Genomic DNA, 72089 nt, shown 5'->3' on the forward strand with positions numbered 1-72089 from the left:
CTGATGGACTCTTGCGCGTTGGTGGGAGATTAAAGTGGTCGTCTCTTTGCCACAAAGTGAAGCATCCACTCATCGTACCAAGCAACAGTCATATAACCAAGCTCATTGTGTCCCACTACCATGCTAAGACATGCCATCAAGGTCGAAGCCAGACACAAATGGAGCTTAGAGCAAATGGATTCTGGGTCATTGGTGGGAGCAAGCTGGTGGCCAAAATGATACACACCTGTGTGCTTTGCAGGAAACTTCGACGACCTACAGAGAGCCAGCGAATGGCTGAACTCCCTAAAGAACGTCTTGAAGCCTCATTGTGAAGACAGCACGCAAAGAACACAAAAGATATGGTCTGATTTTCACGTGTCTGTATTCAAGAGCTGTCCATATTGAGATGCTTGAAGATTTGTCAACAGACTCTTTCATCAATGCATTGAGATGCTTCATCAGTCTTAGAGGAGCTGTCCAACAATTACACTGTGACCAAGGTTCTAACTTTGTTGGTGCCAGGAACGAATTCAAGGAAGCACTTAAGCAATGCGACGCCAAGCAATTGGAGACCTTCTTATCTGAAAAACAGTGCGAATTTGTCTTCAACGCCCCTTCTGCCAGCCATGCAGGAGGTGTCTGGGAAAGGCAAATAAGAACGGTTAGGAATGTGTTGAATGCAACCTTCGCACAGTGCCCAGGTCGGCTTGATGATGCCTCCCTCAGAACGCTGCTATATGAAGCCATGGCTATTGTCAACAGTCGCCCATTATCAGTTGACGGAATCAACGATCCTCATGCACTGGAACCTTTAACGCCGAATCATCTCATCACGATGAAAACAAAGGTTGCTCTTCCACCCCCCGGAGTGTTCATGAAAGAAGATTTGTATGCTACAAAAAGATGGAGAAGAGTCCAATACCTTATTGAACAGTTCTGGGGCCGCTGGAAAAGGGAGTATCTGCTCAACATATCAACAAGGCAAAAATGGCACTTACCTCGGCGTAACCTCAAAGTCAATGATATCGTTGTTATCAAGGACGACAATCTCCCACGAAACCATTGGCAACTAGGTCGAGTTGTGGAGACCTTTCAAGACCATGATGGCTTAGTCCGTCGAGTTAAAGTGCGAGTTGGAGAGAGAAAGCCTCAAAGAAAGCAAGATGCCCCTTCTAAACCTTCAATTATTGAGAGACCAATCCAAAAACTAGTACTACTCCTTGAGAATTAAATAAAACAAAATATGTTAAGACAATAATAGTTATGTTTATACACTACCTCAATGCATAAAGTACACTTACCTGTATACCTCTAATAGTTCAATTCAGTCATCCATCTATTAGTATAAGAAATCCTGTACAACTCACTTGCTTTGTGAATTTGTTCGTTCATTGTATCAGGATTTGGTGGGAGTGTAAATGCCGGCAAAGCCACTTTACTTTGCACTTTTATTTTGAAGAGTACCTTAGCACTTCCTCTTTTATTGTGTCAGACTTCCTGTTCTGTTCTCGGTGAGGCGACGCAAACACGTTGCTTCAGAGTGAGTAAAAGCGTTTGTTTTTGAGGGTACTCATGCAAAACTATGTGTTTTTATTTATCTGTCACATGCTATAACTTTGAAAGTTTACTCAATGTGGTTGAATTCGTTTTTTATTGTGTATGCATGTCATTTGTTTGTGGTGTGGAAAGACTGGCTAAGAGATGCGCATGGAGGAGGTTGGCTAGCTGATTCAGCATGATTAGCACCCTTGGAAGCAGAAAGAGGTTGGTTAATGATTGCAAACGATTGTTTATGTATTTAAGACACAGAAAGGTTGTTGTTAATTCATTTTATTAAATGCTGTAACATAAATAGTTTAAAAACTATTGATTTATGTCAATATCACTATTTGGGTTAATCAAAATAATTTTCTATAGTAAAATGCGAACATTTCTGCATTTTCTACTTGAATGTTTAATGGTATTTGTTTGTGCATCTTTATAGTTTTCACGGTGCCATATTGTCGGTGGTTAAAGGAGGAGAGAATAAAGTTGCATCAGTCGAAGCTCTCTGCGTCACGAGTGGTAATTCCAAGTGGGCAGCTACATCCTGTAAGTAAACTGAAACCTTTACTCTTTGCCAGATTTTTGTTACCTTTGTGGTGGTAGCTTGGCTCACAACCATTTGTAGTTTTTGCTTGTACCTTCTATTACCTGACCTTGTTTTCTTCTCTCCACTGCTAGTTCTGTCCTGGTGTGTTCCTTGGCTAGACTCAAGTCAGAAGCAAGGCTCCCTTTGTTCACCTGCAAAGGAAGGAGTTCCCATAAACCCAAGCTGATCTCATTCAGACTCACCCAGGAATCTCACACGTCTTCTCACTCTCCACCAGCCCTGACACCCGAAGCCTTTGCCTGCCTCCCCCGCCTGCAAATCACAAGGGAATCACAAGTAAGTTCAATTTAAGTTTTTTTTAACAATTTTGGCAAAATACTCAGCTGCCTCAATACTTATCTGTCTTCTCTGGCAGTTCTCTGGTGGTATCCTCCCTCGCCCCTGTGCTTAAAGAAAACTTATTTTAACCCGTACCTCTGTCTGAGAATCCAGTCAAAATAAAAGCTCCTAAAACATGATTTTGTCTCTGGGTTTCTGCTGTTGAATCATCCCCCCCCCCAATAAATACAGCATTTTAACACTGATATTGATCTAATGAACCCCAAATAGAGTGAAATACAAATAATAATCAGGGAAAACAGTATCTGATTAAATTAAAATCACACACATATATAATTTACTTTTAACTCAGTACAGTTTGTCATTTTCAGAAGATGTCAGCTGCTAGGTTCTCCATCCCTTGACCCAATTCAGATAACCTGGTACTTTGTTACTAGGAAATCACAGGCAGAGCTACACACAGTGTATGTTTACCAAAGAGGTTTCTAGACATAGCCTTTGGTAACAAATAAACTACCTTTTCAGCAGCTGTCACAACTGGAACAGTAGTAAGAAATGGACTGCTGTATAATGTATTGCATATCCTAAACGTATTCTATCTTTTCTCAGAGTTCACTTCAAGGCAACATAATCTGCATTACTGTGAATCTGCATTACTTAAATCCACATTATTGCTTTATTTTAATCCTTGAACTTGGTGTGGTGCAAGAAATGGATGGAGAGACAGCAGGGAAGTGGCTGAAAAAATACAAATGCTAAAGACTATGGTTTTTAGTATTAGTTTGGCCACCAGTAGAACATTTGTTATTATATTCATTAATAATATCTTTATTTAGAATTCCTTTTTGGCTTTTTCAGCCCAGTTTAAAAGGAGTAAAACACATGTAAAATAAGTCATTCTTCTTTGTCTGCGTATTCCATGTCTAAATGCCCGAACAAAAGCATATGCACGCTTTTGTAAAAAAAAAAAAAAAAAAAAACGCTGTGCAAACACGCTTTATCCTATCCAAACATTAAGTCTTTGAATTCTCTTCCACTGAGGACTTTAATACCCTCTAATTTGGGACAGGTGCTGTGCAAATTCCTGTACCAAATCCCTCGCACAGGCGACTGTCCCACTCTGCCTGAAGTCCTCCACCATAGTCCCCTTGCCTAAGAAGCCCCACATCACCGGCCTGAATGACTACAGACCGGTGGCACTCACCCCAGTGGTAATGAAATGCTTTGAGAAGCTGGTCTGCAGACACATCACAGCAGCCCTGCCCCGCAGCCTGGATCCACACCAGTTTGCCTACAGAGCAAACCGATCCACGGAAGACGCTGTAGCCACAGCACTCCATGCTGCATTAACTCACCTGGAAGAGCATGGTAGCTATGTGCGGATGCTCTTCGTGGATTACTGCTCAGCTTTTAACACCATCCTTCCACACAAACTGGTGGCCAAGCTACAAGACCTGGGGCTTCCATACAGCACCTGCATGTGGATCAATAGCTTCCTCTCGGGCCGTAGACAGAGAGTCAGAGTTGGCCATCACACATCCTCAGCCCTGAGTCTCAGCACTGGCTCACCCCAGGGCTGTGTGCTCAGTCCACTGCTCTACTCTCTCTACACACACGACTGCACTCCTCGCCACCACAGCAACATCTTTGTGAAATTTGCAGATGACACCACAGTGGTGGGGCTCATTTCCAAGGGAGACGAGTCTACGTACAGAGACGAGGTGGAGCAGCTGACGTCATGGTGCAAGGCCAATAACCTCCTCCTCAACACTTCAAAAACCAAAGAACTCATAATAGACTTCAGAAGGAAAAAGGCAGAGATCCAACCACTATTCATAAATGGGGACTGTGTAGAAAGGGTGGCAAGCTTCCGCTTCCTGGGAGTCAATATAGAGGAGAACCTTTCCTGGAGTGTGAACACCTCCGAGCTGCTGAAAAAGGCCCAACAGAGACTGTACTTCCTGAGAATTCTCAGGAGGAATAACATCACACAGAGACTGCTGGTGTCCTTCTACAGAGCCACCATTGAGAGTGTTCTAACTTACTGCATATGCATCTGGTACACTAGCTGCACAGGGGCTCAGAGGAAAGCACTCCAAGGGATCATTAACACCGCCCAAAAGATCACTGGCTGCCCTCTCCCCACACTGGAAGTTCTACACAACGCCCACTGTTTTAAAAAGGCCCAAAACATCATAAAAGACACCTCACATCCTGGCCACTCCCTGTTCGAACTGTTGCCCTCAGGCAGACGGTACAGGGCAATCAGAGCAAGGACTAATAGACTCAAACACAGCTGTTATCCAACTGCAATAACACATCTGAATACTACAAAAAAATGTCCATCACGCCACTCTTGTGTTAATCTATGCACGGTCTGAAGCATGTGTGTGGGAATGTATGTGAATGTTTTACTGTTATATCTTATTAGTATTTTAAGTATTCTATCTATTTTATTTATTGAATTTTATTGTTTTATTTATATTTTGATATTGCTAGGGATGATGCAATGATCGGGGACCATTCTTAATTTCGTTGTTCTCATGACAATGACAATAAAGTTTCTGATTCTGATTCTGAAATTATTGATAAGGGCTCAGTTCATGTTGAGGATAATTGTGTAAAGGCAGTGTAATGACAACCAGAAGACCAATACCACTTTTAAAACTCAAGGATCATCATAAGTGTACAACAATGATAAAGTTGATAATTAATAACAAATAAACAAAATAAACAATTTTTAAATATATTTTTGAGCTGTTCCAACCAGTTCACATATCTTTTTAGACTACATTAAATGTGCTATACATCAAAGGGTATGAGACATACGGATACTTGTATTGATGTGATTTCTTTCCTGGAGTGGCTGTCACCTTTTTTTCTGAACACCTTCATTTCTGAAGAAACAAGAGGGCAGACTTTGACCATTACCCCGTTTTTATGCATGTGTCTTTTCTCAAATGTGAGTGTTTTGTCAATTCTGCCATTTGACTTTGGCAGGGGTTTTATCTCACAGTCGCAAGCTGCTGGCACAGTCGGCTGTGGTCCCACATGTGTTCTCCATAATATAGCATTGTCCAGCTGATAGAATGACTTTTTTATGTAGACAGTTTATTCTAGGAAACCTTATATTTGGTTTGTCCAAAGATATAAATGTCTGTTCATGGTGAATCTGTGATTTATCATCATTAACTTTTAATTAATGATGGCCCTGCGACAGACTGGCGACCTGACCAGGGTGTACCCTGCCTCTCGCCCGAAAACAGCTGGGATAGGCTCCAGTGCCCCCCAGCCCTGAAAAGGATAGGCTGAAAAGAACTGATGGATTCATTCTTTATTATTTTATTTCACTATTAATTTCATTGTCGTGCACAAGAAAATAAAGAATTGACCCAAAGAATTGACCAAATATGGAATACATGAATAACTCTGTGTTTCCTTTATGAATATCAGGAATTAGAAAAGGCACCGACTCATCATCTCACAACGTCATTGTTTGTATTTTCTGTGGATAAAAATATAACAGGCATTCATTCCAACTGCTAGATTGGAATCACATACACAGTGCTGTAGAGGACACTGTCAGCCATAATGATGCACTGACTTATCACCAATTTATAAACAACACCCCTCACCTCACCTGCTTGGATAGCTTGTTAGAGAAACTCAGACAACAGTGCCGGGAAAAAAAAGGGTCGAGAAAAGTGTAGTTACTGATGTTAGACATGGTGGTGTTTCAGTGCATCCAGTATCTTCAGCACAACTGGCAATTATGTCAGTGTTTGTTGTTTGTAAGCGTGCGTCTGTGTGTTTGAGCAGAGGTTATGCTTCTCTGTTTTTTGTCCCTGGGCTGGTAATCACAGGACAATTAGTGAGAGGCCATATCAACACTGTTTTTTTACTCCTGCTACGAGCCAAAATGAAGCTGTATTGACTCACTATTGGACAGTAAGTAATAAATGATTTAAGATATGGATCCTCTTTCACAAGTTGTAGCTATATGAGTCACAAAGTGATAAAGTATTTGGACTCAGTGTTTCTGTGTGTCATTTCAAAGTGATGCGGCACTCCTAAAAAGTAAACGAATTGGAAAGAATCAAGTCATAAATTCATTTTGATTCAACTGAATAAGCAAGGCCCTATGTATTTCAGTATTTTGTTAAGCTGAAGTGTAGACTAAATAAAAGCAAGGCATTGAGCTGGGGGGTTAATTCATTAGTATCAGAGTGTGAGAAGACAGTTTTCCCATAGATGGGATATTTTAGTTGAATTTTTGCCAGGGAAACCAAAATGTCTGATGATATGTGTGAAGAAATTATTTTTTAATCACTTGCAAGTAAGAGTTATTACTCTAGGTATACACTTCTAATGCTAATGCTTTTAGTACAATGGAAGCTTTTCTCCCATGGACTTTTTGTACTCTACTCTCAGTGCCATGGGATTTAGTCTTTTCATGTGGTAATAATCTATAATAGTGACTCATATTGGTTCTGTGAATAATGTGGCTATCAAATAGACAGTCAGCCAGTCGTGCTAATCAACTACCAGTGTTTAGAGTGGTGTTTTAAAGTCAGCATTCAAAACTGCATCACATTTTGCTGAATGTAAAACCCTATTACATTTAGAAATGTATAGTTGTGGTGGAGTTAGGCATGGCAGCTTTTAATATTTATTTGAATCATCCTTATTTCAGGAATGAATAAACAACATATATTTTAATTACTAAAAAAATAAGAATTGTTTTCACAAGTTTGATTATCTTATATTATATGTGTATAATATATGTGTATACTATATATTATATGTGGTGCTGAAGGTTCTACAATGTCTTTTAACTTGTGAAGCTAATGCTTTTTGTTAGTGATCATGATGTCAACTGTACAACTGGTAGTATAATTGATATTTTCTTTTTGCCAAATAAAAATATTTGTTTGACAGCACTCAGTGGACTGAATAATGCTCAGAACAATGGAAAAATACAAGGGATTCAAAGAAGGAGAATTGCAGCTTTGCACACGTTAAGGCCTCTAAACAAATGCAGATTCCAAATTCATTAAAAGAAACAATCATGAGTAAGTTAGATCCAAAACATCTTCCTAAGATATATATATATATATATATATCTCTATCAGGCCTTACAGAAAATTGTGTCAGAAAGTTATTCCACCCTGGAAATAGAACTGTTCAAAAATAATAATAAAAGCGTAATTAAAGAGTGTATCTTTAAAAGCATTGTCAGTTAAACAGTTTCTCTCATATAATTAGTCTTGCTTAGGTGTTTTTAAGGAATGAAACAATTAGAAGAAATCAAATCTGATCAGTGAGGTATTCTAGTTGGTTTCTATCAGAGGTAACAGCACAAACACACACACACACACACACACACACACACACATATATATACCCAATTTGTGCAATTTTCAAAAACATGATTTTGGGTGTCCTGTATTTTTCCAGAAAGCGGTGAGTAGTTTTATATTTTAGTGAAAAACAAAAAAAATAACAGAAGCCAGAAAAGTCAACAAAGAGGTTTCATTTATCAGATCAGGCGTAATTTAAACTGCAATGACATTTCCTCAGCAGTCCTTTAAGATCCACAGAGACACCAGTCATCACATTTAGCTATTTGTTCTACTCATCTTGAAGCAGGGTCCAAGATGTCTGGGAACATCAAAGGCGTATTTGGATTAAAGCCTGGTGATCAGAACTATTGAGACTGCATACCAACCACAGACATCACAAAGCATTGTCACTGAAGGGAAGAGGCTTTGAAAGACTACACAGACACATATTCTGAGTAGTGGGGAATTATAGGGTATGAGTATATAGCTAAATATATGAAAGAAATCACTCTTCTCTGTAAGATTTATTTAATCATTTACTGTTGTGTTTCCTTTCACTCTGACATGCATGTCATATCATTTAAGTCCCGGACTTCAGACTTCTTTTTGCCACCTGAAGAGTCATCCTTTCTTGGACAATATTTTACAGCCTATGTTTTCAAATCACCAACATGTTTGTTTAAATAAAAGTTTTACCACCTTCTAGCCATACATATTTAATTTTTTCATGTACTGTTCTATGTCTGTTCATTTCATTCATTCATTTCTAGCATTCTGCTTGCACAACACTCAGATTTTTGTCTCTTCTTCTGTCTTTAGTTTTTGTATTTTTTCCTTCTTTCTTTCTAATATTGTTTGATTTTGAGTAATAACTTGTTTATAGCCACATGGGTCTTCAGTAAAGCCTTTACCTTTTTGACTGACCTCATTTCTTGACCCTGTGTGTCGGACCTTTTGTTATGACTAAAATTTCTGTAATTTATTTTGAATACAAATTATAAGGCTAACATTAACCCAATAGATTTTGGAACTTCTATAAAGCCTCACTAAAAGGTTATTTATTTTTTGAGTGCATTTCCTTGTGCTTGTGTCTGGCCAGAATCAATGACAGTCTATGAATATAACAACACTAGTGCAAGATATAGAGTAAGTGCTGACTGCAACCTAAAGCATCTCTTCCAGAGATCATAAGGTCTGGTGCCTAATGTGCGATATTGAGCAAATTTTGTAACTTTGCACAACCATCCCTCTATATTATTTATTCCATCTGTATCTATCTTAGGTATTGGGGAACATACAGCCTAAGCTGCAATTCAAATGTCACTGTTATTCTGTGTTCTTAGTAATGTTGGCAATGTAAACCTGTCTAATTGGCAGATAAGTGGTAAGTCTTTGTATAACACTGGAGCACATCTAACTGGCTAACAGAGATCAATAGCAATTTTGTGAAAGGAAGTTTCAGATTTCAGAGAAACAGTTGATGTGGATTCAAATCTCACTCAGCTCTCTCTGATGGGTGGATACTTTTAATGTGTTGAAAACCTTTCTTGAAATTTCGTTACAGTATATGTGTTGATGCATGCTCAGTCATCTAGGTAAGGAAATCCCCACTTACAATGCACCCAGTTTGTGCTCAAGAAACTGACCTCACAGGCCATTGTTCATCAGTGGTAATGGCTTAAGTTATGATGCAGATGCACAGTTTATAAGGTGGGGGAAAACTGCATTTAGCTGAGACTAAAGAAGTCTCTTGGATGAATGATGTGATAAAACATTTCACCCACTGAATACGCTACGCCCACGTGAATAGAATTGACTATTTGGGACTTACCGTACATTTTCAAAATGTTTAAGCCAATTCATATATCTGTCTGTCAGTGATACTGGGTGTATTTCCTTTTATTAGTATGTGGCAGAGTTTTAAAATAAAACCTTACTCTTTAAGTATTAACGAGACTCATGCTTAGTAAGCCACTTGGTGCATTATAAGTAGTACTATGTCTACCATCTTTAAGTATCTAAATTAGAGTCACACCTGCAGTACTGCTGGCTCAAGTTGCTTGGCAGTGCAGGAGATATGTCAAGGTTACTGTAAGGGACAGAAGTGTGAGTGCACTCACTACTGCTGAATCCATCTGTTGTTACTCAGGCTGTCATTTTGAACCCACCCTTCTCAAAAATGGAGCACTATTAGAATATGCTATTTCATAGCATGCCGACTTTTATGTGGCAGCTACCTTCCTAACACTGTGAGATTTTCAGAAAATGGACCAGCAGGGGCTCAACACTATTAGTGAGGCACACACATGGTGGGACTTTCTATACATATCTATCTCCTTCCAAGAAAGTTTTTAATCTTTCATTCTCTTTTAAATAACTCGAGAATTATAATGTGGTGCTCAGTATATCTCTTTTGCTTCTGTTACTCTTTGTCTATATCCCAAAGATGCATTCATGTTTCCTTAACCCACACTGAAAAAAATAATCAGTGGGATAAACATAAAAAAATTATTGTAAGCGGTTGCACGAAATTAAGTTATGTTTGGTTAACCTTAGTTTTTTTTGTTATACCTGCACACATTTTTCTGGTAACACGAACATGACTTTTTTATGTTGTTGTTATGTTTTTCATTCCGGTCAAATATTTATAGAAACCACTTGTTTATCAGACATGAACTTTTTGTGTTAATTGTATTGGACTACTATGTGTTATATTGACAAGATTATTTTATGGTAAGCTTATTTTATTTTATAACAAATTTCTAATATATAATATATAATCTAATATATAATTGAGTGTTCAATAAATAAAACTAAATTAAAGCTGATCTTACTGTATGTACTGTACACTTTCTCTCAATCAAAGAAATAAGCAAAACATTTTTGAACAATGACCTGTATTTTTGAAAATACTACACAGTTGTAAAAATGGACTTTCAATTCAGGCTTCCAAAATATACATGAGTCATATTTGTACAATGCATCTCTTGAAAAACATTCCACAACATTCCTCAAAGTTATCTGCTGGAACCTGAATTCAACATTGTGGGGCCTTGTGACATCGCACTTATGTAAAAAATAGTTTTTTAAGAACCATAAGGTAAGGTAATATGGCAACAGGGGTGTAATTATTAAAATGACACAAAGAAGAGACTTAAAATAACATTATAACCCACAGGCACACAACCAAGAGACCTAAACTGATTAGTATTGGCTTGCTTCTATCACTAAACATCACAATCACTAATACTACACGATGCAATCTGTTTGTAGTGGTGCACCTTGGGAAAAAAATTGCAAATTGGTGAAATTGGTGCAAGGCGCCATTTCCATTGAGAAAAATGGACATTCAAAGTTTGAATTTAAAAACAAAACAAAACCATGGCTTGAAAAGTGAAAACTGCAGTAATAAAGGCCCCAAGTTGAAAAGTGCCAGAAAAATAAGTTTCACTATGTACTGCAACTTTACCAGTGCTGGCTTAAAAGAAAGGATGGTACATATTCGAAGAGGTAAACATGTTGTTCCCACATCATAACTGGAAAACTGTTCAATCGTACAGTCTGGTCCTGAGAACCTGGGCCTTCTTTGAAAGGCTGTTCCTTTTGAGCTCCATAACCAGTTTCTATAATACCTCGAAGGTATACTTTTCCAGTGGGTAGGTGAGGTTCAAAGTGTACATTAGTCCAAACAGCATTGCAGCTGCTAGGGTATAGTTATCCAAATCCTGCCAGACTCTCTGGCCTTCAAGGACTATCCCGATGTCCTCAGGGCTGCCATTGGCATCTCTTGACTTTATGATGTAAATTCCCATGGTTGTTTCCTTATTAGATCGTTGGATAATGGCTTCATCTGTGGCCTAGAAAATGCAGAATTCCAAAATTTAATTAAACAGAACACTGGTCAAAGAACATTATACCAAATCTTATTTTAATCTGTGTCACTATTCCAAAAAATGTTAACATTAACACATTAGGTGAACAAAAATGGATTCATTACAGCATGTGATTTGAGTCCTCAGAATGCTTAAAAAGGTAATGCATGAAGTGAAATCTCCATGCAAAGAAGCAGAATACTGTCAGAGCATAGAGAGGTGTTCAACTATGAACTCCACACATCGTTCTGATGCAGGTAAAAGAAAAAACAAAAACAAAAAACGCACCCATGGTAAATTGTGAAAATCCCAGGTGATTTTCAACATACTCCTGGCATAGAGTGACAAGCAGCATTTTGTTAAAATTATTATTTTCCCTAAAGTGTATACACAAATTATTTTTTTCTTACCTGGGCCGTGGGCTCCAGAATGTTCTGCAGTCTTCTTCCTATTTGTCCTCCTCGCCTTTTGAAGACCTTTATGAGTTTGTCAGATAGCACATCTATCTGCGAGAGTAATCTGGACTGCAGTGGCATGGTGGTAATGCGCTTAAACTCTGCATTTATCTAAAAAGACAAGTTGTCACATAAAAATGCTGTCAAAATCTCAAATCTCACAAGGTTACATCCACACAAAGTTGTTATTTTTTGTCATGTTACTATTTATTAGCTATGGGTCCCAAGTTGCTGAGCAGTTCCATAGTTGCCCTTACTTCCATACCACCCAAAGCCTGTTTGCAACCACAGCATTATCGTTAGTTAACTTAAGGAATGACTTGTTTTTTCCATTATGTTGCTCAACAGGAATTCATGAGAAAAACTTCCCCATATAATGGGTGTTCTCTTCGTTTCCTCTCAAACATGTAGTTTTCAGTTTACCTCGACAAAGTAAAGCTCAGCACCAAACGTAAACGAAGCAACGACAAAAAATGGCGGACCGCCACAGTGAATTTTCCCTCGCAGAACACGCCCTGGGGGGGGGGGGGGGGGGGGGGGGGGTGGAGTTTCAACAGAAAACACAACTATTTTCTGTTATTTTGATATGACTGGTTTTAAAAGACTGAACATCCTTCTAAAACAAGTGAAAGGCGTGAGACTTAATTATGTTTAGACCAAAAATATAACTGATTCATGTTGGATATATTTACTGTATTTTTACTAATTTAACAACGTCATCATTGCATTAGTCGCTTTATGCTATAGCATTACGCTTACATTAGCTTGAAGCTCAAGGTCGTCATTTTATTTAATTTCTTTTTCTGGGCTTACAAACAGGACACACAACATTTAGATAACCGTTACACTGAATCTTGGGTCTGTGTTGAGTCTTCCAGCTGCTGACTACAGAAGCTAGATTGACCTTTCAGCATGTTTATAGCGGCTGTGGCTATGTGCTGGTAATGTTACCGTGTGTGAGCAGTCACATTGGCAGCAGACATGTTTCAACAAACTAGTCATATCCCGGCCCTACATTAGCTTGTTTAATGGTTAAGACTAGTGATGGCCCGCTTGAAGCTGACGCTCCGGAGCGTGTGTCGAAAAAAACAACACACTGGTTCAGAAGCACTGTGTCGAGGCTTGCTTCGTTTGGCAAAAGTCACGTGACCAGTGACGTCCGAAGCTTCATTACGCACGTAACTGCTTCGGTACCTGATTCAAACAGATATAAGGAAGTGAATCATCCACGGGATTCGTGGAGTGTGTTGATGGTGACAGATAGCGACGAAGTGATCATTCCACTGACAGATATGGAGCCAGCGAGGAAGAGAGGACGTTCTGGCGTGTGGGAATATTTTGAGTTGATTTTGCTCAATTCATTTTATCTGCCGAAGTGAAAAACTTGAAATGTCCAAAATCATGTTTTCATAATGTAAATATCATTACAGCATATGACTTTAGGAACACTTCCATGTGAATTAAAGCTGATGAAGACTACAAAAATGTATTTGACACTATACGTACATGACATTGCTACACAGTTTAGAAAATCATTTTGTTTATTGTTTTTAGGTGATAGTCTGCAGGACCCAGGAATACCTGCATATCTACCAACTTGCAGTGTAGTTCCTGCACTCCACAGCCTCTTCTGTTCCATGCAAGTGGATTTTCTCCAGGGCAGGAGAAACTATTTCTAAGAAAAGAAACAGACTCAGCCAGCGCACAGTAACACTAATCCTCTTGTTAACTGTAAATAACAAAAGGGCTACCTTACATTGATCATGTTTTTACTTTGCAAGTTCTTGATTAGGGGTGGGTTTTGATTATCGCCTTTCTGATTACAATCCATGCTAAATTGAATAAAGTGATATTGATTCATTAAAATCCCGTGTCGATTTGTAAATTAACGTTATTATGCCTGAAACGCCAGCATCTCAGGTTAAACCTCACAACATGTCGTCAAACACCATGCAGCTAAAACAGTAACTGGGAGCAGGTTTACGGATTCTGCATACAAACGTGAACACAGAGCGCGGACCCGACGCGTCAGAGTCAGATTTTGATGTGTCGGCGGGTCCGCGCTGTGTTTGCCTCTTTTTTTCCCGCTGGCTTCTGCAGCTGCAGGTTTCATAACTCTCTGTTTACATCTCTAATTAAGTCTCACATGTGTCAGCTTTCTTTTAATAGATACGAAATTATGGATATATACTGTTAAATGATCAGACTTGTAATATTTCTGACTGAGGCAAAACTTTCCAGATTCCAATCAAATTGAATCGGATCCTGTATCGAATCAAAATGATTCTACAAATCAGTGACGATGCAGCCCTACTCAGCTTCCTAAGCATTTTCCCTTTCCAGTTCACAATCAATCCCACCCCTAGGTCAAAAATATGTATAGGACAATTGGCCTAATCTAATATTTTGTATGAACCTGTCCAGCTGTCCAGTGATTAAACGACAAGTAGATGGAGGCAGGACTTCACAGCAGGGGCATACTCCATAATGTGCTGTGCATTTTCATATGTATATTATATATATTGCTCACTTATTGTATTTACCAACATCAAGGAGTTATGAGCAAAGAAAGGCCACCATAGTGCATGTTTAAATAGGGAAAGTTTATTGATCAAAATGTATTACGCAAATACGCATTACATTTTTTTCAGCCCCCCAATCGAGAAAACAAAACCAATTACATGTTCAAAGCAACGGAACGGTGGCCCAATATCAGAGAGAACTCCACTCTTGAGTGAGCAGTGATAATTGAGCAGTCCGTTTTATTTTGCAGATTCAAGCTGCTCTTCAAAATTTTCACCACCAGATGTCACCGGAGAGGACTGTGTTGAAAAGCTTCGAGTAATGAACCGTTTTTCAATACAAGCTTCAGTGCTTCGGAAAGCTTCATTTGGCCATCACTAGTTAAGACACTGCAGGTACCACCACTTACTACAGACACCGATGCAAGTTTGTAATAGTCTGTTAATTTAGACTGAAAGAATATACAAACAATATTAACTCACATTATATATGTTAATTACTAATTTGCTTATAGCATAATTTCGGTTACCATTAGCTAACTGGAGCCTAACATTGGCCTTTCATGGTTTTCGATAAACAGCCCACATACCTGTAAAATAACAACACCCCAGTAAAAGTCCACATATATAAAGGGTCTACACTCTTTCTCACTGGTGTGTTAGCTTTAAAATCCTATTTACCTTCAAGTGTAAAACTCCAGATGGTAGTAGATTTTCCAAAGCGAGAGACAAAAATGGCGGACAGTGCAGCCGATTTTTCCTTTCCAGGGGGCGGAGCTTGAGGATAAAACACGACTAACTTGTTTCTTTTCAACATGATTTGTTCTAAAAGAATGAATATTCTTAAAGAATATGTGAAAATTAAAAGACAAAAATATGTTTAGATGTGAAATTTAAATTAGTCATGCTGGATATATGAAGTAATTCTATGCAGATTCAACAACCACCCTATTGCATTTTTTTCAGTGCAGTTTCATGGGTAAGTGGAAGTGTCTTCTAAACTTGGTGTCTGTATGAGAGGAAGTGTAATGTTCAAGCTACAGTGGCAACATTGAATGATAACTCCAGCCAACTTCCTGTCTCCATTTTCTTTCTCTCCACAACAACATCTCACACACTCTGCATCAGTGTGATGGTTGTGCAAGAGCTGTGCACATTGTCAGGGCTTTCCCAGGAGTTCTCAGAGGTATTTAAGGTGTTTGATATATCAAAAACAACCTCTAAAAATCTAACTGTGCTGCAACTTAAAAATTTCCTAGTGCCTTTTATCCTTCTTGCTGTGACAAGCTATTGAGAGGAGGTGTTTGTACTAGGCATCCAAAAGAAATCTCTATTTAAGCTCCCAAAACAAGTATGTATCCCAGTTGGCTGAGGTTCTGAAAGTGATGCTTGACTCTGATTCTTGACTTGGCTAAGAATTCATGTTCCTTTAATTAAATGTTAATTACTTTGTAGATTTTGAGCAGTTTAAGTACTTTTTTGCTTAAAGAGGCATGAAAAAATACTCCAGCGATCAAGCACCAAGGTAGGTAAAATAGAAAACTGGTTAATTTTGTGGCTCAAGAGTTGGGAGTTCGCCTTGTAATTGGAAGGTTGCCGGTTCGAGCCCCAGCTTGGACAGTCTCGGTCGTTGTGTCCTTGGGCAAGACACTTCACCCGTTGCCTACTGGTGGTGGTCAGAGGGCCCGGTGGTGCCAGTGTCCGGCAGCCTCGCCTCTGTCAGTGTGCCCCAGGGTGGCTGTGGCTACAATGTAGCTTGCCATCACCAGTGTGTGATAGGGTGGATGACTGGATATGTAAAGCGCTTTGGGGTCCTTAGGGACTAGTAAAGCGCTATATAAATACAGGCCATTTACCATTTACCATTTAATTTGGGTTACCAGCCTTAAGTGCACTCAGCAGGAACAAGAAATAAAAGTAAACTGATGTGCTACAAACATGTTCCTTTTGGCCATCTTCAAGGGTAGTAAAGTCACATACTATATGTATATAACTCACATTCTGATGCTTTAACATTATCTGAATCTATCTCCTGGCCTTATCTGCAGAACTTTACTGCACTGCGGCTACTTTAGCAGATATCTGAACAAGTACATGATATGTGTACAGGTAATGTACTTCTCAGGGAGTATTCATTTTATGTATAGCAAAATTCACCAAGGGACCTGGTGTATGTGTGTGTTTGGGGGTCAGGTATTCAGTCTACAGTTTGTTTGTCAACTACATATCCAGAGCACTGTCTTTGCTAGCATACAATGCATTACATTGGCACCTGGCTTGACAAGCTGGTTAACAAAATGAATGAGGCAAGGGCATTGAAAATGTGCAAAGTTTTGCTCCCAAGCATAAAGTAAAGAATGTCCTTACCAGTGGAGCTGTCAGATGTGGGAGAGAGTACACAACCACTACTGGCATTAGCTCTTGAGTAGAGAAAGGTAGAAAAAGGAGGGGGAGTTTAACTCTGTGGTTTCAGCTTGCTTCAGCTGCAGCATGTCTGAACACATGCTGCATGAGAGGCACAATAACAATACCATTTAGTTCTATAGGTATCCTGATGAGAGGAACGAATGCATAATTCACCGCATTTTATCTGTAACAGCAGCGGGCTAATTCAAGTAATTTTTGATGTGAAGACTTGTGTCAGGCATAAAATACAGATTCGCTTTCTGGCATCAGTAATAGTCTAAAACAAAGACATGTTCTCATGTAAATGTAACAATAGAAGTCAAGTGTATAATACTCTACTAATACTAAATCAAATAAATTTGCATTCCTATAACTATCCTGACACTGCCACATGTTCAACATCCCATCAGACATCAAAGCCTCTTAATGCTGGAATTTAACCTATGAAGCTCTGCAGAGTAATTCTGAGAAAATACAACAATAAGAATTATTATTATATTTTTTAAAAACAACGAATTAAACAAAATAGGCTCAGAGAGAGAGAGAGAGAGAGAGAGAGAGAGAGATAAATTACTTAGAGAGAGGATATGTACCTGTGGAGAGAGACTCTGTGCAATTGTCCAAGTTGGAGCCTTGTGATCAACGGACTAATATTCCTTCACTTGCATTTATTCTTTAACATTCAAACAAACTCACTGAACTTTATATTTGGATTTTGCATCTTTAGTCCACCCAATGTCCTTAGCAATGACACAAACGACACTAATGAAATTGTTTCTCTTAGTGATCAGTTACATATGTATGTAATTCACATTAAATTTTGATTGTTGGTGGTTTGAGTTGTTACCACTTTGATGTTTCTGTTCAGTCTGGGCACAGGCTCACCATCCAGGAATTTGTTCCAGTCGCTTTATCAACACCAGGGTGGCTGTGGCTCAGGTGGTAGAGCAGCTCAGATACTGACTGGAAGGTTGTTGGTTCAAGCCTCTGCTTCCCCCAAGTATCATTGGGCAAGATGTTAATGTGTCCATTGGAGTGTGAATGTCTTCAGAATGCACTTGCGTACAGAAGGAAGTGAATGAGGCATGTTGTATACAGCCCTTTGAGCACTCGGGGAGAGTAGAAAAGCGCTATATAAGAATCAGTCCATTTACCAAACCCCCCCCAAAACCTAGCCTGTGCAACAATAATGATATTGTTGCATAGAGCCAGATAAAGTCCATTCACCTATTTCTTGTCACAGCTATAGCTTGTTATAGCATGTTTTTAACTAAAAAATGTCCTTCGTTTTACTTTTAGTTATTTTTAACCATGTAAAACAAATAAATGAATTTCTCTTTTTTCCTCACTTAACCATGAAATTATGATTTTTATTTATAACCAATTAAATTATTGATTTATAAAAAAATCATCCTTTAAAGTTTTCATATTAGCTTCCAGACAGTGCAAATACTTGTTTACATTTTTTCTGCATTAAAACTCACCAAGACGACCAACAAGTGCAGCCTTTCTTGTTTACTTCTCAAAGTGCAAAAGACTTAGCAGATACGCGATGGTGGTCCGCTGCTTGGAAGGCAGGACTCATCGCGATCTGTGAAACAGTAAAATAAAGTTAGAGAGAGGATCACACTTCCTCTTTTCAAAATAAATATTTTTCAATGTAAAAGAGTGCAAATGCATTGATACAAATAAGAGGGTTAAAGAAAGAAAATACAATACAAAAATATTTTTCTCTACTCTACATGTGCTTTTCCTTTTGTTTATAACTGAATCAAAACACAAGGAGTCTAATATGAGTTGGGGACTGAACTGTAAGCAATACAAAATGTTCTATTGTCATATAAAATACTTATTACTAATCACAGTTAATATAATCATACAAATTACACTAGATTCAAAGAAATTACAAAAACGGAACCTCAGAAGACAAATAAGCAAAACAGCACCTCTAATTAGTTCATAAAGTTCATACACATTAGATGAATTTGTAACAAAGAACAAAGTTCAACAAAAATGTCAGTCGCTTCAGTGTGGCTATACTGTTTTTGGGTTGGATCCTTCATATATTGGCACTGCAAAATTTCTCGTTTCAAACTGTTTCATTATCCCACATAAAAAGATGAGTAATTGGGCACATGCCCTACATGGCAATAATTCTGCTTGTCAGTCATTTTTCCATTACTATTTTAGCCTCTGAAAATTAGGAGCAACATAGAAAAAAATTGTCATTAATTCGAAACCTTTTGTTAAACCCCTTGAATTTGGGTTGTAAGTGTGCACTTCAATCACATTCTCTTATTTAAAATCCACTGTAGTGGTGTATAAAAGCAAAAGGGACAAACAAAAGGGTCATTGTCTAAATCCTTAGTGATCTAACTACAGTATGTGTCTTTATGGGTGATTACAATCCTTAACATTTCATTTTTCTGACTTCTTGTCCTAGCATTCAATGTATTTTGATCTCTTTGCGTGAAATAGTTTGTGCTTCAAGGTCAAACCTTCTGGTCCTGTCTTTGTCCAGACTTTCCTTGCAGTCTACAGAAAAATGACCTAAGGGGTCATTAATCATTTCCATCTACATGCTGCTAAATTGATTACGTGGCCTTTTCTGTATTTGCTCTTGACTTTGGGGTGATAGGTGCATTGGTAGATACTTGGTAATATGGCACACTCAAAACTTTTGAAAATAGGAGGTTCTTGAGGTAAAAAAGGATCTTGCAACTTCCCCACACTGTGACTAAGTCATTACTATTTCTCATAGGTGATGATTTAACAATCATATGGCTCTTTGGAGTCATAGGATGCATTTTTGTTTGGTTTGCTTCAAAGAATAATTTCAGTCAGAAATGTTGAAAATGTGTTGGCCTTTTAGAAGGTATGGAGAAAACCCCGTCTGTCTGTATATTTGCCCTGGTAACTAGTAATCATGTACCTTCCCGATACTATATACTTTATATATATAGTATATTTATATAAGTAAGATAGTATACTGCCTTGCTTCAGCCTGGCATGCAAAACAGCTTTCTGTTTAATAATACAGTTCACAAATAACATAAGCCTTTATGCACAGTTCTGTGGTCATTCATAATTCATAGTGTAATGGTAATAAGGGTTTGTGCTCTCAGCTCCAAGAGGAAGAAAATAAATTGTAAAACTCAGTCGGAGTGAGATATGATTGCTTTCGCTGGATGCTGAGTTACACACACACGCGCACAACCAATCACCCACCCACCCTAACACCCACAAATCTGTGTGTGTGTGAGAGACGATGTGATCCACACAAACTTACCAGCTATTAAATAAGGACACAAGTGATGTAATGTATAGTAAGACAGATATTAAAGATCACTGTTAAAAGTGCAATGATCTTTAAAACTCTATAATGTAGTACGATTCCACCTGCAACTCACTGGCAGCTGTTCTTGTGTCATGCAAGCATTTGGCAGCACTTATGCGAATTTGATAAACAGTAGTTGTTTTGCTTAGAGCAGCTGGGACAAAATGAGAATGTGTGAATCCTTAATTCAGAGCAGATGGAATCTAAATAGATGTGCCATGGACTGTAAGAGGTCACATTGAAAGACTCAATTGGAGTGTTTGGCTTATTTAATTAGCCAACTCCTCTGAGTCTCACACCAGCCAGGTGGGACTCAGTGAGTAATTCTATTTCAGTCAACCACAGCAAACAGCACTGTATGTAGTTGCTGTGGCAAAGCTTCCCAAATGTTATTACATTTATTTATGAAATGTCTCCTCAATGATGATAACTTCAGTTGATTACATTTGCAAAGTGAAAACTGTAATATATGAGAATTTTATTCATGCAAAAACATCATCGAACAGAATACACAGCACTTTGTATATAATCTGCAGGGTTGTCAAATAGCGGGCTTATGGTTGTTAGCACTGTTGCTGCACAGCAAGCTTCTTGGCTGCTGCTTTTTATGTGTCGAGTTTGTATGTTGCCCCATTTCCACTGCTTACTACAGCTTTTTCCTACAGTCCAAGACTTTTAATTCTAGATTAGGTGGGTATGTGAGACTGCGTAGTTGCTTGTGATGGACTGGTGAGCTGTAGGGTATACCCTGCCTATTGCGGCATGACAGCCCCCTGGAGCCCATCAGGTAATGTCAAGTCAAGTAAAGCTTGACAGACATTAGTTCATTAGTTGCTGCAGGGGTCCTGCTTTAAGTACACACATAAAATGTTTCACTGCGAGTATGAAACCAATAAACTGTTGCAAGCAAAATACATGCCAGCCTTACTGCACATTAAATTTAATCATTAGGGAATTACATAAGCCTTATTTAGTGCAGTTATTGCAGTTTTAACTGATTTCATTTGCTATCAGACTTTATTACAGGACAGAATGTACAGAAAAAAGACATTCAGAAATTTCTGAGAGCTTCTATTGCAGAACGTATCCTGTATTCTTCATCCAGTGTTCTACACTAACTTAGTAAGACATTTTCACTATTCCAATTTGGGTTGAATAGGTAATTTGATTTTGTGGTCATGGATCTTTTTATGACTATGTTGTGTCTTGAAAGTTTGGTAAAAATGTTTTTATTTCCTCCACAATTACCATATATTCACTTTTACTACAGCTATACCTATGTGTCACTTTGAGAGCTCATTAATACCAAAGTGCATTTTATTGCTTCTCATTTCATCTGACCTGATTCTGAGCTTAATAATAAAACAGTGCTGTCTTGCTTCTCCAAACAGTTCCTACCCATAAATCTAATTAGAACAAACAACCACCAGCGCTAAATTTATGCACCACCCCTAGAGCTAGCCCCAGAATGGTAAATGCAAGAGATATCTGGACTGCTAATGGGGAAGGTTAGAGAGCTGAGGTCAGCAGCTTTAGTTGAAATCAACTTCACTGTGTGCTTTAAAATGTTCACTGGAAGCTGGACTGTAGCCTTTAGGGATTGTCACAAAGTGCTTAGAGAGGTGGTTGCTAAGGGATTGCCCTCATTCCAGAGTGAGAAATGAGGGCCTTTGGGATACCTCTACTATGGATGAGTCATCCAAAAATGAGGGTATGACTCTGGATTTTGAATAGTGGTTTATGCTTGAAATAATACATCTGACTGTGTGACATTAATTCACATCAGAGATAACTTTGTTCATAATGATGTTTTAACAGTAATATTCATTGTCCATGATTTATTAGAGCTTCAACTGAAAAGATGAAAAGATGTTTGCACAGTATTTGTTATTAATTCCCACATTAATTAGACATTGAAGTTAAAAATACTAACTTACACTTTTTGAAAGTTAGTTGATGATTTAAGAATAATTCACTGATGGTGAGTTTTATGTTTTAATACTTTAATATTGCAATGTGTCTACTTTTTTCCAAGTTTTATGTTCTCATTCTGTCTTCCCTTCTGCAAAATATCTCTTTTTCAAATAGTTTTTATCAACAGGAATTAAAAATAAATTAGGGCATGAATTTGTAAATACCTCATGGACATCCATCCATGCTGCTGTCCATTAGGAGAAGCCAAGCTAACAGCTTCACTGGGACTCATAGATCTGTCAATCATTAGCAAGTATTGCACTCACTGAGCAGTTACATGTTACATTGTGTCTGTCAATGCACAATGCCTCTTTTATTTAAAATATCAGTGGGGGAAACATTATGATACCTAAACAGAAAACTGAAATATGTTGCCTCAAATCTAAAATAAACTTTGGTGATGCATATGAAAAAAGAACATTCTGCGATGGTCAAACAAACCAAACAGACACACAAAAAATATAAAATACAAAAGCAGTTCTGCACAGTGAATTAAACTGATTTATGCAAATAAATAAGCTGTAAATTTAATTACAGTATACTTTAGAAAAATGTTGGGACAGTGTGTAATATGTAAATGAAACAGAATACAATGATTAATGTGCCAGTTAAACTCTTTATTCAACTGACAAAAGAAGTAGGATATAAATGACTTGTAAACATTTGCATCCTTTATTGCTTTTTGCAAGGAAGCTGTGAGCTCCAGGTGGTTTGATTAGTAACGGTAATGCAACACAGGGCTGCTTCAAGCTCTTGATTTGCCTGCTTAGTTTGACCATTGCTTTGAGGATAGAACCGATACATTAAGCCAACTTTAGAACCAAGAGCACTACAGAAAAACTTCCAAAGTGTTGACATAAATTGAGGACCTCTATTAAAATCCATTTCACTAGGAATGCCATAAATTTGGTGAAGATGGTAGCGCCCTGCAGCTAATCAACAGTGGGCGCTATTTATCATTGACAATTTATTCGGAACGCTCCATAATCTATGCAGGGGCCTAATGTCTTATCCTTATGGTCAACAAAATAAAAGCCAGGACCCAGAAGAAAGGATGATGCATGAATTACACCTGCGGCCAGAGACTCTTTAATGTGTTTTTCTATAGCTTCACCAGGCTGCAGGCATTGGGAACATGACAAAATATGGTACTATAAGGACTTTTTATTGGAAGCCAATGAAAAGAAATGGAAGAAATCTTATTTGCCAGTCCCTGTTGGTATCTGCAATGAAGCATTTTCGACTGCAGTTTTTGAAACATCCTGATAGTCAGGGAATAATAATAGTAAGGTCTAGAAGTAATGAATGCATGGACTAGGTTTTAGCATCTCTATGAGACTAGATGTTTTTTATTTATTTATCTCTAAGCAAGTTAGAGAAAATAACCCTGACGCTGAAATAAGGGTTTAATTCCATCCCAGGTATATGACAAGAAATCACAAGAATGTTATTATTAGTTAGTTAGCTGGTACTATTCATGAGGTTAGTCATGTTAGAAATGAACTGTTTTTGTATTACAAGCAGTGGCAAAGAAGTGTTAAATTATAAAATAGACCATGCTGGCCAAATTAATTGATAGTTTATACTTGATCCCTGCTCAGTCATTTAGGTCAGGAAATGCAGTGGTCCGAGCATTCATCCATCTTTTTATGTCACATCTGTCTGTTATAGGTGGAGATTCTAGTGAGACAGAATCAAATTAATATGAATGAAAACAAAATTGATAATATTGATAAAATACATTAACTGGAAAACAATCATAGCTACATTGCCTCCAATAGTTACTGTACTATATCTGGATACTAAACCTTCATGGGACAGATGAGCATTTTCTGCAGAGGAAAGATGAAGATAAACAGACAAATCTTGAAAAATACTGTATATTTAACTGTTTATGGGCACTAGCTTCAATAGAAACACTCCATGACAGTTCTATAGATACTAATCTTGTGTACATAATGATCACAAAGTCCACATACGGAGAGAGCCTTTGAAAGAGAACAGCTCAGAGTAGGTTAAATAAAGCAACCAAGCCAAAAGACTTCATTTATTAGGACTGAGAACTTTAAACTTTTTAGACTCTATGAACAAAACTTTTGACTTACGTCTTAAGAAGAGTGACCTTGTATAAAACATAGGGAGGTTTAAAATGGTTATATGAGGTTCAGATTTCAGTTCTTCCTAGCATTCAATGTTTAGCCATACACCATCATACAGCATGTGATGATGTATGTTTTTATTTCATCTCCCGCTGAAGCAATCAAATTTGAAGTATGCTCGTGGCACAATAATATCTCTACAACCTCCTGTCAGGAAGCACAGAACATTTAAAAGAAAGAGTAATGGTGTCATTTATACACTGGTCTAATTTGCTAATTAATAACTCACAGGCTTGTGTTTCATTAGCAGACGCGCAATAACGCGATACCTGTATTCGTTCCACTGGTGCATTTTTGACATCAGGAACAGAAACACTTACTGCACCCTATGGGGAACACATTAAAGTTAGTTCAAGGAACAGTGGATTTTGCATTAGAAATTAATCTACCGGGAATGTGCTCTTGAAAGCGTTCCACTGGCCTGTGCATTATATTGACTTTGAAAAGGTTTTTTTTTTTTTTTTGCTAGATGCTACTGGTATTTTTTTTCTTCAGATTATTCCATGCTAACACAGTGGCTTTGAACATTTTTGGGTTTGTCTTTAATACAGCGCTAATGTATTTATACACATGCAAGTGTAAGGCAGTCACAGAAAGGGACAAGCTTACTTGAGAATGATGGAGGATTAATTATGCAATTATCTCATGGTTTATTAGCATCTGTAGGCGTAATTACAACCAACTCCCTCATATTTCTTTCTGTCATTTCCCCGTCATTTATAGTTTCCTTATTTTCCAAAAGATCGGATGACATATGGATGGAATTGAATAAACATTAAAATTTTGGAAAAACACCAATTGAGGCTATATGCACACTGCAAATTATCTGGTGCTTGCCATGATTTAAAATCTTATTTTTAGACAGGCCAGATTATTTGCCTTGTTTTAAAAAAGATTTACTTGTTTCTAAGTCTGGATTTTAGATAATAAACTTAAATCGAGAATAACCATATAATTGTGTCTATATTAGTACAGAAATCCAGAAATGGGAAGAATAACTCTTAAAATAGCCTACATTAGGTCTCTCACCAGATGTCTCTCAAAATATCACTTGTTTCAAGATAGAGTGACAAACTCAATTTGCTTGATTTAGGAAATTCACACAAGGCATCTGTTGAAAATATTATTTATTCAAAATCATGTCTGACTTCAAAGTTGTACATATAAGGGAAAAAAATTAACCACAATTTATGATACAAATCACATTTCAAAGACAGCTGTTTGTCCCAGCATGCCAGCATTATGTGGTACAACATTGACATTGGTTTAGGGAACATTTAATGACTGTCAACTTATATCATCACAAACTACACTAAGCCAATACTTGGTGCAACCCTAATCTTAAGGGTGATTTCTATGGGAAATAATATCAGAAAGACTGTATTTGATTGGAACAAACACACTGTCCTTAAAACTAATAGAAAAGTATGAAGTGTAATCAATGAGCTCATGGACTAATTCTGTAGCTTGAGCAACAATGGGCACAGTTACTTCATATGCCAATAAGTCTTCATTTAAATTCAAAGTTTCATAGCATTGGTACTCAAAAGCAATAAAAGATGAGTCAATCAAAAAGATATCCTTTATCAGTCCAAACACAGGGAAAGTGCCATCCACATCTGCAATAATGATGGACTTCCCAGCAATGTATTTATTGCCATTTAGAACATACCATTTCACTGAGACAACAGACTGCATGACATCTATTCCAAAAAATTCTTTAATTTTTTTCCTAACATATTCATTATTTTTAACAGCTGATACTGGCCCGGATTCCTTTTCTTTCGCAAAAATAGGATGTTCAGTGCCTATTTCATTTTGACAACACTCAAGAAATTGATTGTGGTTTGCTAGGGATTTACAAACATTTTTAAAATTTAACTTAGAAGCCCACTGTTTAAAATAGGAGTGCTTTGCCTCAAAGCGCATGCACATACTCCTTATTAAAGGTCCAAGGGATAAGATTTGACTGGGAAGATGCAACATATAATGTTGCTTAGGTATTATATTGGCTTCGGGAAAAAGTTGCTTGAACTGATACAGGTGTTCTTCAATCATATTTCTCAGTTGCAATACAGTTTGTAAAGAAATAATGGGAGCAAGAACTATTTGAACTATCATAATTAACTTTCTAATAAATACAACATACTCACTCTCCACACCATACAAAAGAAAAAGTAATATTTTTAAAAGAATTAGCATCTGTCCACAAGACTGTTTCAATTTGTTGTCGTTAGCCGCTAAAGTGCCAAAGCTAATAGGACATGGTTTATCCCGTATTTCAAGAGGTGAGTAAGGAAAATTTTGAATGTCTGAATTAAACTTGTCTAATTCCAATTGTCCTGAGAGAATTAGGTGTTTTAATACAAATTTAACTTCCATTGATGCAACACCTTCAAAAATAACATGCATTATGTCCTGTGGAGTTTGTTTGATCAGGTCAAATGCAGGAACATCAACTAGTCTGCTTCTTCTATTAATTCCATAAGTAGTTTTGAGGGACGCTTTCAATAAATCTGTGCTTGCTTTATCTATTTCAAAACACTGCCTGATATGTTTCTCCAGAGTTCTTTGAACAAACTTCTTCTCCTCAAAAACACTTTGCATATCATCAAAGTTGCATTCACAGTGTCTACATTTGCTATAAGCAAAACCAATCCCTTCTTTAAAGCCAGCAATCTCATGCTGGGCTAGCGTGTCTCCGCAAATGGCTATAACAGCACCAAACAATTCAATTTCACCATTTGACATTTCAATCCTTACACCATTGTAAAGCAGTGATAGATCTTGAAGTATTCTTTTCAGTACAACATCAATACCCCACTGAGAAATGTCACTTGCTTTAGCAATAGCAAGAAGTCGTATTGCAGCTAACTTTGACCTAAATTTTGGATCAATATTTCCTAAAGTATAATAAAACATGACCAATTTGTTTGCAGAAGCATGGGACCCTAAGGGGTTACATATTTCAATTTCATCTGTGTACAGTATTAATTGCAATGCATTTGGCCTCTGAGAAAACAAGGGGTGAGATGTAAAGAGGGACCCGTCTCTAAAATCATAGAAGAATCCCTCTCTGCTTCTTTGTGGTGCAGTGTTCAACATGGTAAAGATTCTCTCATTAGTCATTAACTGCTTTAGACTTTCAATTAATGGTACATAGTAAAAACTTTTGTTCCTTAAGGACATGACCCTTGAAAGACCTTGCTTTACCCAACATATCTTCTGGGATACTACTACTTCCTCGGCGTTGACTGGACAGAACATTTCCCCTATGGCTCTACACTGTCCATATGCAATGGTGGAGAAAGGATCCATGAATTTATCAAATGTAGCCAAAGCCTCATCTTGAAGCTGAGTGGTTCCCTCGGCATTATCTTCAAACACTGTCTTCATTCTTTCCTTGAGCGTATCCAAAAGAACAGCCTGATACTGTTGCACTCCTGAGATGATATGTTTGACCGTTCTCTGTGAAAACATTTGAAACAAAAGTAACTTATTCTGCATTTATATTAAAAAAAAAATTCTGAATTCCATTATGAACAAGTAAGACATTGATTGCCTTATGTAATGTATTGATCCATTAAGACTATAACATACCTGTGATAAGTGGCACTGTTCTTGAACACTGATAGCAAAAGCTGCAGCAGATCTGGTAATATCGTGTCTGGTAAAGGATGTTTTAGCAACAGCTTCTTCCTTTAGAGCAGAAAAACAAAGTTAGTCCAAACTCCTGGCCAATTATAGAAATTCTTACATAACAGGTATAATCAGTTACACCTAATGATTGGTCCATTAAAAAACAAAGTGCATGACAGTGATTAGTGTTACAGTTGTGAATATTCAATATAATATAAGATAATATAATATTCATTCTTTGGAATAAAGAAAAAAAATGGAAAAGAAATCAAAGACAAAGAAACAATAAAAAAGGGGTTGTCCATTGTTTTGATGAGGCTAGGGATTGGATTCATGAGAATGAGATTTTATCTTTTTAAATAATGAATTTTTGTTCGCACTTAGATATTAGTTTCTTTACATGTTTGTTGTATTTATTAAATTATTTATGTATTTTTAAATCACGTAATTTAGATTTGCACTTAGAATTTATGTTAGTATTAGTATATGGATATATTTTATTGTATGCATTTATTAATTTATTTAATTTTCAAAAAAATCATTCTTATCCATGTTTTGGCAGTATTTCTAGCCAACAGATTTTTTTACAGTGCTTCCAAATACTCTGTGTCTTACCTGAAACTGTAATTCCTACGAGATACCCAAATTGCTGTCACATTGAACGATTTAAACGCGCTGAGAGTGTCTTTGATGCAAACTTCACCAGGAGACATGCCAGCCGCAGAGTGTGTGCCTTCTCCGGCTGCAGCATAGCCTGTACTATCTACACTGAACTGCTATTCTGTTTATTTGTTTTTCATTTCATCCTGCAGGATGAAATTGTGATTTAAAATCCAACCATGGTGGAAATCGCTTGTAACAGTTTGAAGAACAATATCTAGCGGTATAATATCGCGAGATCTCGTTAAATTTCTCTTGATTAAAAATGGAGAAAATGATTAAAAGTAATATAGGACCAAATACGAGGAGTTAGACATAGCTAAATTTGTCATCAGAAGCCACACTACATTTTATTTAGTTTAACACTTACCGTGATCGGGCTGTCAACAACCTGAGGCTCCTGCACTTCAGGCCAAGATCCACCAGTTGATATTTCCACGGTGCTGGTTGTTGTTGCAGTACTACAGTTGGCAAAGACTGAAACACCAAAATTTTCCGATCCTAAAGAGTGGGATGTTGGGGGGATCCTCCATCCTCTTGGTGGGCTTCCATTCATCAAATACAGAGGGTGCGTCCGTTTAATGTGGCGAAAGAATGAGTTAAAAACTCTGAAATCTTGTTCACAGCCATCTATTCCACAGTAAACCCAAAAATCCTGCCTTCGACCATGAGCTGCATTTATGTGGCTAAGGAGCACCTTCAGAGTTAAAGAAACAAAGATAAAACAGATCATACATCTCCAGAGCGCCATGGTGAACTGTTTTCGCGCAGTAGCAATGCAGCTTTACTTTACCGCTCTCCACTGAAGGCCACAGATGAGAGTGTGGGACCATGGGAAAGGTAGGCAATTTTAAAAATATATGCATCCTTAATTATCCAATTTTTCAGGTTTAAATTACATCAGTTATATTTATTTTTAGGCAATAAGTGTTTAAGACTGAATTTATATTTTTATTTTCTTTTTTTTTACTTAAAAAAAATTAAATATAAATAATTTTCTGCATGCGCATTCTCAGTTCCTGTCGTGACGTTACTTTCACGCGGGACAAACTCTTTTCCCCTGCTTTGTTAACCATCAGGACCGTTAGGAAGATCAAAATTATTTATCTAAACAAAGTGAACAGTAATTTAAGGTTGGTAACATTAAGTTGATTTGAAAAATACTATGGTACAACGGTGTTATTAAGATAAAGTCGTGTTTTGTGAGGGCTGCTAGTTAGCAATCTAGCTAATGTGTTAACTTTAGCTAAATGTTCTTATTTAAGCCGTAGGATATTTCCAGGTACTGTGAGTGGAGGCTTTGGAACCGAACTAGAGAACTGCTGTCACGGCATGGACAACTTTGACGATGCCATACTGTCTGTGTTGCAGGGTAAGTCTTATTTTTCAGTTATTTTGGTACGTTAGCTAAGCAGCCTTAGCATCTGTTAGCATCATTTCTGAAACTTGGAGCTAGGATTGCACTCTACTCTGAACTTTATCCACATTATAGCCTTGAGCTGTCTTTGCCTAAATAGACTTGGAACATCATTCTTGAAGACAGCCAAAAATAGTTTTATTGCATTCCCAAATATTTGATAAACTGTTTTAAGTTTGACATTTTATCCTGTTAATATTACTTATTGCTAAAATACATTTATTGACAAAAAAAATGACCTCAATATGTAATAAGCCACGCCCAGGAAAAGAGAAATAAATATCACTTTTGAAGTTGTTTTTCTCTTTTACAGCTGCGAATATTGATGAGGAAACTTTGAGGAGCTTTACCCGGGATGACCTAAAGGATCTTTTTCCGGGCCATGAAAATTTCTTCCGTAGAAAGATTTGGGATTTTATCAGCCAAAAGGTAAATACACATTATACCACTAAGAAGATGATTACTGTCCATATTGTCTAGCATTAATTTGCCTAATTGTGTATTTTTGTTTATATCCCACAACTGTTATAGTTTAAGAGTACTGACCAAGATGCCAACACTTTCCATCGAAGCGAGAGTAACCCCTTAGGCTTTGATGTGTCACAATGTCAGCCTCAAACTTCCACTCCCATTTCCTACACTGCTGACAAAAAAATGAAAATGCCAGACCCACCAGAGTATGTGGTGTATACAGATTCAGAGTTGGACATGGTGCGCAGTCAGTACTTTGCATTGCTCCACAGTGGAAAGGAAAAGGACTGTAGGATGTCGAAGGAGCTATGTTGCAGACTTGTAAGGAACACCGTCACCAGCATGGTTGCAATCCTCCGTGCTAGTCCCATGGGGAAAGAAGTAACATACCCCTCCAAACTCGAAATGAGAGCAATGTCGCAGAAGATTGTCGACTATTACCCCATGTTACGTGATGCTGACACACACATGCCATACGTAAGTCATTCTTTACCCACTACAATATCTAAAATTGAGTGAGATAATAAAATGATGTACAAATATATATTATTTTACCACAGCTGACCATCTACACCAAACTGTACAAACGACTCCAAAATATGAAGTCTCCAAGGAAGAGGCAGGGCTCCATGCCACAACGAGGCAGGAAGACTCTTTTCAGCTCAGATGACACAGACAATGGGACTGAAGGTGACCTAAGTGGTGAAGCAAGTGGTTCAAGTGACTATACCATACTTCTTGAGAGCAATGATGACCTCAGTGAGGATAACTCAAATGCAGGTGTGTACTTTGGTCTGCTGTACTAATGACTTTTGGACATCTAAAACTTCAAAGAGACCACCTGCCCTCAGTTTTCTGTTCAGAGTGCATCACAAGATTTATACAGTGTTGAGTATTTTCCTTAACTTTCTAGCTATTCCCTGTTATTACATTCTGTTCATCTTCTGTTTTTTCCTCAGAGAAAGAATCCCAATTGCCGCTACCCTCCACTGTACCAACTACGTCAAACAATACTACCCTGGCTTTACCACTATTATCCAAGTCAGCCTCATGCTCTGCACCCAGGGCTGATATAGGTCCTTCAACTGCACCTCCAGATGATGTTGTTGGTAAGTCCACCATCACCCTTATCTACCTCTGTCTGACTGTGGTTCCTCTTACAGCTCTTTCCAAAATATGATTGCAGCAATGAACCCCGTTCTAAGTGTTTATTCCATAAATCATAGTGGTTTGGCATTAACTCGAGTAGGTGTGTAAAATCAACATATGATAGATCCCTCATTCCAGTTTGCCAGTTAGCCATAGTAAGTATTTTAACACTTTGTGTTGTAATGGGTGTTACTCAGTGCTGATTATTTACACATGTAAATCCTCATGCTGGTCACATCTATCATGCCTTATCACAGTGTTTCTGTCATAGATCAAATTACCTAAAATATTTTTATCCATCAGCTCATAATCACTGTTCACACTGATGTGAACGATATACACAGTAAACAACCTTTACCTTATTTTCACCACAGTTTTATTCACGGGCATCTTAAACTGTCGTTTTAATATTTGATTCTGTTCAAACTAACAATTAACATAAATCCATGATCATTATAAGAAAAGGACACAAAGGGAAATGATCAGGACATATAGGGTCAGTTCATTACTCAAACATATTTAACCTAAACATTAATTCTCAGAAATATTATACTTAAAAACAACCATGCAACTAGAAATGACTGATTAGAAAAATCTGAATTTTGTGAAGTCTAGTTACACCATGTCTTACAATTGCTCTTTGCTTTCCCTAGCAGACCATGACAGCCTGAAGATGCAGGCAAGACATTACAAAACCTTGAGCAACATGTACAGGAAACCCAATGCAAAACCCAACCAAAGTGACGTTGCTCAAATTTTGGACCTGGAGTTTGAGGCCAGACGAACTTTTATTGACGCAGATATTACAAGGGAAGAAGACAGGCCCAGAAAAATATTTGAAGTGTTACAGGCCTTCGATGGGGTCTGTTTTTAAACTGTTTTTTTAACAGAAAAGCAGAGACAGGAGACATCAGTTGCGTTCGGTCTGCAGGCTCTTCCTCGTCTCATTTATTAACAGAGTTTAACAACGTCCTTTTCTTTTCATTTAGACACACACATTTCGCTTTTAACAACACAAACATTCAATTAGGTCCATAGCTCAAACCCTTTTGGTTACCTTGCACTCTCACAAGAATAAACTTACAAAATAATCATTGTATATGAACGTCCTTATTTACAATAAATCTGTAACCAATTTTACTGCATTTCAGCATCAAAACATTTCTGTGCAGCACCACTAACACTGCAATTAACCCGCTTATGTCACCTTTATACTTTTCTTATACTTTAACAGATTCAAACAATATATTACATTTGTAACCAATAAACAAAAATATTCTTCCCTTGCTCACAAACAGTTCACAATCATCCACAAACAGTATACATCAGACTATTTACATTTGACACATAAGAACTGGGTAGGTCCTAATCAACTGTAACTTCCAATAATGCCAGGATAAAAGAAGTGTCTAAGAGCTCCATTTGTCACAAAATAAAACAGGTAATAAGACCAGCTGCCTATTTAGACTACGAGTGAAATGGCGGCTGCCATTACAAATGGCGGTATAGTTAGCTTTCTCTCAATCAGTGAAAACACACTCTCTCACAACATTTGCGGTCTTTAAACTAAGACAGAAAAAGTTTTCTTGCCTTTATATGTACATTGTGGTGAGCAAACTTGAACTACTGACCTGTTTTTTTAACAGAAAAGCAGAGACAGGAGACATCAGTTGCGTTCGGTCTGCAGGCTCTTCCTCGTCTGAGGCCGAGACGCGTTGCAACAGCCTATCGCACTCACCACTATCTCCCCCTTGTGGCAATGCCACGCAATTACATTGTCCATAACGCTAAATGAAAAGTGCAATACCACCATAAAATCAGGTCTTTTACATCAAAAACAATTCACAACAAAATTACAATTGTGACCATACACTTGTGGGCGTCACACACTCCCCAACAAAAAGAAAATGGCTCCTGACATTTAACCTCTTACCCTTTAAAACTCATTATACTCATTACTCAAACAACTCAAATCACATCCCCTTCCCACATACCCACATTCCTTGTGTACTAACATGTATAGATTGGGCAGTTATAATATACAGGGAAGGTGCCTGGGTGTGCACAGTGAGATGTTGGAATGCGATATGGCACTAGGGGGAAGTAAGGTAACAGGGGATATGGTGGCATGGTGTAGTGTGTTGTGTTTGGTGACTCGTGCACTTCAGCACAACTGACTGATGGATGCACCCGGAGAGAGGGCTGGCCAAGGGTGTCATATGTGAAATGTGTAACAGGCCGTCGTTCTCTAGTAGACCTTCTTAGAACTGATTCATTAGTCGGCGGGGCCACGTTAGGTGTATACTGTGCCCTTTCTGAAAGCGGCAGTCCAACTTCTCCTTCGTCGACTGTGAAAGGCACTTCAGTGACTCCTGATTCCTGTACCCTCTCATGTTCCTCCTCTCCCATGTCGTTGTCAAGTTCAGTGCTTTGGTGTCCACCATCTTGTTCCATTCCTTGTTCCCTCAATTCATCTGTTGCTTCTGTTGGCTGAGGTGCTCCACAGTTGACCACTCTGCTGAACTCAGCTGTTCCTCTTGGGGGTCCAACAGTATGGTTACAGGTATGTAGTGCATCCTCTTTGTTCCCACTTCTCAAATCATACCTCAACTCATAATACATGGAACTCTCATCCTCATCGGAGCTTGCGTCAGAGTGGGGTTGAAACTCTGTCTCTCCTTGAGCTGGTTTTGGTTTCTTTTTCTTGACGGCGGATGGCCCGTCCCCCTTATCTACAGCAGGCAAGTCCACAGGAAGCTCATTGACAAGATGCAATAGATTGCGATGCAGAACACGCACTTTCTTCCCCTTTGCCTCTGAGGTCACTCTGTACACTGGGCTGTCATTGATCTGTTCCTTCACCACATAAATGGTGTTCTCCCAGTAGGACCTTAACTTGCCAGGACCACCCCTCTCAGTCAGGTTCCGCACTAGTACTCTGTCTCCAGGTTGGAGTACCACTCCTTTCAAATGCCGGTCATAGTGTTTCTTTCCACGATCACTTGACTTTTGGCTGTTTCCAGATGCAATCCTGTAAGCCTCAGTCATTCGTTCTTTCCATTTCTCAGCATAACCTCTTGCAGTTTGTGGCTCTCCATCAGTAACCAACTTGAACAGGAGGTCTACTGGCATTCGTGGATGTCGACCAAAAAGCAGAAAGAATGGCGAGTAACCCGTTGCTTCATGGCGAGTGCAATTGTACGCATGAACCATCTGTGGGAGATATTCTCTCCATCTTTCTTTTTTTTCTTCACTCAGGGTCCTCAGCATCTGCAAGATGGTACGATTAAAGCGTTCAGCTGGGTTGCCCTGAGGGTGGTACGGAGTTGTTCGAGAGTGCCCCACATTGCTCAACTGTTGTAGAGTCCGGAAAAGCTCGTTCTCGAACTCCCGCCCCTGATCATGGTGCAGCCTTAAAGGGTAGCCAAACCTGGGGATATAATCACTGAAAATCCTTTCAGCTGCAGTTTTGCCACTCTTGTTGCGGGTTGGATAGGCCTGGGCATACCTAGTAAAGTGGTCTACCACAACTAGGATATACTGATATCCGCCCCTGCTTGGCTCTAAGTGGAGGTAATCAACTGAAACCAATTCCATTGGTGAGCTTGTGGTAATGCTGGACATGGGAGCTCGGACATGTGTCACCGGTTTCTTCTGTTTGATGCACGGACACTGCCGGGTGACATAGGCTTCGATGTCTCGCCTCATGTATGGCCAGTAGAACCGTTGCCTCGCCAGGCTGAGAACTCTTTCTACCCCGACATGCCCCATGTCATCATGCAGATGTTTCAGGACCAGGGATTTGAAGCTAGCTGGTAAGACTAGTTGGCGCTTTTCTGCAGTCTTACGATACAGAACTCCGTCTTCTAAGCTCAGCTTTGTCCACTCATGCATCATTTTCCTTGCCGGACCTCTCACATTCCGTCTCATGTCATCTGTCAGCTTTTGATCTGAGTCTTTCATTTTCATGATCTCACCTATCGCAGGATCTGCTCTTTGAGCCCTTTGTAGTTCATCCAAATTGATGGGCGTGACCATTTCTTGGATTACTGGTTCAAGCTGGTCACCTTGCGCTAAAACCAGAGCAGCGATCCATGCGACATCTCCATGCTTGCCTGCTCCACATCCCTCCCAAGTAGCGGCAACAGCTTCTTTGGAGAGCTCTTTTGTACATTCAGTGACGTATCTGTCAATGTCAAGGGGACTCCTCGACAGGGTGTCTGCGTCAACATTTACTTTGCCAGGTCTGTACCTTATATCAAACCTGAAATCTGATAGCTCTCCCACCCATCTGAACCCAACCGCATTCAACTTGGCGGTACTCATGACATAAGTTAAGGGATTGTTGTCTGTGTAGATGGTAAAATACGGGGCATAGAACAAGTAATCCCTGAACTTCTCGCAGACAGCCCACTTGAGGGCGAGAAACTCAAGCTTGCCCGAGTGGAGTCTGTAATTCTTTTCAGCCGGTGTCAGTGTTCGGGAGCCGTATCCAATCACTCTTAGCTTCCCACTCTGATGTTGGTAGAGAACGGCCCCAAGTCCTTTATCAGATGCGTCTGTATGAAGGACGAAGGGAAGCTCAAAATCCGGGTAGGCAAGTACAGGGGGGTTTACCAACATATCAATCAACTTACACAGGGCACCCTGGTGCTTCTCTGCCCACTCAACTGGTGTTTTGGATGGTAACTGTGCGCCTTTCCCCTTCTGTCCTGTAACCTTCCCCAGAAGATGCTCCTCTTTGGTTTTCTTGGGTTGCAAAAGCTCATAGATGGGTTTTGCTATTCTCGAGAAATCCTGGATATATGAGCGATAGTAACTCAGGAACCCAGCAATCCTCCTCACATCTCCCACTGTGGCAGGTGTCTCCTTTTTCAGGGCGTACACTGCCTCGAGATCTTTTGGGTCAATGCGTACTCCTTCAGCTGACACTAAGCGCCCAACATACCTCACTTCTCTTTTAAATAGGTCACATTTTGTCGGCCGGAGTTTGACTCCGTAGTTCTGCAGGGCTCTCAAGACTTTCCTCAGCCCTTCCACATGTTCCTCAAAAGTCTTGGCGTAGCACAAGATGTCATCCAAGTATGGAATGCAGCACTCATCCCGAAGGGGAGCCAGCATTTCTTCCATACTGCGTTGGAATGCAGCAGGTGCGTTGGTAAGACCGAAGGGAATTCGCACCCATTCATAAAGGCCCCAGGGGGTGATGAATGCAGTCAGATGGCGGGATCCTTCTGCTATAAAGCCCTGGTGATAGGCTTTTCCCTGGTCCAAAATGGAGAACCAGTTGTAACCTCCTAAGGTGTCAATGAGGTCCTGGATTCTTGGTAATGGGTGGCGATCAGGTACTGTGCGCTGGTTCAGGAGACGGTAGTCGATACAGAGCCTTAGGGAGCCATCCTTTTTCCGCACGCAAACTATTGGCGCAGAGTAAGGGGATCTAGACTTTACAATCCATCCTCTTGCCAAGAGGTCCTCAATATACTCTTTAACCTCCTTATAGAGGGGTTTTGGAATTGAGGTGTACGATTTCTGAATTGGGGTTGTGTCTTTGAGTGTTATTGTCATTTCCAAGCTGGGAATGCACCCCATGTCATTCTCATCACGTGCAAAAGCCCCTGACTCTTCCCTTAACATTTTCTTGGCAACAGTCTGTTGGTCTTCAGTCAGGTGACTAACATCAACAGGTGGATCCCATTCCTGTGTTGCTTGATCTTCACCGCACTGCCGGGGTATTTGAGATACATCAGGGTCGACATCTTGAGTCACTTTGGGCTCACCGAGGTTTGGTAAGTCAGTTTGTACGACTCCTGCTATTGGTTCAATAGTTCCAAGGGCTGCTCTGCCGGTGAGGGTCACATCATGCTTAGTGTGGTTGCCAATAGGTACTTTGACATATGGGACTCTGGCATCACAAACTGTGAGGAGGCTGTTGCCAATATCAAGCTGTTGCAGTTGTGGGTTGCTCTCAGTTGGCTCAAAGAGCACGAGAGGGTTGGACCTGTCAACTGTAGAGGAGACTTTACACTTAACATACTTAACTTGACCAGCTGGAATTACTACATCATACAGGCCCACTTTTAGGACACTCTGGCTGACCACGTTATCACTGGTAAGCTTGGTCTGGATGAAGTTGACCAGTGCCGTCGCTGTGTCATCCTGGAGGTTCATCGCGCTGCGCAGGAGGCTCACAATGGTGGGTATGAGGTTTGTACTAGCATTTGGCCCCAGTATCAGCTGTTCAATTACATTGAAACCAATCAGGGGGCAGTCCATGGGCACACTGCTTACTAAAAAGGGGACTTGTACAGTCAAGTTTGGGTCACTATTCTCTGGGAGACTCACCATCACGCCCACCCAGCCGTCGTAGGGTAATGGCTGGCCATTAACACCAAGCACACTAAGAGCCTTATCTCCAATAAGTTCTGTCAGTGGCCGGAGTTTGTGGTCAGAGAGGTAGGTTTTTGCCCACTGGCGATCAATGAGACTCACTTGTGCACCTGTGTCCAATAAACAGTCCACTGCAAAGCTATGAATGTAACACTTGATTTTACATTTTTTCCCAACAAGCTGTGCCACTCTCTCACTTGCCCCTGTGTCTGCATTTTTCGTTGGAAGGGTCGCCCAACTACTTCTGACATGAGCAAACTCTTCTGAGCACATACCTCGTGATTTTGGGTCTGGCTGTCCACTGGTTCTGGGCGTGTGTGTATCAGCAGGAGGCCAACTAGAGCTTCTGGGTTGGCTTCGTTTGAGACATCCCACTGCCCTGTGACCTGTCTCCCCACAGATAAAACAATGAGTGCATGAAGTAGCCCCACTTTCAATACACTTGGGACAGCCATACTGTTTTGCAGTTTGTCTGGGCTTCTGCTTTGGGTGTGCACACTGACAAGTGGGTTCACGAGCCTGACTGGCTGTGAGAGACTCAACCACTTTGGTCAGGGTTTCCACCTTCGCAGCCAGCTCTTCTATGACTTTATTCTTACTCTTAGATTTACAGTCAGTCATTTCAGTGTCTTTGGCAGGTTCAAGTTGAGCAGTATGAGCATGTGTTACCTTTTGTCGAGTGGAATATCCCAGTCTTCGCTGTCGCTCACTCTCTTCGCTTGACACTTTGTTCACTTGCCTTATCAAGGCTTCATCTGACACACTGTAGTCTGATAGTAGTGGCTTGAGTTCATTACGAATGTCACTATATTTTGGTAGAAGACCTTGATGAATGGTGCGTAGAAATACATTTTGGATCGTACGTGTCTCATACGCAACGTCCATGTTATCCTGCCTGGATGCAAACATGACTTTCTGCTTCAGTCCAATCATCCTGTAGAGGAACTGTTGTGGAGTTTCATGGTCATGTTGCTTAGTGCTCAACAATTCCTGAAATAACTCACTCCCACTCTTCTCACTCAGGTGTGAACGTAGTAAGCTTTTGAGTTCAATGAGGGTCAAGTCATCTTTACTGATCAACATGTCCTTAAACTGTCCAGGCTTGATAATACGGAGCACACCTTGAATGATCTCTCCCTCTGTGTGCTTCACCTTGAGCCCCTCCTCAATCTGCTTACACAGTCCATGGTAGCTAATGTCAGATGCAATGTCCCCAACCTGACCACCATGTACTTTAAACTCTCTGCGTTGCAAAAATGGCAGGTCTCTTAGGGAAACCATGTGATCAGGCTTAGATTGTCGCATGTCTGTGGTGGAGCGGCTGTTTGTCACGCTCTCAGCTCGAGGCTGGAGTGACTGTGTAATAGTGGGGGTGGGTGTGTCTTGTGTTGCAGATGTCACTTGTAAATCTGCTAACTTTTTACCAAGTGCCTCGTAGTTAGCCTTTAGCATTTCATACTCTGTTATTTGTGGATTAACAGACTCAAGAGGCAATATAGCTGAGGTAAGTACATCACTCTGTTCCGGGTGCTTAAGTGTTGTGAGAGTAACAACATTTTCCTCTGAGACTACAGGGTGAGATACTTCAGCGGCATGACTATCAATGAGATGAATAATAGCATCTTTCAACAGCAGTAGGTGTGAAAACCCCTGATCCTCTAAGTCAAGCAATGTCTTACAGCGTAGATAAGCACAAACATAATCAAAACAACTTTCCTCATCACCACGTCTTACACTTGCGGGGTCCACATCAGGTACTGGTGTGATGTTTGTAGCAATCTGGAAGAGTTCCTCTGCTGTCAGTGCATAAAGACTCTTTCTGATCTGCCAAGCCAGTTCTTTTCTTTCACTGTCCTCCATTCTGTGTCTTTTGGCTAGCACTCCTCACAGTGCAGTCAGCTCAAACACGCAGCCCGTCACCTCTCCAGCAGGGGTTCCCCTCCTCGACACAGGTCCCGCTGCTGCCTCAGTTGCACGTCTGCTGTTCCAACACGCCTGCCCTGTGATGGCTGTCTCTGGTTTGTTGATTAAAGGATCAGCAGTCACCCACGTAGCATGCTGATCCCCGTACGGGCCACCAAAATTATGTTACAGGCCTTCGATGGGGTCTGTTTTTAAACTGTTTTTTTAACAGAAAAGCAGAGACAGGAGACATCAGTTGCGTTCGGTCTGCAGGCTCTTCCTCGTCTCATTTATTAACAGAGTTTAACAACGTCCTTTTCTTTTCATTTAGACACACACATTTCGCTTTTAACAACACAAACATTCAATTAGGTCCATAGCTCAAACCCTTTTGGTTACCTTGCACTCTCACAAGAATAAACTTACAAAATAATCATTGTATATGAACGTCCTTATTTACAATAAATCTGTAACCAATTTTACTGCATTTCAGCATCAAAACATTTCTGTGCAGCACCACTAACACTGCAATTAACCCGCTTATGTCACCTTTATACTTTTCTTATACTTTAACAGATTCAAACAATATATTACATTTGTAACCAATAAACAAAAATATTCTTCCCTTGCTCACAAACAGTTCACAATCATCCACAAACAGTATACATCAGACTATTTACATTTGACACATAAGAACTGGGTAGGTCCTAATCAACTGTAACTTCCAATAATGCCAGGATAAAAGAAGTGTCTAAGAGCTCCATTTGTCACAAAATAAAACAGGTAATAAGACCAGCTGCCTATTTAGACTACGAGTGAAATGGCGGCTGCCATTACAAATGGCGGTATAGTTAGCTTTCTCTCAATCAGTGAAAACACACTCTCTCACAACATTTGCGGTCTTTAAACTAAGACAGAAAAAGTTTTCTTGCCTTTATATGTACATTGTGGTGAGCAAACTTGAACTACTGACCTGTTTTTTTAACAGAAAAGCAGAGACAGGAGACATCAGTTGCGTTCGGTCTGCAGGCTCTTCCTCGTCTGAGGCCGAGACGCGTTGCAACAGCCTATCGCACTCACCACTATCTCCCCCTTGTGGCAATGCCACGCAATTACATTGTCCATAACGCTAAATGAAAAGTGCAATACCACCATAAAATCAGGTCTTTTACATCAAAAACAATTCACAACAAAATTACAATTGTGACCATACACTTGTGGGCGTCACAGAAGCATACCCGTGCTTCAAAGACATACAAAATGTAAGTTCAACTACCTTCAGTTAAATTCCTTGCTTTCTCTGGATAGGTTTAGTTAGTTCTTGACTAACTGAGCACAACTTTGTCATAGGCGATGGATGAACTGCGTCGCATCATTGGTGGCTCCAACTGCAAATACATAGATCAAATGAAGGGTCGATGGGCAGAGTTTTGTTCGAAAGTGCAGTTCTATGGCATTTGGAAGAAGGTCCTGAAACCTCCTCTCCCCTTGGATGTACGTGGAGGTAAGTGGCCTTTTCATACATTAAATCCACACATCAGATATGTTCGGATTGCTTTGTTGAGATACTTTTCTCTGTTCACAGTGGATTTTACTGTCACTCTCTTCAATGCACTTCCATCTCTTTTTCCTTCAAAAACTACACCACCAAAGCGGCTGGGAAGTGCCAGTGAGGCTCTCCTTCATATCCTCAAGGTGAGAACAGCTGCAATACCAGCCACTGTAACTTGTACTCCATTTACTTGTATTGTTATTATTAATATTATTATTTTGCTTTTCCTGCTTAATAAGAGTAGGTCGAAGTTCAATTCAGCAGGGATTAAATTACTCCTTATTCAGGATTTCTTAATTGTTATTCAAAACCTACTCCAGAGAGGCAGCACAGAGCAAAAGCACATTGCAGTTAGGATACAAGTAGAAGCAGTAAAATGATATATTTAAAAAGGCCTTCAAAAACTAGAATATGTAACAAAGTTAAAAGAAATTGTTTTAAAAAACAAATGAGAAAAAAAGCACAAATAGACATGATAAAAATGCTGCAAATTAGAGAAAATTCATGCTCAGAATTAATACATTTCCAAAATTTCATATTTATGTAAGTCAGATATTTTATATTTATTTCTTCTATTCCAACAGTAAATCAGTTGGAGCATTCTAAACTCTTGATATTGCTATTTGTGTCTTAAGCTGTTTGGATGCACAGCAACCCTTTCATTGAAAATCTTGAAGAATTTGTCCTTTTTTTGTGCTTTTCTAGCCGGGTGAAGATGCAATGCTATACCTGGAGAAGCGGCCTCTCTCCTCCCCAGTGCTGCTTTTTGATGGAACAACCAGCATTGTTGCTGTAGGAAACATACCAGTGACCACTCTCCCCTTGGAGGATTTCTGGGAAGGAATGTTGGTGTTGATGGCATATTACTACACCTTGCACTTAACATACCCAAAATGTGTTGCAACGGTCCTCTCTGTCATACAAACTGAGGTAATAACTGATGCCATCCATGATCAAGATGCCACTAGTGCATATAAGAAAGCAATAGCTGAGTGGAAGTCGTTCTTTGAAAAATAGGTGAATACCAAGCAGGATTTTATCAGGTCATTTGCAGTTTGTTTAGTTTTGTAGTACGTTTGTACAACTTTGTTCCTAATTTGCCTAGCAATGTCCTGAGAAACGGCTTTACTTAAGATGCTTTACAAATGAAAGTTGTTGTTTTTTTTTCTTAGTGACACTTTACCTGAGGCATGTAAAGTTTTAAGTCAGTAATGCCATTATTTATAACATTGTGAGACTATGTGACTGTCACAAAAGTTTAAGGCCAAAACTGTAATTTTTTTTCTGTGTTTAGGCCTTTTAAAGGGTTGATTTAGACTTTTAGGGATTGTGCAGCAGCCCTATTTTGTTTAAAAAAAAGGATTTTGTTCTCATGAGAGAAATAAATGTTGGCATATCACTCTTGTCCTGGTTGTGATTTCAGTAGAAGCCAAGGAGTAGGAAAAAGGTCTGTTTTAAGGTTTTTTTTGCCTGGATTTAATATTGATTCGGCTCTATTTTAAGATAAGCCAACCTGAATCAAGAAACAAATTAATCATATTTCACTAATATTGAGTAGTTTTTCATAGTATTAGAACTATTTTTCTCGTTGCAGTGCATTCATTTGCTGCAAGTAAGAATTCAAAACATAAAAAAAGACTGTAATTTAGCATATTTAACTAATATTTGGGACTTGATATCAAGTAATTTTATCTTAAATTGAGCTCTTTAAAGCTTATTTTAACCCTCTTCAATTCTCAAATGTGTTCTTTTATTTCTGGATTAAAAAATCTTATTTCAAGATTTCTTATTAAGTAAAATAAACTTGCTGCATGGACAGATAATTTCACTTGTTTTCAGTGCTTTTTGTATCAAATGTAGTATTTTTTTCCTAAATATAGACTAGCCATTTTTGCAGTGCAGAAGTCCTTGGAAATAGGTTTGTAATTCAAAGCTGAACTTAGGACATGACAAATGATCTCATACAGCAAACTCATTAATTATAATACATGTCACATAATAAACTTCACTTTGCCCTAGTGGAAGTTAATTTAAAGTTGATTTTAATTAGTTTCCTAAGAGATGCAGTTTTCAGTATAGGCCTGAAAGAGCTCGACTGTATGTTGTTTATAAGTCAAGCACCTCAATCATTGTCTTACTTCTTTTTAGTAAGGCATCAAAGTTTGGTGTGCACAAACACAACATGCAGCTTGAGCGAGCAGATTAAATCCAGGTAGCTGCTCATTAACTTCCATTCTCTTTCATGCCACAAACTTAGGGACTTGGTTCTTCTTGCCATTTTTCTACCCCCCGGCAGTCTCTACCCACTGTGCTGATGCTGATGTTTCTGTAGAATGAGAGTCTCACCTCATCTCTGTGAAATCTTTAAAGATTGAAGCTGTGTGTTGAAAATTTCAGGGAAAGGTAAAAAAGGGAACCTTCTAAAATATGTTTTTGTTTCTTTTTTACACCTTATAAGAGACCTTGAAAAGATATTTAAAATAACTTCAAAGTCAAATCAGTGTGTCAGTATCTTGCTGCATTATGGTCTTCCCATTTATCAGAGGGAGGCCAAATACTGTCAGCTTGTCACCATACAAAAAAAAAGAGGCATTATACATCTCCTAACCTCCACCACACTTCATCTCGTCTACATTGTGGAAAGTTTCCAGTACTTCCAGTAATGAAAGGTAGGTCAAAGGCTGGTACAGCCTTGAATAATAGAAAGTCATGCGATCTTGTTCTTCCCAGAGGCAAAGATATCTAGGAGAGCCTAACCATATTGCCAAGTATTTGCTACCCCCAAGTGACCTCTCCTTCAGAGTTGTCATCTGCACATCACTAATTAGGCCTGTGGTGAGCATTGTCATTCTGAGTGGTGTTATACTTGTCTCTGCTGTGGCAAGGTCACTGTCAGTCACCCGCTAACTATGAAAGCATTTATGACACTAAAAGCACATTTAGCGTTGCATCACAGGAAAAGTGCTTCCTTCTTCCATGCTATACCTGATTGACAGGTAGAATATAAAATATTAATGAGTTAGGAGTGGTTCTTCATAGAGTAAAAGAAGAAGGAGTCACCATGTTCTTGAAAAGTAAAGAGCCAATTTTTGGCCACAGCACCAATAGTTTTCATAAAAACTGTCCTTTCTTTGAAACATGCTTGCTCACAGGCTCAGAAATGCCACAGAATCATGACAGTCAATTTCAATATCAGAAAAATGCTACCTTGCTTTAGTACAGGAAGTAGAATGCAGCAGCATAATGTATTATACCATCCAGATGGTATAATCCATTAACAAGAATGTTCAGTATTTTCATCAGTGCATATATCAATCATTTGTAATTGCTAACTGTTGCGTTATTGTCATACCGACTTCAGAAAAGTAAATTGCAGTATATTATGTAACACAATATCTTTTAAAAAGTTTGTTAAACATTTGATTAAATTACTTTTCAGTTACTCTGCTTTTCAGTTACTTCTTTGTCATTTTAAAACTTTTTGGGGTGACTAGAGATATTGTAAATACAGTAGAAATTTTACGCTTCCTGCTTTTCATTTGCCTCTTTGGCTTGTGTTGTGTTTTTGTCATGCTGAATGGAGAGTGCCCATAAAAATGCAAATTTCTTTTACATCTTTATTTATTTCTTTTTCATCCTGTTGTACAGTTTTGAAAGCTTCAGTACACTTGATGTCCACATGCAACTCATTCTTCGTATGCTTTATGCTGATTGCTAAACAGAAACACCTTCCTGGAGGGTTATTTAGCCACTACCTGACCTATATAATACATTTCCTTTTAATAGCGGTGACAGTTTGAGACCAAAGCACTACACCAAAATAAATATAGCTGTGAATAATATCAGTGTCAGATGAACTATGTGAAAATAAAGTAATATATATGATTTGACATATATTATTATTATATATAATAATAATAATAAATATAAAACATAAAATTATTCATTTTGGGCAATAATTTGTTATCAGTGTCAAGATTCACTGAGGGTATTGTGATATTGCTCATGATAGTAATATAATATTTGAGAATTTTGCCACTGCTGTTATTTAAAACAAAGAACCTCCAAGGGAACTAAATTAAATGCCAGAAGGCTCACAGTCAGACTGAAGCTATTTCATTGATAAGGACAGCTCTTCCCTTAGAATTACCCTATAAATTAAAATGCTTTTGAATAATACTCTGCTGAGCTGTCCCCTAGAGGTTCTTTATTATCCTTTAAAAGTCATCATTCTCCCCACAACCCCCAGTTCACTTTGTCTTCTAACTCGCAATGATCCATCCGTCAGACAAGAAAAGACATATTTGTCAACAGAAAATGAAAGCTCCTGAAAAATTGTCATTATGCTTCAACAAACATGCAAAGGGACACTGCTGTTTGCACGTTTTGTGTTCTAGTTTGTTAGATTGGTGTACGATAGTACTTCATTATCCAGCCTGTGGCCTTTTGTTTTTTCCTAATATTTACCATATACCGTTTTCTAAATTTAGGATGTAATATTGCACTTCCTAAAAATGATTATCGGTATGACATCTGAAGGTGTTAGAAGAAATAATAATACAAATCTGGAGCACTTAAACAGTTTGCATTAAATTTACATTGCGAGTCATTTACTTTCAACTTTGAGTGACATTTTTTTAAATGTAGATGACTTAAATTCATCTGATCGCGAACAGTTATCTCCATAAAGCAGCTTTTGCTTCTGATGGCTCTTTATAGATCTTGTTAGCACTTAATGGCAGTGGTTGATTTTTTTTTCAAGTTTTGTTTACAGTTAAAGGCTGTGAAGGCTGTGTAAAAGATAAAAGGCTGAGGCTGGGCTATGCTGAGCTAGTTTCTGCTTGATTGTTTGTCCTCTCTCATCTCTCTCAGTCCAGTCTATACTACTATTATCATCTTAGCAGAAGAAACTCGCAGCAGATTCAGGCTCAGGATGGACAGCAACCGCAGATCAGAAACATGATCAGAAACTCTGTCCCCAGAGACATCATTAGAAAGATTCATGGTGAGAGAGATGAAAGACAGGACAAAGAACAAACTATTAGAGAGAGAATATGTTAATGAGATGTGATAGTAGTATATAAATGTATGGCTCTATAGCAAACTAACACAGGGACTGTTCAGCATAACCTGATCGAGAGTTTTACCAAAACCTTTAATCTTCAAATTACAGATACTTGCCTTCCAAACCTAAACCGACACCACCAAAGACAAGCCTAATAACTGAAGTCTCTGCCTGCCATTGTACTTGTGAAATGTAGAAACCACAAATATGTCTGTATTCTAAAAGCAAAGCTTTATTGGAATAACATGGTCCAGCTCTCTTAGATATGATTGCATGATGATTCAGGGCTTTGTGTGTGTGACAGGAATGTTTTTAAATTGTCTGTTGGATTTTACAAGGAAGCAATGAAGAGGAGGCATGGAAGAAATGTGATCTGTCTTTTCTATGTCCTGTCAGGACTATCACTGCAGCCTTTTCAACTGGGGGTTTCTCAGAAAGTAATTAGAGCTGAGAATATACTTGGAATAGTCCAGCAGAGAAACAACAAATACATGGAGTAAAGTTTAGGGTGTTCTTAAATTTGACAACACTGTGCAGATGAAAAATGCAGTCCAAAAAGTGGCTTATATGTGTAACTTAAAAGACATTAAATGTCAGTGTAATGTCATCCTGAGAAAAATATTTGGTTATTATCTTTGATAATAACTGCAAATAGTAGCTAATAGGCCATCCAATCTTTCTTGGAGCATGTTGTATAGCTACATAGTAACACCTTTGACTCTGCCTTTGCACCAGGATATGGAGAGCAACCCAAGCTGGGAGAGCCGTTCCAGACTCTAGGTACCCTATTTGAGGTCTCTCTCCAGAAGGGTATAGTTTCAACAGCTAAGATACTACACAATAACCATCAAACTCACAGGCCTCAGATAAAGAACCAGAGCTTTAAGGAGTAACACATAAACCCTGGCAGGAGGTGAGAGGGAGGTAAATAGTTTTATTTATTTTTTAACCTAATAAACTATAACAACTTTATTTAGAACAGGTCTAAAACAGCTATATTTTCAAAAACGAAACAAAAACCATTTGCTTCAGGGACAAAACCAAAAATACTGCATCACAGCCTGTCGAGAGCTTCCAAAGAACATTACCTATTGTTGTTCATAACTATAATTTACCCACTCAGGTCAATCACAAAATTTACACCTACATCCATGCAAGAGTGACTCACTTTATTTGACTTAGTGCTGCCTCTGAAGCATGATTCAAAACATGAAATACACAGGGCGAACATTAAATATATATATAAAAAATACATGACATCATCTTGCTCATATTTCAAGAAAAGATAACACTTTTAACATTTTACCAAGATTTTTCTAACGCAAACCTTTATTAAAACAAACATCTCCATATAATTGTATGTTGTGCTGCAGTTCTATTGTGTGTAGTTGTATTGTAGTCCTTGTCAATTGTAAACTGAAAGACCTTCTTGGTAATATACCTTTTTTGATTAAATGTTTCATCTTCTCTAGGATCAGTGTTTATTTGATGTCTGACATACTGCAAATATTCCAGTCAGGTCTAATGCACCTTTGGGCAGTGCTATGACATTTCTGGTATTCTAATTAGATCACTAGTCCAGTCAGTTGACAGAAAAGCAGTCAGAGATTAAAAAACAACAACAACAAAAAACAGTGTTTAACTTAATGAGACGTGTGCATGGCTGTTCAAATGGTTAGACGTTCAATGTCACTAATGTATCAGTGTAAAAGTGTGTCCTTTGCTGGGAGACATAAATGAATCATCCGCCACACATTCGTGTGGGTACATGAATCACCCACACTCTGAACCCACATTTTCTCAACCACTTCTGTACTCAAGTAGATATGCTGTCCATCTGACTATTAAATATTATTCTATAGCTTTATGAAGTGGAGCTATGGCATTTAAAGCAATGTTAAATTAATAACTCTATAAAATTGCTATGAATGGCCATATATGTGTAAATGCAGATCAACTGGTGTTTCAGAATGCTTGCTATCTTTTGTATGTTGCATGCCGTTTTAATTCACAGTGTGGGAGGGTGGCAGCTGTGAAGATGGTGGGCAAATATGTTGTTCATTTATTTTCTCATTGTCAGCCTACAGCTCCCACTGCTTTGTTTACTTCTGTAGTTGCTGCAGATGGAAGGAGGACTGTGTCAGTTTATAAATTCCAGCTTGTGAGATGGATATAAAGTGCTGCATTGTGGAGGAAAGATGCTGCTGATCACAATTATTATATAAACCATTTCTTCAAAAACAAAAACAAAGACAAAGCATTCACCTCGGCAAATTACATATATGGCTCGATATCACAGATCTATCTCTGCCTTCTCTGTTGAGGTACACTGTACTAATGCATAAGTTATTGCTTAAGGGGCAGAGTATCCAGGCCATTTTACTCAGTCCCATCAGACAGATCACCAGTCGCAGGACTAACACAGAGAGACAGACAACCATTCACACATATGGGCAATTTACCTAACCCCACTAATTGCATGTCTTTGGACTGTGGGGGGAAGTCAGAGTACCTGGAGAGAACCCACCCAAAATCCTCAGCCAGATGGTCGAGTTGAACTCTTGCTGTGAGGCAACAGTGATCACCACTGCACCGCCGTCCTGCCCCAAATCAAACATATTGGTTTAAATTACTTTAATGTTTCTGCTCTGAGCTACTGATGCTGACCAAACAAAAACACTTGTATAATGCACTATTTTGTTATTTGTACAGGGAAATGAACTCACATAATGTATAATTTATTACATTGTTACAACTCTGAGATTAGCGCTCTGTTTCTCAGCAACAGATTTTCACAGTTTGCAGCCATTTTTTTTAAAGAAAATGAGCATTCCCACTGAACAACCACATTTCATTTTGATTTTTTCAGAAAAACCCCCATAAAAAAAAAGAGTTTCATTTGGGGAAAAATATTTTCAGATGACAGTGATTCTTGAACACTACAGATTAACAGATTAACAATATAAGAAACATTTACATTACATTACATATTTACATTCCTCAGTGAAAGTACACTACACCTGCATGTTGTAGATGTATGAGATTATTACAGGTAGGTCCAGGGCTGCCACTTACTGTGCAGTTTGGGTCTGAGTCTCCAGTGTTTCTGCAGAAACCATTTATCTTCTTATAAAACAGCCACAGCACTGAATCAAGACTGTTGTACCACTGAAGGCAACCATACACAAGCATAACCTTATAATGAATATATTATTGTTCTCTAACTATTAGGTACACCAGTATCATCTGTTTAAACTGTAATCTTGTAACTAATAGATTAAAAACTGATAAAACAAACACCATCACAAACGTGTGATAATAAAATGTTAAATACCTATAATGGTTTTTGTTAATATTTGCTATTAAAAGCTTGAATACATAATAAAGCAAGTCTCTGCAAACAAAAGGGACATTGATATAAAATTGCAAGCTTCTTGAAAAAATGATCATCTACCAAACATTTTTGTTTTCCACATCTGATTACTTTAAATGCTTGTAATCTCTAAATCCCTTTAGGAAGCTATTAACTTGGATTAGTCTCTCCTAAATTTGTCATGTTAGACCTCCCCAGAAACTAAGAGTTTACATTTTATCTTAACAACAGATCAGTAATGATTTAGCAAAATGGGTGTCCAGACTGCAGAAAACATTATACTATTTCCTGTCTATTATTGTTATAGATTCCTTGTGGAGTTTTCTTGTAAAAAAGAGAAGTGCCTATTCACCTCAATTATTAATTAGTTAGGTACTTGAGGTGAGGTGAGGTGAAGGTAATAAATGTCATGGTTTGGAGGTTTTGTTAAAATTCAGGTTCCTGTGTATATTTTTTTGAGCTTTGTATTTTTAGTATGTATTTTTTTTCTCTCCTGTCCTTCCATGTTTGTGACTTCCTGTCGTAAATCTGCACATTTTTTCTTACTGTTATAGTTGTTTCTTGTTTTATTTTAGCAAGTTGTGTCCCAGTTGCCCACATGGTAATTTTGGACTAGAATTGCTACTAGTGTCAGTCAGTACCAACATTTTTTTCCCATCTGTGTGTAGGTGCTAAAACTTTCGTTTTGTAGTAATAGTGCTTTGCTTTCTTGGTATTTGCTGATATTTTGTAGTGCAGCATTAACCCACCAGCTCCAAATAAGTTGGCCAGATATCCCTGCAGTGAAAGGGGAACTATCCACCTCCTTTGCAATCTTCTTGCAGTGCCACTGTTTCAGACAAAGCATGAGGTTGAGGGGACCACTCTTTAGGTGCAACATGCAGACACATCGGTGTGTGGATATGCCCAGGCCTATTGAACACACGCTACTTACCATCTCAGAGTCGACAGCTGATGCATGGTAAACCGTGGTGGATGACAGTCACTCAAGGATACTTCAATGCCACCCTGGGCCCATGTCCTTTCTACTCAGTAGCGCATTTGGCCTGCTAATCTATCAAGAATATGGGGTTACCTCTGCATAGGTACCTTCATCTCCAGAGCATACCGCAGGTACAAAACCACATGCCACAATCCTGCCAATGCCCAGTTATGAACTACTGTGTGCTGGACACACCCCACAGGGCACACAAGGGCTTCCGGCACTAAAACCCAGTCCACCTAGGTCAGTCCCAGCATGGGTCAACCTACTGACCTTTCTTCTGACCACTCCACAGGCATCAGGCACAGTCATATGTGTCTCTGATGAGCCCACTCTGTGTCAACTGCCTGTGGGGAAAATATGGGAGAGGACAACCACACATGGTCTCTAGCTGAGCGACCTGGCTGTAGACCCTTTAAGATTCCACATTCACTCACTCTATATTTATGATAAAAGACGTCCAATATTTTGGTAGTGACAGTAGTTGAAGCTTTTCATAATTACCTCTGAAAAAAACAGCACACAATCTCCATAATTATTGGAGTCTTTTTCTTCTTTAATTACTAAAGGTGCTAAATATACTGACTTAGTTGATACCAGTGAGATGAATTGAAGCATGGTCACCACTGTGAATTAAAGGAATGTCATGCCCTCAACACGAGGTCATGTATTTATTTCAGAATTTAAAATGAATATATTCATAAACTCTTGAACGTTTGGTCACAGGCCTGACTGATATTTGTAAACATGCATGCATAAAGTGGAGGAAATTTACAGTTGAGAAATCAAACAATGCTACAAAATGGCTTGATCACTAAATGGTAAGCTTGATTATGAACAAGTGGACAATCCAAAAACAATCTGTCTCTGTCTTTTTCCCTCCCTTTGTTAATCTCTTTCCATTTTCTTTCGAACTTGCATTTGGTTTCCCAGTTAAAATCCTTGTGTATTTAGCCCAGTGCTTCCAATGATTAACTGTCAGTCTCTCTGTTTTCCAGCATCGTAGCTTCATGTCTCAGCGTGTATCATCTTTTAGACATTTATTAGACTGCCTGCTCCCCGCAGTGCTTTTTGCTACTCTACTTTAATACATTTCATTAAAAGTCCCCTCAGTTTGCCTCACCTGCCTTTATCCAGGTCCTCATGGGTCCACATTTTGAATTAAACGTAACAGACAAGCATGTTGAATGCAGTGCTGCTACAATAAAAGAATTGCCAAGCATAACCTGAGCATTTTAACTCAAATAGTTACATCCCTGTTAACTTGCAATCTTCTTCGGTCTATTTCTTTGTGTATTGCTGCCTTTATTCGATTTTTCCTCATTTTTCCTCTGTGAAAAGATCAATGAAGTCTTTTGAATATGTTGGTGTTTGTGCATGCATGTCCATGAGACAAAAATAACCTGTACATATGTCCTCCCACAAAATAAAATAAAATAAAATAAAATAAAATAAAATAAAATAAAATAAAATAAAACAAAACTCTGGTGATGACCTCTGCTATAGGAAAATCATTGAGGCAGCAGGGGTTAAGCCAGCAGAGAAAGAAAGGGAGAGAAAACAACATAATGATTCATGCAATTTGGGAAGTGCCATCTAGGTGATCAGGAAATAGTTTCCATTTATTGTAATCTTAGACCAACTAGAAAGCAGTTTTCTTGTTTGTTGGTGTGTCTTTTCTTCTAACTTCCATAATTTTTTTTTAAAACGCCTTCTAAACAAGTGGTAATATAACCATTTTGAACTGTAAGCTTCTAATACAGTGTAATTGACTACAGATAGTCAGTATGTATGGACTATAACCAATAGATGCACCTAAAATGCTTTCTGGAGTCTCTGTCCAGCATCTGCACCCTTCACAACACATCTTTCCGATGCTTCTGTAGCTTTATGAAAACCACCTTAGACCAGTATAATACATGCTGAGTGCAACACCTAATTTTTGAGGAAAGATTCTGTCATTATGCCACAGTCCATCTCTCATTTGGTGAAACCTATTTAGCACTTTTTAGCAGTGAATCATTTAGTCAAATAATGAAGAAATTTAAAACAAACAAACAAAAAACATTAAAACATAATAAGAAAAAGTAACCCTGAGAACTAACTAATTAAATGTATACTAATTAAATTTTCATTGTATGTGTGTGTGTGTGTGTGGCTATTGCTGGGTTTCAAAAACAAAGTACAAAGTCCAAGAAACCATGACTCTGCAGTGACTGGGAGAGTCACAAGATGTTAAAATGGCCTGCTGATGTGATGGAGTAAGTGAGTGTGCAAATGATGGGCCAGTCACTTCTCTCAATCTAAAAAGAGTCTAATGGTTTTTTGACAGCCAGAAGAGGAAAACCAATGGACACAGTGGTGATTAAAGATGAATTAACGACCTGGCAATCCAAGGGAAAGATGATGGACTGGCTTTGCGCTTAACTGGCAGATTTTCCTGTCTGATCATTTCCTGGTTTTCCGCCAACCAATTGATTATAAATGTTTATTCAATCATGATAGACTGAAACCATTAGGTGATACAGCAGTCCAACCAAGACATACCGTTAGCTGATTTAGTCTCTGGCTTGACTGAAACCTGAGACTAATCTTAGTATAAAACAAATCAAGTACCCTAAACAAATAATTTTCAGAGTAAATAGTGCACACACTCTGGATTTTCAAATAAGAAACCATTAGGTATAGACCAAAATTACTAAGATGTGTAATTAATTCCACATTTTCATTCAAAGTAACACCCATTTCTTGAAATGAGACTCGACTTTTCCACCTGTTAAGTTACTGTAAAAACTTTACTGATTTACTGATCTTACTGATTTTCTGATGAATATCCATAAACTACTCATTATATTTTAAAATGTTCCAACTTTTACTAAGCTTAATATATTGAGATGTTGATAAAAAATAATGATAATAAAGAAAAAAACTAACACACATTTGTTCTTTGTTGCAATTAGTTCAAAAGTGAAGCAGTAATGTTGCCTTATAACATTTTATTTCTATCATAAAATTTAAAGTCATGCTAACAACACAGAGACATTTAAACAGCTTTCTGTCCAAATCAATAACGGCTGCACCTGAGGAAAAATAGAGCCATTATGAATGCATCTCAAACTGGGATGTTTTTAATTTGTAGGCCTTTATATATCAGAGTTGAGATAAACACAAAGAAATCCTTTATCTTTCTGGTTTGTGTAGGGAAGATATTCAGGATAAGCAGCTGATCTGTGAAACTATTTGTGCCTTGGCCTTCTTTCTGTGATTTGAAATCTCAGCGTGACAGTGGTGAAAGTGGAAATGATTCAGGAGCAATTACTATGACCACATGTCACTGTGCCCAAGAACCAACTCAGCAAGAGAATAGTAGGTCAAGATAATTACGGCTATATTATGTGAGATTCATTTTTTTTTTAATTTCACATTTTTTTAGACAGCAATACATAGCCTCTGTTTCTGGACCTAAAGCTATTGAGGGAGTAAGAGAAAGCACTGTGTGTCATGTGTTATCTTTAATGCCTTTTTTTGAGAGTCAAATTGTAACGTGAAGATTCCTGGCAGGATAAACTCACCAATGTCTAAATGTAATTATTGCTACGTAGCAATCTGTGGTTGGGTCATAACTGTAATAGGCATCATCAATAAACATAAGTGACCTTATTCCGCCAGCACATGACACTGGACATGCATACATGTCCACCCATAACATTTCACCATCTTTCATGAATAATGTGTTTTGCTTCACATCATGACCCATTTCTTTCATTCTCCATACATTTCTCTTTCCATCATGCTGATGCAAGTTAGTCTTGGTTTCTTCTGTCCATAGATTTTTTGTTTTTTCGCAGAGCAGATCAGACTCTTTCAGATGTTTTAGTGCAATGTCTTATCTGGGCTTTCTATTCTTGAGTTTAGCTAGTGGTTTGCACCTTGCAATCCCCGTATATTTCCAATCATGAGGGTGTGTCCCGATTTTAGACATTGACAATAATACTCTGACCCCCCAAGCGTGTTCTTCACTTGATTAGATGTTGTGATGAAGGTTTTCCTAACCAAGGAAATAATTCTTCCAGGCACTTTTGGTGCTGTTGAGCTGGTAAGTGCATTTATTCATTTATCTGCTCATTATTTTAAAGAATATATCATATTATTGATTTGGCCATTCCTATCTCTCTCATAGGTTTATTTTGGTTGTCTAACAATGACCTCCTTCACTTGCATTGCCACCTCTTTGGACCATATATCCAGAGTTCTAGTGGGAACTACCAAATGCAAGTTTAACACTTGGAATCAACAATTTTATCTGCCTTATTTGTCATGAAATACCAAGAGAAGAGGCCTCACCTGACCATTGTTATACAAATATACATATATGGACCTGACTGTATCACATTCTTCTGGAATAGCATTCTTTGAAAAGTTTATATTTCAGTTACAACTTTGGTTTTAATCATTATTCTTAATGTAGGATGAACTATACGTATTTAATAAGGTGAGCAAAAGGTAACTGTAAATATGGAACTACAACATTCTAAAAGACTCGAGACTCGACTCAAAGACTTGAGGGTATACTCACTATCCTGTCAGCTATCATCACTGATGTACACCCACTCCTCTCATACACAGCCCACACAGTTGGACTGGTCCTCTTATAAATCTTCTCTCATTAATCATTTAGACGAAGCAATTTGTGGAGCACCTGTCCCAAGCAGAAGGCCATTAGGGTTTTCGATAGAAGGAGCACAGTGGGTCTAATGGCTTTTCAGAGGATCTTATTGGAAGACATATTGGATTTTACACTACACATAGCCACTAGCTTTAAGATAGTCAGAAGTGAAGCACAGGTTAGTGTGTTAAATGCTGCAGTATATATGAGGAAGAAGAAAAAATGTTCTTAGTCAGCATGTTTGCCCCAGCATTACCCATTAAGTTGGCTTAATTGGCTAATTGTTGGTAAATGTGGACTTTTTTGTTCTCAGAGGGCTTGAGTAGCCTACCCTAGCATTCATGATGAAAAAGAAAGCAAGAGTTTGACAACATTTTGCAGAGCAAATCCCAAAATGATGTGTGGCGTCATTAAATCTTCTCATTAGCACAAACATACATAACCATTTTTTTAAATGATTTTCCTTAATAAGAGAAGAAAAAAAAACTCTTCACATATTAATTCAAGAGTTATCCAGTTTGTTACTCTGCCAATATTCTTGTAAACAAGTTCGCATCAAGCAAGCGTGTAATCTTCTCCATTTTTTATTAAATAGAACAAGCTTCAACTCATCACAGACTGCAGCCCTATTCCTGAGCCCAGATCAGGTCAGTAATTGAAAAATGTGCTTGGTTATTATTGCTTTAAACACAGTGGCCACATTTCTTGCTTCGAATCTCATTACTAATTCTGTTCTGCTCCTCAGAGGATTATCCACCTGGAGCAGTTGGCTGTCACTCTGGCTACACAACAAGGCCAAGCAGAAGCCCGGGGGAATGCCGTGTCACAACATCTGTGTACAACGTACAGTAGCAGGCTGAGCAAGGACAGGACCCATCAATATTAGTCTGTCATCTTATCTGATAGAGACAAGCTCAGTGCTGAATCACCAAACTCAGAGAGGGTTCTGTGTTTTGTAATGCACTTCACTCTCCTCTATGAATATGAATGGGCTTCATGTGCCCCAACTTCTTAAACTTTTCCCCTACATTGCAGTATGGAAAATATATATCGGATGCAGCAAACAAATGAAAACAAATGCCCTAGGAAGCAATATGATGCAACAGTGTAAAACCATACAAGTTGCTATAACTACACTTAAGTTATATTAGAATTAGATTTAGATCTATTATATTGGATCACAAAGCAAAGAATGACTATTAAATGCCATGGTGTCATACAGCTTTTTACCAGCCTACAGTGAAGTTTAAGAAAGTTTCTAAGAGATTCTTAATCTTGATACACAATCATTTTACTATGTGGATAAAAAACAAGCTAGAAGGTATGATTGATGCAGTTTAACCTAAAATAATATACAAGTGTAATAGGCTTTATTTCTCTGCATTTTCCCCAATGCATGCTTCCTGATTAAGCGTTCTGTCCTCAGCTTCTTGCCCCTAAGTGAAGTTATGTGTCTGCCTTAACAGGGTGATAGAGGAGATGCCCTGATCACCCAACTCTGTCAACTCAGGTCCATCACCAGCAGCCCTCTTATTTATATTCTTTCTTGTTAAGCACTATTAATTGTCCGACCATGTGCCAGAGGGCATTGTTTATTAATTCCCACCCTGTACCCATTAGGTTCCATCTAGAGTCTTTAGACAAATGGCCCCCTATTAGACAGCTCGGTCTGCTAATGAGACAGTCACACATGTGGGGCTTCCATAACAAACAATTCAGGGATATCACACACATTGTTTCCATTCTTCATCCTCATAGCTTGGAGTTACTGTACTGTACTAGAATGATTTCAGTTTGCAATATATACAGTTTATATAGATACTTCCATATATGGAACATGCAGCTGAAATAAAATATAAGGGTGTGTTGTCTGCAGTTGAGATGGCGTCCTATATAAACTACTATTAAAATTATTATTAAGATATAATTTCACTGGATCGAACAGACTCAAGCGCAAACCCAGAGTGCTTAGAATCAAAAGTCAAAGGTTTATTTACAAAAATCAGGTGAAATATATACAAAGTGTGGGGTCGGGGTTTCCAAGGATCCACGGGAAGGAGGGGAAGGGTCCTCACACACAGTCACAATCACACACGCCATGCTTTTCTTTACTTTCTCATGCCACACTCCTCTTCTTCCACATAGGCTCACGCTCCTTCTCGCACCATGCCAAATTGCCAAACTGAGGACTCCAGGATGGGGAAAACAGGAACAGGTCCAAGAAACACAAGGTCAGAAACAAGCTAGAGATTTCACAGAGACTAGAGACTAGGATTTGCCAGGGTTACATTCCAGCAACGAGAAGCACTGAGCTACTGCCTTAAGTAATGGCCAGGAAAACCAGGTTAACGAGTGGCAGGTGGTTAATCAGACCAGGTGCGTGGCCCAAAGGTGGCAGCCCGTAATGAGTTCCGCCCAGCCAGGCCAGAGACAGGAGAGAGAGAGAAAGTGGAAGAGAAAGCGGAAGAAAACAATAAAAAAAACATATGGCCTGAGACTGAGCCAGCGGGGGAGAGACAGGCACCATGACATTTAATATATAAATCGTATAAATAGAAATTTGATATAAATGGTAATTGGATTGGTTCTCATATTTCATATTTCTACTTTATCTGAGCACTCTAAGCGCATTTTACACAACTTGCTTCATTCACCCATTCACACAAGCACTTTTGTTTTCTAAGCTCTTTCTACGTAAGCTCTTTCTATCTAACATTCACACACATTCATACTCCAATGGATGTATCGGAGAGTAACTTGGGGTTACTGTCTTACCCAAACACTAATTTAAAAGTAAAACACAGATGTTCTCTTAGGATATATATTGAGGATATAGCTACTAACTTCATAATTCAAATTCCTATGACATAATGGCATGTGAGCCACTGATACATATTTGCAAAGGTTTGGACAACCATCTGAAAATTCAGTTTAGTTGTTTCATTTATTTAACAAAAGAGCAAAGAAAAAGAGACTTCATAGTGTGGTGGTTTACACATTTGACTGACAAGTTAAAGATCTGCAGTTTGATCCTATTTAATTTTCTTGAGTGTGTAATATTTTTATCCAGAATCTGGTGGATAATAGTTAGTGGAACTCATTCTTCCCTTTATTGTTGCAAAGTTCCACTGACTGCCACACAAACTCATGGCAGAATATTTCCATAACAGAGTTTAACAATTGACAATGTGTTCTTTTCTTTTCAAATGGCACCCAATTTTCTTCCAAACATATCTTTGTCAATTGTGGTCAAGAAATACAATTTAACCACATTTATATGCAACAGATGAGTCCACTTATGAAGACTGAATATTACAATTTAGTTGAATTTTGATTCCTTTGTGCATGCAGCATTGCACAACTAAATGATGAATCATCACTCTTTTGTCAGACTTCACCTGTCCTAGTGGGTTTTATTTTGCCTTATTAACTGCAATTTTCCAATGACTGTGTGACAAAATATAATTTTTGCTAGTCTGAATCATGAGCTTGAAAAGGAAGAAAAAGAAATGAAAATGAAAATGAAAAATAAATGAACGAGCTGAGTGCACTTCAGTGATGTATCTTTAAGTATTCAAACCACAACTTACAATTCATTTTGCTTTACTGGATATTTTTAAGTTAAATACATAATAGCCCATCATTGGTGAAAATCTGTCAATGCGGTTTTTAGCAATGTATGTACCTACTGTATCTGTCTAGTTCTCTGTATTGCATAACATGTACACAGACAGATATTGCGTCATACAGTGATTTTTACCTCAACTGAATGCGTATGTGTGTGTCTGAGACAGTGCAGATTGCTGAGTAAGGAAGAAATATTTCCCAGTGTCCTACAGTCACAAATGCTCTTCCCACAACTATAGACACACAAAGAGACAAACCAAAAATCTCCTGAGTAGACGTTGTCAACCATTAAGTATACCTGCCAGTGAGTGCATCTATCTGTGTCTGTTTCAGATCTTTTTTATTTACAGTCAGAAAGTTTTTAATTATGTTCTGTATTTTATCTGTTGTTCTGCAAACACATAAAAATGTACTACAACACAAAATTAATCGAATGAGCAATGTCAAGCCTAAAGTTTGAGGCTTTCTAAATTATTGTGGTAACTTCTTATGTTCAGAGGTTATGTTCAGAGTTTAAATAGTCTGGAAGCACCATATTTTAACTAATTCTTTTATTTACAGTATGTTTCAAGTACAGTATAGATTATCTGCTAGGTTAATAGGTTTTATACATCCAGATTGGTACCCCTTACATTACTAATGACACAAACAAAGCCTGGCTGCAAATCTACAGCTGTGCATTATATTGTCACTGGAAATTGCTATAGGTTTAGAGCTCTAATGTGCAGGTGTCACATCAGAAATAAAAAAAAAATGGCACTAGTGCTACTGTGCTCTCTTTTGCATGATTAACAATTTTTTTTTGTAATCAAAATGTTTTTTTTTTTTTATAATTATCTGGTAATATCTATGTTTGGCGCTAAGTAGTGTTAATGGGCTAAGGATTCATTTTGTTGTTATAAATAATATCCCTTTTAATGTATTAACAACAACCATTGTGATACCTATTGTTCTGAACTGGGGTTTCAGGTTTTGTCAAACCAGCTATTGCAAAGAAAACAAGGGTGTGTTGGACTTCCTTTAGACTTCGCTGAAATTCCATGGAATGGTGCATGTATGCACTTTTTCAAATTCTTTAGCTTGTTATCATGAAATATGAAGTTTTTTTAATAGACATTTTTTTCTTAGCTTTCCATGTGTCATGAATGGTAACCTTGATTAACCTGGCTAATTTATGTGTACTTTGAGGTTTTTGTGTGGCAAGGTGTCTGTAGCTATTAAACAAACATGCAGTTCAAACATGACAAAGTAAAACTGTCAAATGGTGTCATTTTATACATAATAATAGGAAGATTTAAATTGTAATAAAAGCATAATGACACATAATAATAACACTCTTACCAGTGGAAACAGCTGATCACAGTTCAAACACACATAGGAAATTCGTTAAGTATAAGGAAGAAGATAGAAAAAAAAAAAGGTTCATAAAATGGAGAAATTGCTTTTTACAGCCAGTTAATTTTTCTTATATTAAACTTAGATTTATATTATCCTATATTAGATTTTTTTCTTGTTGTTTCTTGTTTACCCTATCCATAAATTAAAATAAATAAATAATTAAAGGATGAAGACAGGATGTCTCTTTAATAATGTGCCATTGAAAATGACCCCTTCATTAAGGACTGAGTCAAGAACTGACTAAGATTAATGGCAGACATTATGGATAAGGAAGCTGGATGTTCATTTGCTGACCAACATCCTGCCCTTAGCGCAGCTCATTCATTATGGTTAGAGAGATGTTTAGACTACAAAATTTAATTATGATAAACAGTCAGTAAATGAACTTGGGGTGTACTAGCACACCCTGTTGTCTTACATAATATTTTAAATCAAACAACCACGCAAAGTGTGGTTGAAAGATTGGAGAAAAGTTTATTGGTTGTACTGTGGATTTTCAAGGTCACTCCGATGTGTGCTGCACAATACGTAACATGTTGACATAATAACTGGATAAAAAACACATAATTTGAGTGTGTGTTTGGAGAATTGTTTTATAGAAAACAATAAATGCATTATAGAACTCTTTATAGCCTTATCTAGGTTGCTTAGCTCCTTAGCTCTTATACTACAAATCATCTTTACTTATCCTCCAGCCCTTAGCCTAAGACAATCATATGTGGAGAAGACCTATTTTTCTTTGTCTAGTAGAACATGAAGTCATCCCTACAACAGGAGGAAACTTTAAAAAAAAAGGCACATGACACTGGTTTTCTAGTAACACATATGATGATGTGTTATTGTAACTGGAGACTGCTTCTTCTATATTGAAAACAATTGTTATTTTTCAGAAGTAGAAACCCAAATGAATGTGAAATTGATGTGAAGCAGCACAAAGGAACTCTATGCAATTGAGTGTGTATATGGCATGTTCAGAGTGACATGATTTGCATCTTGTGCTGTTTCATATGAATATTGTTGCATGCAGTGCTGGGTGCTACAAAGTAACAATGAAAATAATTTTTTCAGTAATGCAGTAATATATCATGTTACTGCACTAAACCAAGTAATCACATTACAGTTATGTTGTTACTTTCGTTACAGAAGTTCTTTAGTTGTCTGAATACTTCATTGAGTAACAGCTCCAACACTGGCTGCATGATGAATTTTTTTTAAATCAAACTTTATTTTAGTGTCATACAAATTTATTTAGTTTTATTTTAATTATACATTCAGAGTATTGTGTCACACTATGGTCTAAAATCAAGCCCATTTGAATAACAGTACTTATAAGCAGTAACAGTACATTTAGTACAGTAAATGTGCTAAATGTACTAAACAGTACTTTTAATTAAACAGATGACTAAAGAATTTAGACGTATGTAAATAAAACCTAGTCTACAAACTATATATACATAGTACACTATGTCACTAAATTCCTGTGTCCACCAAGGCAAACCTCCTACTGATTTTCCAGTGCAATAGTTACCATGCAGGTATGCATAATTTTATAATGAATAAACAAAACAAGAAAACACCTTAGGCTGTAAAAACACTATTCATTTTTATCACTTTGAAATTTGTTTTGAAATGAAGCAACTTGTTTTGTCCCCATCAGTGACCCAGAAGTAAATCTAAAGAACCAATTTGTACCTATCTTATTAACTTAGTTTGAATCTAGCCTGTTTACTGCAACTCAGAATTTGATGCAACTATTTTAGATACAGGTACATTACCAAGCAGTCTCTTAACTCCATATTCCAAATCCAGCACCAACCAAAAAAGTACTGTGTCATAAACAGACAACTTCCTGGTTCCATGAAAAGCGTTAAATAGAGATGTTTTTTTTAATAGGATTTTGGAGTACACAAATGAATATCAATGACACTAAACTGATTTAACATCAGAATGTCTTGTTTTAGCCTAGCATACAGTAGGTTGAAAAGTTTTAATTCAAATCAATTCAATTTTATTTAGACAGCGCCAAATCACAACAACAGTTGCCTCAAGGTGCTTTAATTGTAAGGTTGACCCTACAATAACATATACAGAGAAAAAAAATCAACAATCATATGACCCCCTATGAGCAAGAACTTTGGCGACAGTGGGAAGGAAAAACTCCCCTTAACAGGACGAAACCTCTGGCAAAATCAGTTGGGGTGAGAGAAGGAAGACAGGACAAAAGACATACTGTGGAAGAGAGCGAGAGATACAATGCTAAATGAATTATGCGACCTATGCTTCAATGATTGTGACTTTACACATGCAACAACTGCTATTAAAAGGGCAATTCTTTGTCAAGACCAAGAATTTGGGAGCATTTGGAAAGTCACTAATTTAATTATATATAATTTAAAAAAAAAAAAAAAAAAAGAACTTTTAATTTCACCCCCCACATGCCCATAAGACCTTTGGCCAACACCAAGAGCCTGCTAAGTAGACTAAGAAAATGGTTATACATAGTGATTTATAAGGGCATAACTATAGCACTTTGCTGAAAAAATGCAATATGGTCTCAGCATAACAGTGAAAGTTTTTGAAGTGACTCTCTTCCATAGGAGATAGAGGTGTCTAAAGGGCATTCCATGTGACAGTCCATTGTCATAAAAAACAATAAATTGTCCATGCTCAGTAGTATATCTTTTCAAAGGCAACCATCCAGATCACAAAGTACTGGTTCACTTTTAAATTGTCAAAGTATAGTGTGCATTAATGGCCAACGGCTATAATATGGTTACTCAAACAACCATCTATTGTGTCATATTTACCCTTGATCTTAATGGCACCAAAGATATTACAAATGTTTGTTTTTACCACTTAGATAATGGACATTTTACCAGCTCGTAAAATATTTATTGCACAGTTGATTCAAAATCAACGCTTTCTAGTAAGCAATTTCTGTACCAATCTCAAAAAGACATTGAGTATTCATCAGTTTTAATCACGCTGATGGCAACTTTGCAATGTTATAGGAAAATATGTCCCACAAAGTCTTTATTTAAAATAAAAAAAATGGAATTACTTAAAAAAATTTACACTAATCTTCTTACACTGGATGAATGGATTAAAGAAGAGAAGTGAAATTTTGGATTATGAATGTTCAGTCTGATTATTCTAAAAACATTTCCTGTCTTAAAACACTGAAATTAATTTTATCAAAACATAACCTTGTCAGAGGATGAGAACCAGTTATTTATTTATTAATTTTCTCAAGAAAAATTAAGTTGTAGACAGCAGGTCAGACACTGACATTGTATGACTCAGTTTTGAAGCTATATATATTGGTGGGGAGAAATCCTTCAACAATCCTTTCTATCCGTCAATTATATCTTTCAGGGTCGACTGAACTATTCCCTTGATATGACGCAGAACATTTGGACACGAAATTCTGACCGTCAACACTGCAGTGAACAGCTGTTGCAGGCAACATTTTTTAGTTTTTTAGTCACAAATAAGTTTTTTTTTTATTAATTTCAAACAACTTCCAGGATACTTTTTTTTTTCTTTTGTAAAAATACTATTGTGCAAATATAGGGCAGTGATTCTATTTAGGTAGACAATGTAGTTCATGAATACTGATTAATTAAAGTTAGTTCTGTATAATTAAGATTTTTTTTTTCTGTCAGTTTTCCCACACAAACCACAGGACATAATTTTATGTCAGGATAAGAGAAAACTTAACAGTGAAAATATTTTATCTATGATTATATAATTATTATAATTATAGGGCGCTCTGAAAGGTGAAGCGCTGTCAGATTGCATTTGACATGTAGCTAATGGCAACTAGCAATTGTCCCCTATTAGCTGGTAAGCAGATCACAGCGGGCAGTCAGCTTAGGCTGAGGTCCACTTCAACAAAGGCTTAATGTGGCTTTAAAGAGTTCTTAAACAATCAGCAGGGACTATTTGTTAATAAAACAGCATGTTTTTCCTTTGTTTTGCGCTATATCTATATAGTAATTTATTTATTTATATCATCAATTCCGCGTGGCAGACCGTGGGGATTGAGGGGAAGGAGGACCCAGGCGCGGGGCTCTGAATATAAGCAGTGTGTTTATTTACAGTGGTGTAAATAGTTCACAGAATAAATCCCCGTGTGTTCCCTTGACTGCCATGTGGTGTCTTCACCCACAAGTCTGTGCTCCGTGCTCTTCCGCTGCTGTGTGTCCCCGCACCCCGTGCTCGCTGCTCTTGTCTTCCACGCTCCTTCGTGGAGTCTCACACAGCGATCCCGCGCCGAGGAGTGCTCAGCCACACTCACCGACGAGGCTTCATTAGCTGCAGGTGTGTGTGATCATCCGCTTCGGGTGTGGCCAGCCTCTAGACGGGACACACCCACCAGGCCTGCCTGAAACCCAGTGCTCAGCCACACTCACAGCCACACAAACTTGCCTATACATACAAGCATGGAGAATCACAAGAACAGCAGCAGTGCAGAAGACGCACACATCACAAAATAACAATAATAATAACAATAGTCCACACTGCTCACGGACCTCGAGCCGGTCCGTGACACAAGTTTCATTTCTATACATTTATAAAACTCATTAGTTGTGTTCTTCAGTCTGCCTGCTCTCCAAGGAGTCTTACATTAGATACTTTTAATTACTTTTAATTACATTAGAGGTGCCCTACACAGGATCCAGGACTATTTAGGCAGTAATAAATGTCAGTTATTTATTGTGTGAGGTTTGGCAAAAAAAATCCTCACACTAAATTTGGGCTCATTTAGTATTCCATTATCACCAAGGGGCAACCTCTGGAGCTGAAGAAATTAATCCAGTGTAAAAGTGGCAAAAGCTACAGTTTCTGTAAGGTACTAGGTGTGTCTGGCTCAAAAGAGGAATTGATCCTCATAAATAACCCATTATCTCTCAGGTTAGCAGGGTTACAAAAATATTTTATGAAATGTTTCAAAAGTCATTCCAGTGAGTGCAGGATAGATATCTAAAGACTGGAGATGCAATTGGTTACCATCAGAATATCTACATTATATTAACATTACCTGGAATATCAACTGTTATATGAATTTGTATTGGTTATGTGACACAAAGTATACTTCTGTATGACAGTAAACGTGAATATTTCGATTTCCATTGTGTGGGAAATCATCATGTAAGTCATCAGGATGAGTACACCAGCAAAACATTCGTAGTCAGGAAAAGGTTAAATTATAATTTCATGCAGTTACGATATCTTATCTTGCAGGTTTGTCATTTCTCCCAGGCACCAAATCAGTTTCCCAGCTTTATGGAACCATTTCAGGTTTCGTACAGATAAATTGATTCATCTGAGAAATTGTTAAATAGAGCATTGTCCCTGGCTGCAGACACCACTGGGAAATCACAGGATTGTCCTTGGTGATGACATGAATGACGGCTCAGGCAGCCACAGAGAGAGCTTTAATCAGGCATGAAGACAGGCGAGAAAACTAAAATGTGTGGAGCAGAATACAGAAGCGAGAACAGCAAAAAGTCATTAGAATGTTTCATGTGACCTATCACGGATTTAAGGATTGAGGATGGTGTGTAAACAATTTCAGTGAACCTAAATCTTAGGGAGGAAGTAGATCTGTTAATATTATTATAAAGGTTGATGTATATAATTGTTCACTTGTTCACTGAGGGAAAAAATTAGACGAAAAACTTTTCTTGTGGCATTTTTGGTCAATGTGTTCGTAAAAAAGCAGAAGAAAAAGCTAAAAACTACTAAGAAAGTTACTCCACTATAGGCCATGTGGTAATAGCAGTGCTTAAAATAATATTATAACTTGAATTTAAACAAATAGATGTTTTGCTTTACTCATTTTACTCATTTGTATTGTATTGATGCATTCTCACTTAACCACAGCTGTTTAATAAATAATGCTTTTATCCATTCATTTTTTAAATTACCTAATGTTAAGATGCCAAATTACCCTGTATACAGTGTATAAATGAATATCACTCTAAACTTAGTGTATGTTTTTAGAAATTAATATTGATAATATCTTTCATTTTGTACAGTAGCAGCTTTCAAAACAAAGATTAGACATTACAGGACAAGGGAGGAAACAAACAACAAATAGACATTTAAGAAGAGATAAAGGTGAAACAAATAAAGATATAGAAATCCTGGCAGGGCATTGAGATAAAAGCAAGCAATCGAATAAGTTTAAAGTTGAAAAACTGGCAAATTAAAAGTAAATGTAAAAAATAATAAAAATTAAAAATGATGGCTGGAAGAAAATGGTAAAACACAGACATAATTCAAAGTGGAGACAGAAAAAGCCTGCTTATAAAAATATTTACGATAGATTTAAAAGATAAGCGAGCTCACCATTCTGATATCCTCAGGGAGATTGTTCCAAAGAGCGGGTGCCCGGACAGAAAAAAAGATCATCTTTGGTTCTCAGCCGAGATGGATGGCCAGCAGAGCCTTGGCTGAGGACCTCAGGTTATGACCACGGGTGTACAGCGTCAGAAAATGTGAAATATACTTTGGTGCAGACCTAGAGCGGGCCTTAAACGTCAACAATAAAATCAATTCAAAAAGAAATACATAAACAATGAAGGAAAGCTAAAATAGGACGTGAAAAAACACTCTTGAGGTAGCCAAAAGGCAGGGGCGTCATTTCCAGGGGGGTTAGGGGGATCATGACCCCCCTAATAATCTGACCCAACCATTATAACCCCCCCCCCCAATAAAAATATGAATTATCTTGCATAAATAGGCTGTTGGTTCTCTTTACTTGTTTCAGGTATTATTATCAAAATAGTTGCATGTTTAATAATCTGGGAATTTACCCAGATTTATTTATTTATTTAGACAGAGATCTTGACCCCCCCCCCCCCCCCCCCAATGTTCAGCACAAAGTTACGCCGATGCCAAAAGGTCATTCTCGGTGAGAACAACTGTGACTCACCAATGACAACACTAAAAGACCTTTCCCATAAGAAGTAAAACCACCTCAGAACTGTACCAGTGATGCCAACTCAGTTTTGGAGACAATCCAATAAGATATAGTAATCCACAGTGTAGCACTCAGATCTAATGAAACTAAAACAGAGGATTTGGATTTACCACCATCAGCTGCAACCAGCAAATCATTCATCACACACAGGAGTGCTGTCTCTGCACTACAGTTTGTTCTAAAACATGATTGCATCAAAGAGCGAATTTCTTTAAAAAGCAATCGATTGTTCAGTGACAATGTTTTCTAAAACACTGGAGTGAAATGGAAATTTGGACATAGGTCTAAAATTATTCAAGAAATTTAGGTCCAGAGAGGGGTTTTTTTTCAGAAGAGGTCTTACGATTGCTCTTTTTGTTTATTTGTTTTTTAATAAACATGTCCAAAACCAGTTAGAGGTGAGAACGTTTTTTCTAGATAGAATTTACATTTCATAAACTTTCTTTGAGGGCTTCATTTTGTTAAACACCTCAGTAAGCTTCTCAATAGAAACTGAGTTGTTGAAAGAGTAAAAGTGAACTTTAGTTTTTGTAGATTCAATAGATTCTTAAAAGTTAAAAAAAAACACACATTTTAAAGACAAAAACGCTTAAAAAAAAACAGGAAACCTTGAAATGTTGATGGATTTAGTGATTTTCTACTCTATGTGCCTTATAGCAAACATAACTGCATAATGGCATTTCAACACCAATGAGATAATATTGATAGAGAAAAGCGTTTCTATATTTCTCTGTTTCTTTCCATTTCTTTTCCAAAGAAGGTCATCATACAGGATGAATGTACACTCCCTGATCAAACCATTTTTAAGCTTCTGCAGTGGAGCGTTTAAATTTAGGCTGATGATGCGGTTCAGTTTGATTTGTAAATTCTACCTTTTGCACTAACAGAAATAGCTGGGGCTTGGAATGCAGCTATGGTGGCCCATATAACTTCTGATTATAGATTTTTTAATTCAGTTGGCTAAATCCACAAAGAACAGTAAGCCTCAGAGCAGCAGTGCAAGTCAGCTGATCTCAGGCTGTTCACAAAGAAAAATCTAAAAATCTACTGGAGCTTACAACATAAATTACCATGTGATTTATTTCTAAGTGACTGTTTTCCTCATGCTTAGTTGGTTTAGCTTGTGTCATTTCAAATAAATGTTGACATCTGTTAATGTACTGAAAAGAACGCTAATCTCAGTTGGTAAAACAAGTGAACCTGCTCCAACCCTTCAGTTCACATTGTCCAAAACAACATAGTCACTGTGGTAAGATAGCTGCTGATACAAGCTTTGCTGCCACCAGAAACGATAGCAAATTAAATTTGCTCTTAGCAATTGTAGAATTCACTGTGTAGTTTGTAGTCTTATCATTTAGATCAAATCTTTTTTCCAACTCTAAATGTTCCATGACATTTAGTAACACGTTTACCTTGCTCACTGGCAGATATTTGTTTATATATTTGTTTTCCCCCAGCAAAATCTGTCAGATCTTGCTTTGCCTATCAAAGATAAAATCTCAGATTTTATTTTATTTTTTATTTTTTTTATTTTTTTATTTGAATTCATTCAAATTATTCTTTGTTTTAAAAATTGTTACATGTCTGAGTGAGATGGTAAGAGGAACTACTGCCAATAATGGTTTCTAGTCTCACACCTGCCCAGTTTGACTATGCTAGTTTGTGTTGAATAATAACAGAATTAGTGTTAATAGTCTATGTGACTACATTTCTTTGAGTTCCACGAAGACGACTGTACAAAACTTTAGAAACTTAAAGAAGTCCAGTTGGTTTCTTTCCAAACTCCTTACATTACCATGACTGAGATGACTGAGAACCTACACAAACATAACACAATTAACTTATAATTTTACAGGAGATAGCTTAAAAGTCCCTGTTCAGAATGTGTAACAAAAGGTTAAATGATTTAGATGTCACAGTACAGACATCATCCATGGCAGTGAATAGCTTAGCCCTGGTAAGTCTCCAAAGGGACACAGAGAGGTGAGATAAAAAGGGGCTAAAGAAAATCTCTGTGTGAAGCTTAAGCCTTGGAAACTGATGTCCTTATAAGTGTTCATCTGTCCCACACAGTCCGACTGAGTCAGACACCATGGAAAGCGGCTTACAGCTATTGTTGTGCTCTCAGCTGTTAAAGGTTGTATGAAAGCCTAGTGCAAGAAGGGCAGGAATGATGCCACACTGTTCGTTCTTGTTTTACTGAATAAGCCTTGAGTCTACAAAGGTATTTTATGTTGACATTTAAGCAAAGAGCATAGTTTGAATATTAAATGTCTCAGTGCTGTTTTCTGGCATTAAACCAATTGTTTACAAGCATTCTGCTTCTCAGTTGAGGATGTTTTCACTTTTGACTGAGCTGTTTTAAGCACTCATGTTCAGTTTGGTGCTGCCGGCTGATGCATTGACAATCCTAACAAGGCCAGAGTTTTGCATCAGACCCCAGAAAGGTCAATGCAGAGAGAGAGAGTCACATATGGTAGTTTTTTTTTTTTTATGTCATACTAGGATTTTGTATCACATGATTTTATGTCAAAATAATTTTTTACTGCGCCGTTATTTTCATGATTTGGGTTTTAAATGCATTGACCTTGTGATTGCTATCTTGCAGCGATCTGAGTTTAGATGTGAACGCACAGTAGCTTTTACTCTGAGCCCCTCCCAACTGATAGCACACCTCATCCTGTCTCTGAGGCTGAGCCCAGATACCTTTTGGAGAAAGTTTATATCAGCCGCTTGTCATATCCACAACCTTATTCTCTGGACACTACTCAGCTTGTGGCCAAAGTTCAAGACAGAAAAATAGACTGGCCAGTAAAACAACACCTTTGCATTAACTCTCAGCCCTCTCCACTTAAACAGACACATACTACACCTTGAAACTAATACTTTTATCTAATGGAAAAATGCCATTTTATTTGCAAAAGTGAACATTCAAAAATATCATTAAAAATATGCAATATTTAACCCTTACATACTGTTCAGGTTAAATTCAACCCATTTTGACATTTGACAGGAATAAATAATACCTTAAATGTCATTTTTTCTTACAGGACTCAATCATTGTACAAAAGGAACAGAGGCCATACAGACAAGAGAAGGTGCTTTGAGAGAGGGTGGCTTTCTGTATGGTTTTGATTCGCCTTCCACCAGGTATTCAAGCTCCCTTTCCCAGTCCACAAACATGCATGTTAAGCTAATGGATGATTCTCATTTGGTGATCTAGATAAAGTGCTTAAGGTGAGTGGGACTTGTACTGAAATGCACTTTGAATGGTCACTAAGACTAGGAAGGTGTTATATAAATACAAACACATTACATTTGTAATGATCTAAAAACAAAAAAGAGTGAATTTAGTTTTAGTTACCTGAGATTTATACTCCGCTAACTGAGATAAAAATGGGAAAATGGAGAGAATCATAATATTATAAAACCACCTGAGCTGAAATTTCAATGATGGTGGGAAATACACGTGCAAGTGTCACATAAGGTGTCTTATCACTGTTTTGAATGGACTAGAGCAGTTTGCAATAAGAATTTTTTTTAAATGTTTTGTATTCTACATTTTAGTTAGCGTTGAATATTTATCATTGTAAGTTGCATTTATGAGTATTTATTTTATTATATATCAGTGACATTTTTTAAGTGTTGTAACAGTAATGTATTGTTTTTTTTTTTTTTTTTTTTTTTTTTTTTCTAAATGACATCAGAAACAGCAGTATGCGACATTACGTGATGGCAGAGCTTCAGTTCATCCTTTGTCATTTTTTTTTTTTTTTTTTTTTTTTTTTTTTTTTAATAAATAGGACAGGGGGAATGAATGAGAGAAAGAGGGGGAGAGAAAGAAAGAAAACCAAAGGGGAGAAGAGACGGTGAGAAGGGGGGGGAAGAGAGAGAAAAAAAAAAAGAACTCCTGGGTCACCTGTATGGAGAAAAAAAAAAAAAAACAAACAAACAAAAAAAACAAACAGAGGAGACAGCAAACAACAAAGAGCAACATAATAATAGAGAAAACAAAGCACCATCACAATAAACTAGCTAGTCATAGATATCAATATTTACTAAATAATAAACGATATTGTGCAGCACGCAAGATAGACAGCGCACAGTGTGCTTTGAGGTAGCAGCCAAGAAAGCTTTAGTCCGCGTCTGTGAATACCCATGTGTGCATACCTGTGTGGATCAGCATGCTTGCATTCCAAAGGTTTCTCCATGTAATGATCTGCTAGGGAGTGTGGGGGGGCCACAGTCCCGTCCTCCAGGGTGTGAAGCGGGTATGGAGGAGATCAAAACTCCAGACATCCAGAGGCCCCCAGAACACAAGAGACCA

General features: G+C 38.0%; 2 protein-coding genes and 1 long non-coding RNA gene across 7 annotated transcripts in view; 2 read left to right on the forward strand and 1 right to left on the reverse strand.

Moving 5' to 3' along the window:
• LOC146651285 (uncharacterized) overlaps window positions 1-2062 on the forward strand; it is a 7948-nt gene extending 5886 nt beyond the window's left edge. The window contains exons 4-5 of one of the 2 annotated variants that reach the window (XR_014907947.1): window positions 1672-1746; window positions 1967-2062. This is a non-coding gene — a long non-coding RNA (uncharacterized LOC146651285). Of the gene's footprint in view, window positions 1-1671 lie in introns of both variants that reach the window. The other variant, XR_014907946.1, reaches the window with a different exon arrangement.
• An 8803-nt stretch (window positions 2063-10865) lies between these two features.
• On the reverse strand, window positions 10866-17049 carry LOC146651286 (uncharacterized). 4 transcript variants are annotated; one of them, XM_085385123.1, is made up of 3 exons: window positions 16972-17049; window positions 12038-12193; window positions 10866-11612 (listed from the first exon to the last, which is right to left on the reverse strand). In XM_085385123.1, exons 1-3 carry the CDS (start codon window positions 17017-17019, stop codon window positions 11379-11381), a joined length of 438 nt encoding a protein of 145 aa, XP_085241249.1. In that variant the 5' UTR covers window positions 17020-17049; the 3' UTR covers window positions 10866-11378. The 4 variants fall into 4 exon arrangements, with proteins under 4 accessions (XP_085241249.1, XP_085241250.1, XP_085241252.1 ...); XM_085385124.1 differs by lacking the exon at window positions 16972-17049 and adding an exon at window positions 15286-15417; XM_085385126.1 differs by lacking the exon at window positions 16972-17049 and adding an exon at window positions 15195-15301.
• Window positions 17050-29322: 12273 nt separating this feature from the next.
• LOC146651287 (uncharacterized) lies at window positions 29323-43382 on the forward strand. The gene is made up of 11 exons (XM_085384113.1): window positions 29323-30151; window positions 30510-30625; window positions 30728-31144; window positions 31228-31447; window positions 31627-31776; window positions 32470-32657; window position 34028; window positions 41342-41370; window positions 41459-41612; window positions 41694-41803; window positions 42366-43382. The coding sequence occupies exons 1-11, from the start codon at window positions 30112-30114 to the stop codon at window positions 42675-42677; spliced, it is 1737 nt and encodes a 578-aa protein (XP_085240239.1). The 5' UTR covers window positions 29323-30111; the 3' UTR covers window positions 42678-43382.
• Window positions 43383-72089: the final 28707 nt, after the last annotated feature.

Source organism: Rhamphochromis longiceps, linkage group LG16, assembly GCF_057381845.1.
Source record: "Rhamphochromis longiceps isolate RC_006_pf linkage group LG16, R_longiceps_female_GT1.1, whole genome shotgun sequence".
Taxonomy (NCBI): Eukaryota; Metazoa; Chordata; class Actinopteri; order Cichliformes; family Cichlidae; genus Rhamphochromis; species Rhamphochromis longiceps.

Bases quoted from the DNA above. Each gene is read 5' to 3' on its own strand.
- LOC146651286 (XM_085385123.1), bottom strand. From the start codon at position 17,019: ATGCCAGTAGTGGTTGTGTACTCTCTCCCACATCTGACAGCTCCACTG. The intron at 12,194-16,971 runs GTAAGGACATTC...TTGTCTTTTTAG, and splicing joins CACATCTGACAGCTCCACTG to ATAAATGCAGAGTTTAAGCG. The intron at 11,613-12,037 runs GTAAGAAAAAAA...TGCATTTTCTAG, and splicing joins TTCTGGAGCCCACGGCCCAG to GCCACAGATGAAGCCATTAT.
- LOC146651287 (XM_085384113.1), top strand. From the start codon at position 30,112: ATGGACAACTTTGACGATGCCATACTGTCTGTGTTGCAGG. The intron at 30,626-30,727 runs GTAAATACACAT...CAACTGTTATAG, and splicing joins GGGATTTTATCAGCCAAAAG to TTTAAGAGTACTGACCAAGA. The intron at 31,448-31,626 runs GTGTGTACTTTG...TTTTTTCCTCAG, and splicing joins TGAGGATAACTCAAATGCAG to AGAAAGAATCCCAATTGCCG.